This window comes from Vipera berus, assembly GCF_964194415.1.
Source record: "Vipera berus genome assembly, chromosome: 1".
Classification (NCBI taxonomy): Eukaryota; Metazoa; Chordata; class Lepidosauria; order Squamata; family Viperidae; genus Vipera; species Vipera berus.
The window spans coordinates 205,580,321-205,641,905 of record NC_138202.1 but is presented as its reverse complement, the minus strand read 5'-3'; the positions used below and the strand labels follow the sequence as shown (position 1 = coordinate 205,641,905).

General features: G+C 42.9%; 1 protein-coding gene across 1 annotated transcript; it reads left to right on the top strand.

Annotated features, from left to right (window-relative positions):
- The first annotated feature begins 34,389 nt into the window (after positions 1-34,389).
- On the top strand, positions 34,390-59,679 carry LOC308677313 (uncharacterized protein). The gene is made up of 7 exons (XM_081343582.1): positions 34,390-34,519; positions 37,980-39,200; positions 51,468-52,364; positions 53,788-53,882; positions 56,135-56,302; positions 56,917-57,074; positions 59,359-59,679. The coding sequence occupies exons 2-7, from the start codon at positions 37,981-37,983 to the stop codon at positions 59,596-59,598; spliced, it is 2,778 nt and encodes a 925-aa protein (XP_081199708.1). The 5' UTR covers positions 34,390-34,519; position 37,980; the 3' UTR covers positions 59,599-59,679.
- The last annotated feature ends 1,906 nt before the right edge of the window (positions 59,680-61,585 follow it).

Below are 61,585 nucleotides of genomic sequence, written 5' to 3'. Positions count from 1 at the left end.
GTTACTACAGTTTATCGGGAAGGGCAAGTTCATGCTATCCTTCAAGCAAACTGAGACGGGAGACATAAGTCTCACCAGATCTTCCTCTCCTTTCCAACTATAATTTTCATGCCTCCCTTTCTCTCTCAGCCAGCAGCAGTGAGGTATAGCAGCAAGTTGCGATTCATTCTTTCCCATTCCATATGCCATTTGTGTGGATTGGACTGCAACTCCTAACATTGGCAGCCAACATGACCAATATTCAAAGCTGGTGCATACAAAATATCTGGGAAGACAACACGCTGGAGAGGGCTGCTATTGTGCCTGTAAGAAGCCCTTTAAAAATAGATAGAACTCTCAGAACAATACATTAGCTCTTGCAGGGCAATGTGCTGTAAACAAAGGCAGCTAAAATTAAACTACCCAAGAAGACAGATGAAAGGAAGAAGAAAAAAATACTCACGTTCAGTTCATCCTTCTCCTGCAAACCATCTACTTTTCTTCCTGAAAAAGAAAAGTCCATTTATTGGTAGCTTCAGCCAAACTAAAAAGCTGTGTGCAAGTGTCTCTGCTTTTTAAACACTTATATAAATTGGATTCTTCCAGTGAAGTTCTCACAAACAAATGGTTCCCTTTTTTGGCTTCAGCTAATCTGCTTCCAGTCTGACATCAATCAGCTTCTAACCTTTCTTAAAAATGGATTTTGGTCCTTTAGTTGCCACCCAGTCATGTGGAGCCCCTTTCCGCAGAGGGGCACAAACTGCAGTTCAAGTAGCAATCTGCAGGCTTGCTTAGAACTTAAACCTGTCACGCTTATTTGCACGGCCGCACCTCTTCCCTCTCCTGTTGCCTTGACCCATTCATCATTTTATGTCCCAACATTTTTCCCCAAAGAATTTTTCTCTCTTAGATCATCAGAAACTGTTCACAGGTGGATTTAAGTTAGGCATGAGTCTGCTGCCCCTTTTATATTATCGTATGCACACTGTTATATATATTAAGTCCTTTGCCACTCTGAAAGCTTTCCTCCCCATATGGTGGTCTTGGAGGCACATACGACTAACTCTGATCATCCCCAGATGGCTGCTAGGAGTCATAATCAGCACATCTCACACCATCAACTGGAGGTGGGCTGATAAATAGCCTATGGAATGCTTGTCTGTCACTAACTTGAACACTCTATTCAACTATTGTTATTTTGTTCTGGTGCCATTGACAGATTTACAATATGAGTGGCTAGGCACGTTTACCTGTGAAAACAGTGGGTCTTCCCTCTACCCAAACGGGCATTGAGTTGTACTCTAAAACTAATAAGAGTAAAGAAATATTAGCTTCACACATTGAGTACAGGTTTTAGTTGAAAAATGGCCTACCATTGCCGCTTATTGTTAAAGGCAACAGCTGGTAAATGAGTTACTGGTATTTCAGTTGCCATACCCCTGGTGAGCTATGTTCTGAAGGGGGGAAATGTTGATCCTCCCTCATTCGTATTTCACACACACATTAAACAAACAACCTCGTTGAAATGGGCTCATAGCTCACTATCTCAATAGGGCAGAATTTGGACTTGACACACAGAGTACCATGTGCTTTATCCCAATGATGATTAACTCTTTGGGGTTTTGCTATCTTGCCCGCTTTTGATCATGTTACATGCTGCTATCAGAATGAGGACGACTATGTTGTTGCTGTTGATGATGATGATAAAGAATACAATGGCAAACTGCTATTGGCAAGAAAATGACATAGAGTGTAGTCGCCATGAGTCAAGTTTGACTCAAGGGTGCTTTCACTACTGACACTAATACTACAGCTGTTACTGTCATAATACCATGGACACTTGAATCTGACACGGATGAAGACCATCAGTCCAATTGTCCTTGTCATGGCTTTCTAAATTGAAGTAACTGTGTATTTCTGAAAAGATTAAAGGGAACAAAGAGACACGGATATAAAAAAAATCCTCACTTTATATCAAGGGTATCATGGAGCTATATTCCCTAAAAAAATAATGTATCTCTTTAAGCAGAGACACTGGACAGCCATAAATGAGATGGGGGGGAAGGGGAGGTCTGGATTATTTGCATTGAAAACAATGTCAAAGATCCTTGCACTTCTACAATTCTCAAACTAGTCCCCAGCAGCTGCTGAGAGCAATATTTATTTCCTGCTTAGAATTACAGCCATGGGTGAATCTTTCAGTCTAGGCTTTAGCATACTTGAATAAAGAAGATCTTCTTGAAGCACAAAGTTGTTTGTTATAATAAGAGTGTTGGGAACAAATGCATTTATTCAGTTTTAATGGTAGCCATGTGACCCACATATCATCTCCCAGCCTGGCTTCCACAGTAATATACATGACTGCAAGCTTCTGATTTGTGATAACCGTTCACATACTGCATGAAACAATTTTGCACATTACAACACACAACTTATGATTGCAATGAGTTTGAATTTGTCCTATGTGTCTATCCTGGTATTTAACAGTGGCTCTCAGTTTAAAAAAAATTAAGAACAGGATCAAAGCACAAATATGATGCTTACATATAGAATATTAATATGAATTCAGTGTTGAATATTTCAACTCAATACATTCAAGAAGATTTTTCTACCATGAAGGGAGAAGAGGTTCCATAGATGAGCATTAACCATTTTAATTTAATTTAATCAGACTGATTTCTCCAATGTTAAGGTTAGGGACATAATTTCCTGCTTAGAATAGCAACCTAACAATATATGCTTGGTTTTCTGTAGTTACACTGGGTGAAAAAATGTTTTTCCTGAAACTCAAATTTCTCCCATGCTTTTGACTGTCAACTCAGTGAAACTGAGCTGTTGGCCAAACAATCTCTATTGTTTAATCCCCATTTTTTACTCTTGAGCATTTGTCGTTAAACTTCAAAATGAGAGAGGGAATTATTCCTATAGGTTCAAAAGATTCCCATGTTTTTTTTATTTTATTTTTCATATATGTGAAAATCAATGGGTCAAAAGATACATATCTGTACAACTTTCTTCAATAAAGAGCAGAAAGCAGAAAGGAGTCCAGGGGAGAGAGAGGGGCTGCTTCATTCCTGGGGGGGAAAGATCTTTTGGGTATTAACAGGTGTGAACTAATATCCCCACCTGTAACACAATTTATGTATTTCCTGGTTGTTTGAATAATAAGAACCTGAAATCCATCAAAACTACTCATGCTGCTACAAAGATGGATTTTCCAAATGATTTTAAGATTATTTTTTTAAAAAAATCAACCAACAAACACTGCTTTCAGTTGCAATTAGAGAGAAAAATGGACTGATTTATCAATACTAAGGAATTTCTTTAGGTGTTATTCAATAGCAATAAACTATTGCTATTAGTGAAATATGCAAAGAAGTAATCCATGAATTGAAATGGTGGGAAATACTTGCATATACCATGGAAACTGTCACATCTAGAAGTGTATGAAACCTAAACTTACCTTAGCAATTTCTTTGCTATATCTTTAAAAATATGTGATATAGAGGGAATAGGTTGGTAGGGTGATTTTGGCCAACGGCACAGGTGATTAGATCCAGAAGCAATGGAAGGTGACCATTCCATTCATGAGAAGGCTGTTTTCCATCTTGCACTATGGTAAAATAATGGTAGCCAAACTGGTGCTCTGAAAATATTTTGTACTACACAGTCCACAAACTCTAGCCAATATTTTCGGCCAATGGTAATTGCGGGAACTATAATTCTGAATATCCATTGAGCACCAGATGATTCCACTTTTGATGGAGTATTGCAAAAGAACACTCAGTTAAGACTAAACCTGTGGAGATTCTTACACAAAGAGAAGCGTCAGAAAAACAAGGAATTGTTGGACCTGTAATCTAAAAGTCTTAGAAAATATAAACTGCTTTCCCCAGCCTACCAACTTGCAGGATAGTACAGAATGAATGAACCTTTATTGTCAAAGTACAACCGGGTATACATTGAGATTGGCTGAGCCTCCCTTCGTGCCCTTCACCACAACTCACAGTGACAACAAACCCACCATCTTGTTACACCATGTGAGCTAATTGCACAACACACCGGCCTCACAAGTCAATCATATATAAAATTATAAAATTATTTCCCGTTCAAGAGCTTGACAGCCCATGGATAAAAGCTGTTCTTCAGCCTGTTGGTACAGCTGGCTATACTTCTGTATCTCCTACCCAATGGCAGGAGAGTAAAGAGGTACCGACCAGGGTGTGAGTCGTTCCTGAGAATTTCCCTTACTCTTCCAAGGCAACAAGCCCTGGCAATGTCATCCAGTGGTGTCAGGGGACAGCCCACAATGTCTTGTGCTGTGCTCACCACCCTCTCTAATATTCTCCTATCCGCAGCTGTCAGGCCAGCATACCAAACCACAATACAGTGCAAGAGGATGCTCTCTATAGTAGACCAGTAAAAGAAGGTCATAGCTGATGTTCTACCATGTTCTTCCACAAGACCCTGAGGAAGTGGAGTCTCTGTTCGGCCTTTCTGGCCACCTGGGTTGTATTAACTTTCCAGGTAAGATCTTTACAGAGGTAGACTCCCAGGAATTTAAAGGAGGAAACTCTCTCCACACAGCCCCGCCCCCCCCGATGTAAAGTGGGGCAGGTTCCTCTCTTTTCCTCCAGAAGTCTAGCACCATCTCCTTTGCCTTGTGATGTTCAGGTGCAAGTTGTTGTCTGAACACCATATGGATATTTTTTGTACCTCCCCCCTGTATGCTGTTTCATCTCCACCTGTAATAAGACCCACTATGGTGGTATCATGTGCGAACTTAATTATTGCAGTAGATGGGTCAGACGATACACAATCGTATGTGTACAATGAGTACAGGTAGGGGCTAAGCACGCAGCCCTGTGGCGAGCCGGTGAAAAGCTTGAGAGTTTTTAGACAAAGTTCTTTATTTGAAGTTCACTGAAATAATATTTTGAAGTGAAAATGGAAAGGGGCAATCCTTGTTCTAAGTTTATGCAACATCAAGCCAAAGCTTCTTCACTATTTATCAAATATGAGGAAATCTTCAGTAGGAGAGGAAGATAACTGACACACTGCTCCTGAGCTGATATTTTAATAAGAAAGACACCTGCATATCATTGTGCCTTCTTCTCATAGAATCCCACTGTTTATCATTCCTATTTCATCAGGATACGGTTGTCTGCTACTACTGAGGCTGTGTTTCCACTTGCACTTAACTCAAGTACAAACCTCCTCTGATACTAGCAATTTCCTCCCCTGTCCTCATGATGTTTCCTTCATTTCATCTATGCCTCAGAAGATTAGCATTATTGGTGTTAAAGTAGCCCTCCCCCCCATTATAATACTATTGAACAATAGCATCAAAATCTATAAAATATGTTATACTTCACTGCCACTGGTGGCAAAAGCCAAGTCAAGGATGTAATATATGTAATATATGTATATATGTGTATAAAAGTTATTACTATTGTTAAACACGTTAAACCCATGAGGTAAACTAAACTGACAGGAGAACACGCGGGAATTTTGACAGCTGTCAAAATTCCCGGCCAGAGCGCAGGCGCAGCCAACTGACAGCTCACAGCTGTCAAAACACGGGGAAGCCACCAGCCACGCAGAGAGAGAGAACTGTCAAAAGTGGCTCCAGCGATTGGACAAGACGCGGCGCGAAAAGACTAACTCCTGATTGGTCTAATCTGACAGCAGCCGGCTATAAAAGCCGAACAGTTGTACCCTGCCTTGCTTTTTGTTCCCTAATAAACCTCGTTAGCCAGCCTGTTGTCCCAGCGTGGTCCTTCAGCCACTTCACTGGCGACGAAGGTGGGATTGCTCCCGAGCTGAAGTCACGGCCGAGGAAGGGAATTCCCGCCCAAAGAGCAGTCACTGGAAGTTCTAACTTCCCGATCGGAGCGAGACCTAGGACCGGACGACATGGCCAATTTGGGGCGCGTGAGGGAATTTGACACACGCCATCCGGAGCGATGGCAGTCACACCTGGGGCAGGTCGAGGGCTTCCTCCTCGTCAGCAAAATTACTGACGACAGATCCAAGGCCGCAGCCCTCCTGTACATCAGCGGGCCCCCGGTATACGATGACGCCGTCGGGCTGTTCAGCCCTGTGCCCATCACTGAAGGCTCCTACGCGGACCTGGTCGACCAGCTCAACAAGCACTACATGCCGGCCCGCTCAGAGCTGTACTGGCGAGTACAATTCGCCCAAAAGAAGCAGCGGCCGGATGAGGCTGCGAACGATTTCATCGCAGGGGTCCGGCATGCCGCCCGCAACTGCAGCTTCCCAGATTTGGAAGACCGCATCCGGGACCAAGTGGTGATAGGCTTGAGGGACGAACGCCTCCAGAAGAAACTCACATCGAAGCCCGATAAGAGTCTAGCTGAACTCACCCGAGAAATAATGGCCTACGAAGACAACCACCGAAAAAAGTCGACCACAACTACACCAGAAAGTCACGCAACCGTATACCAAGAAGAGGCAACCTTCAGTGATGACAACGAGTCCGTAGACCTCACCGACGGGGACGCCCTACAACGCAGGATGGAGAGGCGGCAACCCCGAAGGAACGACACCACGGACCGCCAAAAAGCCAGAAACCTCCTGCCACCACGAAGAGACCAACGCTCCAACTGTGCCAGCTGCGGGGGCAACCATGCCAGGGGCAGCTGCCGGTTCCGCAACGCAAAATGCCACAATTGCGGCAAAACTGGCCACATCAAGCCTGTATGCCGAAGCCGCCCCCGCGACAACTTGCACGAACTGGAGGCCAACCCCCCAGGTAGGAACACCACCCATAACAACAGGGAAAAAACACTGGGGGGTCTAGTGGAGACGGTAGACGAGGTACACAGCCTAAGCCCAAAAGTAAAAATTAAGATAAAAATACAAGGAGTCACCTGCAACATGGAGGTTGACTCCGGGTCAGCAGTTTCCCTAATTTCGTTCAAAACGTACCAGGAAATCTGCCGACAGAGTAATTGGGAAATCCCTCTAGAAAAACCCCACGTCCAGCTAGCGGACTACCAGAAGACCCCCATCCAACTGAAAGGGAAGGCTAGAGTTACAGTAGAATATAAAAAATTTAAAGGACCCCTAGAAGTCCTAGTAACCCCAGGAAATCGCACCAATTTAATAGGGCTGAACTGGTTCAGCCCCCTGGGCATCGCCATCACCATCACCGGGGTAAACTCAGTACAGGCTGCAAGCCTCGAAGCCGTCTGCAACAAGTATGCAGACGTCTTTGACGGCTTGCTAGGGGAATACACAGGCCCCCCCATTTCCTTAAAATTAATCCCAACCATCCAACCCGTTAGGATAAGGGCCAGGAGGGTTCCATTCGCCCTCAAGAAAAAAATTGAGGACGAACTGGAACGCCTCGTAAAACTAGGGGTACTCGAACCTACCGACGGGGGGAGCTGGGAAACCCCAATAGTAACCCCGGTTAAGCCTAACGGGGAAATAAGACTATGTGCAGACTATAAAGCAACCCTAAACCTAGCTCTAAGTCCCCACGCTTACCCGGTTCCAGCGGTGAGAGACGTCCTCGCTTCCATCCGCTCCGGTGCCATCTTCGCTAAACTTGACCTCACGCAGGCGTACTTGCAATTGCCTGTAACCAATGAGACCACGGAAGCCCAAACAATTGTCACACACCGCGGGGCTTTTAAAGTAAAAAGGCTACAGTTTGGCATTTCGGCAGCCCCGGGGATCTTCCAAGGTATCATGGAAAAAACCTTAAAGGGAATACCCGGGGTCTGCCCATACTTCAACGATGTGCTCATCGCCGGAGAAAACGAAGCTAACTTAGCTGACAGACTGTCAGCTGTTCTGGACCGGCTCAGAAAAGCCGGTCTCAAATTAAAAAGGGAAAAGTGCTCCATCAGAGTCACTTCTACAGAATTTCTAGGATATAAAATAGACGCCAAGGGCATCCATCCAACGAACGAAAAATTAGAGGCTATTCAAACAGCCCCCAGTCCAAAAAATAAGCAAGAACTCCAAGCCTTTTTAGGACTACTAAATTTTTATCACGCATTCCTGCCACACAAAGCCACAATAGCAGAACCTCTCCACAGACTACTAGACAAGGGCACTCCCTGGTCTTGGACCAGGACTCATGAAAACAGTTTTCAATCACTGAAAAGCATTATCTGTAACAGTTCGACTGTCACGCTCTTTAGAGAAGACATTCCAGTGTGCATCGCTTGCGATGCCTCACCCTACGGAATCGGGGCCGTACTAAGCCACCTTTATAGGGACGGCACCCAAAGACCAATAGCCTTCTATTCCCGCACACTATCCAAAGCAGAAAGGAACTACGCGCAGATTGACAGGGAGGCTCTAGCAATTGTAGCAGGGGTAAAAAAGTTCCATGACTATCTATATGGAAGACCCTTCACCATATTTACCGATCACAAGCCCCTTTTGGGAATTTTTACGTGGGACAAAACAACCCCCCAAATTCTATCCCCAAGAATTTTGCGCTGGTCTACCTTCCTGTCAGCGTATTCATACAGATTAATACACAAACCGGGAAAGGAACTAGGACACGCAGATTGCCTTAGCAGACTGCCCATTCAAACTAATGACACAGACCCAGCTCCCGCAGGGTATATACTAGCAATATCCGAACTACCAGAATGCCCCCTCTCCGCTAAGATCATAGCCAAAAATACAGCCAAAGACAAGATTCTAAGCAGGGTTCTCAGATGGGCAACCACGGGATGGCCAGCAAAATGCCCAGAACCACAATTCCAACCGTTCTGTAACAGACAACATGAATTGTCATCCCACATGGGATGCCTCTTGTGGGGGAACAGGGTTGTAATACCAAACAAAAACATACCACAAACCCTAGACACCCTCCACGAAGGACATCCAGGGATAGTTAAGATGAAAGCCCTAGCCAGGAGCTATGTATGGTGGCCTGGAATAGATAAGGACATAGAGACCCACGTGGGAGGATGCTACCCTTGCCAATCAACAAGAGGTGATCCACCCCACGCCCCAGTGCACAAATGGGAAACTACAAAAAACCCATGGTCCCGCATCCATTTAGATTATGCGGGACCAATCCGGGGACAAAGTTTTTTAGTAATAGTTGACAGCTATTCTAAATGGCTAGAAGTACTTCCCCTCAAGAAAACCACTTCAGGAGCCACCATACAAGCCCTTAGGAAGGTCTTTGCTACCCACGGCCTCCCAGACGTCATAGTCTCAGATAACGGACCATAATTCACTTCTCGTGAATTTCAGATGTTCGCTATGAGGAACTCTATTAGGTTGGCCACATCAGCGCCGTTCCACCCATCGACGAACGGGATGGCTGAAATCATGGTTCGCTCAACCAAAGAAGCCTTAAAAAAGTTCCGGAAGGGGGACTGGAACCGTCGCCTCAGCCAATTCCTCATGGCACAACACACCACACCTTGTACAGCAACCGGCAAAACACCAGCAGAACTCAGGTGGGGCAGGAGGCTGATAACACGTCTGGACAGACTGCACCCCGATAATAACATACCAGACCCAGAACACCCCCCCCCACCTCGCACATTCACACCAGGTCAACTAGTTTGGGCACGCTCTTACACTTCAAACAACAAATGGGGTCGTCGTACGGCAGACAGGACCCATCTCCTACTTAATACACACTACAACAGAAGGCAACCTGAGACGACATATAGACCAGCTCCAACCAAGGCAGCCAGAACATACGTCACACCTCCCAGACCCTCCACCTATCAACGACCCAACTCCACCCCCCGTGGACATACTGCCTGCACCACCTCAGGAGGAAGGGGAACAAGAGAATGAACCTCCCCCGCGACGATCTGGCCGAAACCGAAGAGCACCGGCTTATCTACAAGATTACGAATGGGCCGGCTCTAACAACCAACAACAGGGGGGAGGAAACAATCCGGGGGAAGGGTAAGGGGTGTAATATATGTATATATGTGTATAAACGTTATTACTATTGTTAAACACGTTAAACCCATGAGGTAAACTAAACTGACAGGAGAACACGCGGGAATTTTGACAGCTGTCAAAATTCCCGGCCAGAGCGCAGGCGCAGCCAACTGACAGCTCGCGGCTGTCAAAACACGGGGAAGCCGCCAGCCACGCGGAGAGAGAGAACTGTCAAAAGCGGCTCCAGCGATTGGACGACAAGACGCGGCGCGAAAAGACTAACTCCTGATTGGTCTAATCTGACAGCAGCCGGCTATAAAAGCCGAACAGTTGTACCCTGCCTTGCTTTTTGTTCCCTAATAAACCTCGTTAGCCAGCCTGTTGTCCCAGCGTGGTCCTTCAGCCACTTCAAAGGAACCAATAGAGGAGATGATCAAAGAGGCACCTATTACACATCTGGATATGTTCCCTCTCCTCTCATCCTTAACCAGCTTCTTCTGTTCCTATTCTATTGTCAACACCCAGAAGTCCCAAAACCCTATTTCACATTAATGCTATTGCAAAGAAAACTACATGGACATTGCTTGCTAGTACTAATGGTAGGATTAGACTTAAAGGAGACTTTGTGTTATTTTGGAACCTACTTTAGGATTAGGCAGAGGGGCTGTTGAGTGGATTCTTTGCCGTAGCCTAGCTGGTATTGTAGGAAATACTTTTTCTATTGCCCTTTCCACTTTTGCTGCAATAACAAACAGTGAAATAATGGGACCAAACACTGCTCTTGGGAAAGGTCACAAGAGACTCAGTTCTCTTTATGAGTCCCATTTGGTTTTTTAAAACACTCTGTTAAACTTGTGTTATTCCAGAATGGAAATAAAGGCTGGGGCGAGTCTAAACTGAGGCCACCAGAATCCTGGTGTCAGACGCTCCCTGCTCTCGCTGCAACACCATGACTGGCAGATGCTGACATATTAAAGAGGACAAGAGACAAAGCTGGAGAACTCGACCAACTGCTCTGCCAAATCTGTACTGCATACTCCTAATCAGCACTGCAACATTTGGTGGTGACTCAGAACTAACATTTATAGAGATAGGGTTAGGGATCGTCAGTGAAAGCAAATAAATTGCATGACAATAATGTTTTTGGCAAACAAGAGTAGAAGTGCACCTCAGTTGAGAAATGGAGAAAGGCCTAAGGAGAGCTATTGAAGAACTCCAGCATCTTCCCCTTCTTCTTTTAAATGAACATTTTACTTCAAAATAGTTTCAGACACCGCACTCTGAGAGCTACAGAAACAACTGGGTTTCTAAGGTTGAGTATCAGGTTTTACTTCCATAGTTTTCACATGTTAGTTGCGTGTGGAAGCCTTTTCTTGGCTTTTAGATCAAAGCTATTTTAGTTGTATGATCAATATTTATATTGTTTGGAGAAGTGAATAGTCTACCCAGCTCACCAACACATCCATTTCTTAACACCCATGGTTTGTTTTGGGTTTTTTTACTGCTAGGAGCCATAAATTTACTCAAAGTAGATGACATATGACATTTGACAGAATCTTTGCACTGCTTCTCATATTAGTAAAATGGCACAGAGAACAAGGAAGCACTTTCTCAAAACCAGGGCCCAATTTCCCTAAGAGGGGAGCAGCTGCCTTGTTTCCTCACATAAAAAGGAGCACACGAATAATGGGAAATGAAACATGGCCATAACCATTTAAAGAATTAACTGTAAGGTTCAAGTTCTTCACAGAATGAAGCAGCCTTAGCAGTTCCATGATGTGCCCTTTTTCACAAAATATGTCTCTTATTTTAAAAATGTTTAAGGGTGTGAGAAAGAAGGTTAAAAAGGTTTCAGAAAGGATAACATTGCAACACTATAATGATAGAGTGCTTCAGATGCTTCCTAAGATATGTTCTAGGGCAGAGGTAGGCAACCTTGGCTCTTTTATGACTCGTGGACTTCAACTCCCAGAATTCCTGAGCCAGCCATGCTGAGGGGAAAGGCAGAGGTTTCCAAGCTGAGCCATGGCTGGCTCAGGAATTCTGGGAGTTGAAGTCCACGAGTCATAAAAGAGCCAAGGTTGCGTACCCCTGTTCTAGGGTCACTTAAATGAAAACTGCTATGTCAAATTTTCTTTTTACGTCTCAAAAATTGAGATAGCCATTGCTTTTGGTATAAAGACATCCAACAGCTCCTTGGAATAGTGGTAAGATTTTGCCATCAGCTTAATTTAACAGGCATTTAGCATTGGTGAGCAGAAGTAAGCTCTTCCCATCCTACGACATCACTATTATGTGTAAAAATGCAAGCAGAGTACTGTATTAAAGTAAAAAATATTTATTTATCACATTTTTTTATACCTGTGTGATTCTGTGCAGTCACATTGAACCAATGCTTCCTTCCCATAGTGCTATCAGCTGCCTCAGTAACATATACTGGGAAGGTTGCATTAAGAAGATCCATGATGAGTGATGGTGCCAAACATCTGAACTCCCACCTCGAGAATCCTGCAAACTATTACATACCATTCTGAAATTAGAATGTCTCAGGCCCAGCAATAAATCTCCTCTCTTCAGCAACTCAACCCCCACCCCCGTTCAGAAGCTTTAAGGACATGCTAGCTAAGTAGCTTTTATGCTGGCTGCAGAGAGGTCATATAATCACAGAAGATTAACTTGTTTTCAGTCAACAGATACTTAGCCATTTGTTTCTCAGCCTTAAAGGCCAACCTTTACTTCGTGTTAACATAACAATTTTTAATTCCCACGAAGTAAGCTCCAGCCCTTACATGGTGCCCTAAACTTTCTGATTTGAGTTTCCTGTATTTTAAACATGTGGTATAAGCTTCCAACATGTTTCTTTCATCATATTAAATCTGTCTTTTCCACAAAAATTTGCTTCCAAAATAATTTAAAATGAACATCTATTTAAAGGTCAGACAATTGAGGATATATTGAGAAGGGAGGAATAAGGCAGATCTGATTCCAATTCCAATTGCGATTTCTAGTTGCTGGTAATTCTGTCCAGAGAGTTGGGTGTCACTATAAGAAAGAAAAGGCAAAAGGATCTTCAAATGTAATTTGCAGGCTCCATACTAAATGCATAGAGTCTAAGTGTTTCATATGCATTATTTTGCTATAATTCTGAGATGAATTGCAGTCACTGCCACTGTTGCACAAATAGCAGCGAAGTCTGCAGCTGAAGCTTGGAAATCTTTCTTTCTTTCTTTTTCTTTCTTCTTTCTTTCTTTCTTTCTTTCTTTCTTTCTTTCTTTCTTTCTTTCTTTCTTTCTTTCTTTCTTTCTTTCAATTTGTTCAATTTCTTTGGCCACCCATCTTACAGTTCATAAAACATATTACAATTAAAATTTAAAAAAACTTTTAAAACATTAAAAACATTCAATTGAAGATACACAAGAGCAAGATATTTGACCTCTTAGCAATATAGCCAAGAAATGGGGCCCTTGGCACATTCAGCATCTCAGGCTCAGGAATGTAGCCCGGGTTTTAAGGCCTTACAAAAGGCTTACAGGGTTGGGGCCATCTCCGAAGGGAGGATGTTCAATGGAGCAGGGGCCACCACATAAAAATCCCATCCTCTGGTCCCCGCCAGCTGATATTCTGCTTGACCTAGTTGGGTGGGAATCCTGTCAATGAAACAGTGGCTCATGGACCTTAATTTCATAAAGTCATTAAATACTAAGCAGTCTAGTAATATCAGTCTGTTTTTTCAATACTCCAAAAAATACTTCTTGCCATAGAATCAAATTAAGTTTTTTCTGCTGATTAGTTCAGCCTAATGAGGGTCAATTTTCATCCATTTCTCTTCTTTCCTTCACACCTCCACAACCCCCTCCCTGCAATCCTTCCCAAAAGATTCCTGATAAATCTGGAGAATATAGAGGAGAAATCGTTAAAAATCGCATCCTTTATTTTATCGAGAAGACTTTTCATCTTTGGATGCAAACTAGTAGGATTCTAACCTTTCTTTCCAATACAAAACCTTGCAGCAAAAATTAGAAAGAATATATCTAATATCTTAATCTCTTATCTGAAAATGATAAACAGTTGTGATTATTTTATGCTTGAGAGACTGATGATTTATCTACTTGAACTTTCAGAGGTTCCTCTCAGACATGGTGCCACAGAGTACCTCTGTTTTAATCTCCGGAGAAAGGGCCTCAAGGACTCGCTAAAAGAATGCAAATAACCAGCTCTCTGTAAGGAGTATAAATCCTTCCATTCCCCACCGTCATGTCAGAGCTGAAGAAGCTTCTTAGATGAGAAGCGAAACGTCCTCAAAGAAAAACAAGGAAGTCCAGTTGCCTCCTGAAAAAGCACCTTTGGGACACGTTGACTGTTCTTTCCCTTTTTGTCCAGGTAAGCATATGACTCATCTACCATCCCTGGATAACATGTTCACAATGTTGGTATGTTTGCTGTATCTGGAAATGGGCCAAACCACCATATGCAGAGGACATAGTGCCTGAGGGAAACCAAGGCACGACCTCAAAGAGATCACGTAGTAAACACCATAGAAACCACCAAATTTGGAGACAACTATCTTGAAGATGGATGTCCAAAATAAATCTTCATATGCCCCCAAACATCAGTAGAGAGTTTTGTTATGTGACATTTTGGTTACTAAGATTAACAAGTAAAATGCCTCTCTCACATTATGTTGAGTGTGGGAAAGCTGAAAACAATTTTCACTCCTCACAGAGCTTTTGCTTTCTTTCAAAAAAGTCCATTTCAAGGAAATAGATGCTTTGTCTTCCAAAACAGACTAGATTTCTACAGTGACATTTACTATAATTGTTTATAAGACTATGATTTTTTTCCCCATAGCACTGAAAGATCAATTCTCTGTATCATTCCAACCCTGGCTTCAAGAAAGAAAATTTCCTGGATGCAAGTGGAAAGAGAAGTGATATTTCAAATTGTAGCTGGGGGAAGGAAGAGAATTAAAAGACAAAATAGTTATGTTAAGCCTCTAAAAAACGCTTCAAAACATTCAGACTTACTTATCCTGATGACCCAACATCCCCAGAGGACACATTTGCAAAGCCTATTCATGAGGTGGTGCCTATCCTTTTCTTTCTGACATGGATACCCCCTAAATTAGGCTAAAATATAATTGTTTGGCTTATAGGTAAATTATATGTGTAAACTGAGACAACTGGAATTAGATTAGTAAACCATAGTTCGGTGAGCAATGGGCAAGCATGTCCTATGAACATATTTTTTGGGTGATTTCTAACTTAATTATGATCCTTTCCATAAATTTTGGCATACACTCTTACACCCCCCACCTCTCCTTCCTCGTCCATTCTGACTCATACCCCAATATACTCCACCTTTCCTTCTCATGCTCACCCATACACAGAGACTTACTCACATGTAATGCTGCTTTCCATCTCTCCAATTGTGGCTGTTGCAGTTTTTCCTCCTTCTGCAGGCCTCTGGCAGGCAAGAAAGGCCTACAAAAGTATGGGCTATTTTCAGAAAGAAACAAAAAAACCCACCCTATCTGAGAAGGATATTTTCTTGCCATGATACTGTTAGGCTCTCCTGGGGTGAAAGGCGAGACAGGAGACAAGAGGCCCCATCTCACCTATGGTGAGAGCAGCCTGGTGTTGAAGCCCAGGTGTCCAGATGACCCTGGGACAGTCCCTAGGAGGTAAAGAGCTTCCAGTTTTGTGTTAATGTGACAAGATTACCTATGGAACCATCTTTGTCCCATTACGTCAGCCTGTCCCACCCTATCAGGCAGAGAGTTTATGTTGCCCCTTCCTTATGAAGTGTTCTGCCCCCTCCCCTGGAGGTGAAACAGTCCCCCAGTCTCGTGGCCTTCCGGAAAGGAGTGAAAACGTGGCTGTGCAGCCTTACATGGGAAGCCGAGAGGAGCACCCAGCTGTGGGGCTGGCCGGTGCCTGGAGGGACCTTTCTTCATTTTTTAACCAATTTTAACAGTGTTTAATCACTCTCCTCTTAAATTTCTAAGTGTTATTTTTTGTATATTCCCTGTCTAAGGGAGATAGGTGGTTCAAAAATGTGAAAAATTAATCAATATATTATAGCAAGTATTGTGTAGTGAGTTCTTCGTGCAGGAAAGGAGACGAGGCAAATGAGTTCAACAAAGTTCATGGTTTATTGCTTGCAGGATCTGAACTGAGAATTGGGCTGCAGCCTGCAGCAATTTATAGCCTGGCCCCTAGGCGGCAGCCAATAGGTTTGAAGCAACCCATTGCCGCCTAGGGGCAGCCAGTAGCAGCTCTGGAGACGGGGAGTCTGAGCTGCTGGAGAGCCGTTAGCTGCTCCAGCTAACCACGTGGTGTTACAACTCAGCCCAGTACATAACAGCAAGTGTATGTTTACGTGAGCAAGTAGTATATATTGTTGGTTGTAAAATCCAGCTAAGTACTATTCAAACAGCAGGCCTCAGTGAGTGGACTAGCTGGAATATGAAGGTTCATTTCTGATGGAATACTTGTCCACCTTGGCAAGAGATGGACAGGTATAATTAGGCTGAGGGAGATATGGCAGGGAGCATCAAATGGGCTATTTTACTGTAAAAGAGATCTTCGATTTGTTAGCAACCCCAACTTAAAATCCAATAGGCCATCCAGGGAGGCAGGCAGGTAGATTGCTGGGGACCTTGGCTTCAAGGTAATGATGGCCAGTGCCAGATTTATCTACAATAAGACCACTTTTGTTCCCAACTTGGTGATGGTTGAGGCACATATCATTGAAACTTGCCTGGGAAATTCTACTTTGTGTGAAATCTGCCCAGTTCATTTTTGGATTCTTTAGCCAAAGCTGAAATGGTGGTGTCTTCAGTTGTGAGGGGAAGTTTGCCTATAATTAACAAATCTGTTCCTGAGATATCACGATGGGAGAGCCTGTGTTTTGGGCTGGGCCATAGAAACAAGCTTGGATCATGTTGTATAGGAATGTAGAATGACCTTGGGTGGCAGGAGAAGAGCTACAGCCAGGGGAATAGTCAGATAAGAGGCAGCTTAGTCTGCAAAAAATTTGTGGGCATGGCAAATGTCTCAGAACAGATCCTCTATAGAATGCTTAGGCTGTAAAAGCCAATGGGGATAAACATACTTTCAGACTTGCAAGATTCTGTTAATGTAACCTTATACTAAAGTAGAATTAGTTCATCTGGGTGTGCTTTCTGTCTGCACTATCTCTCAGGACTGACACCTGTTGATATATTGTCAGCCTTGCTCACCTGCAGGAGCATTCGCTGGTTGTTAGAATTGGTGTCTGGGCTAGCAAGGCAGAACAACCTGTCTTTTGATGCTGGGAGACTTTAATCTCCATGCCCTGAAAGCCAGCTCAAGTAAAGGCTGGAGGTTCATGGCCCACCACAGATAAGATGGTCATACTTTAGATCTCGTTTTCATCTCAGAGCAAATTATATGTATTGTATAACTGTATTTTATACAAATTCTAAAATCCTGGCTGTAGCAAGGGGCAGGTGGAGACACGACCATCTGGGTTCAGGAGATAGACAACACCTCTTTATGAGAGGAAGAGCTACCAGCAGTTTTGAAATAAACTGGGTTGCGGTATGAAAAACCACTTAAATGACTTTGGAGAAGGAATGTGATAGTTTAGCAAAACAGGATTTAAGACTGGGAAAAGATGGAACATTAGAAAGAATCCTACATGAGATTAATCTTAATTTTCTTTAATAAAAGAGGCAGGGAATGAAAACACGATCGGGTTTTCAGGATTCTATACAACTGTAGCCTATATCAGTAAACTAGAGTTTATTCTACAATCAAAGTTGTGGAATCTGTTTGCTGACCTGGTCTACTTTAAGAGGCTGGCAGATGTCCCTTCAGGCTCTTCAATCACCCCCAATATCCCTGCTTTTAGAGAAAGCTGTTGAGTTGGAGTATATCAGCTCTTCAACTCCCTGAGCATCCTATAAGAATCAAATTATTTGGGCTCTTATTCAGGCCCAGTTATGGAATTGAGATGGTCCTGGTTGCTTTCCTTAATGACATGCATTTTGGACTTAGATAGGGGAATGGTTCCCTCCCCATGTCTTCTTAAACCTCTTGGCAGCTTTCAGCCATTGTATCTTGCTGGGGTTTGCAAGCTATTCTGCAGTGGTTCCATTCTTTTCTCAGCGGGCACTCTGAGGAGGAGTGGTTCCCTCTGGTGAGGAATGAGAGGTGACTAGTGGACTCTGAACTTGTGGACGCTACAGGATTTGTACTCTTCCACTTTTCAATGTCTACATAAAGCCACTGGGACAGGTCATCCAGCAATTTAACTTATCATTGGTAAGTTAGGTAAAGGTAAAGGTTCCCCGGCACATGCGTGCTAGTCATTTCCAACTCTAGGGGCCGGTGCTCATCTCCGTCTCAAAGCCGAAGAGCCAGCGTTTGTCCAAGGATGTCTCCATGGTCATGTGGCTGGCATGACTAGACGCCAAAGGCGCACGGAACGCTGTTACCTTCCCACTGTAGTGGTCCCCATTTTTCTACTTGCATTTTTATGTGCTTTCGAACTGCTAGGTTGACAGAAGCTGGGATGAGTAACAGGCGCTCACTCTGTTACGCGGCACTCGGGATTCGACCCGCCAAACTGCCGACCATCTGATTGACAAGCTCAGCGTCCTAACCCACTGAGCCACCACGTCCCTCCATTGGTAAGTTAATTGTACCCAATTATCCATTATTGAAGAGGGGATGCCATCAATGTTGTCCTTTGCTGCTTTGAGGCTGCAAGTGTCTGGATGGGACAGAACAGTCTGACTCTGACCCAGGTAAGGAGTTGCTATTTGTTCATTAGGGATCTCTCTTGATACCAGGATTATCTCTAGACGGTAAGCACTACCTGCAAAGGAGCAAGTCTTAAGCAGAAGCTGTGGCTAGAGGGACTTTCATCCAGCTTCATCTTCCATGCCAGTTGCAGTGTTATTTAGTGCAAGGAGGTCTGGCACCTTATTCTCTCATTATCATCTGGATAGACTATTGCAACAAGTTCCACATAGGGCTGATTTTATCTTTAAATGGATTACAGACAAAAATTCAGCAAGTTCAACTGCCTCAGGCTTGGAATTGCTATGAATGAGCTCAATGAATTGCTTGCTACTGAAGACTTACGATGCTAGTGATGCTAGAGCCAATCAAATTGCTATTTGTTGCAAGGGCACTATATTTCCTAGAGAGCAGTAGCTTTTGCCAGGCTCAAGAAATTGACAGACGACAGTTTTAATGTTGCTCTTTACCAGGATTGCATACTTCACATCCAGGCCCACAAAGAATGGTTTTGGTGACACCTGGTGCTTCAAGTGGGAAATGCAGCAATCCCATTTTTGCAATTGTTCTAATTATTCTTCCGCGGATGGAACATGGAATGATTTTAAGAGGAGAGATGACAAACTAAACACATCCACAAGTGGAGTGCAGGTAGTACTCGACTTACAACAGACCATTCAAACTTACAACAGCACTGAAAAAAGTGACTTAGGACCGTTTTTCACACTTACAATCTTTGTCATATCCCTAGGATCATGTGATTAAAATTCAGGTGCTTGGCAATTGGTTCATACTTACGACCATTGCTGTGACCCAAGGTCACATGATCACCTTTTGCAACCTTTTGGCAAGCAAAGTAAGTGGGGGAAGCCAGATCCACTTAACAAACATGTTACTAAATTATCAAATGCAATGATTCACTTAACAGCTGTGGCAAGAAAGGTCGTAAAATGGGGCAAAGCTCACTTAACAAATGTCTCTCTTGACAATGGAAATGTTGGACTCCATTGTGGTTGTAAGTCGAGGACGACCTGCCATGCAGTTTTATCCTAAAGGTAAAGGTAAAGGTTCCCCCGCACATGCGTGCTAGTCGTTTCCGACTCTAGGGGCCGGTGCTCATCTCCGTTTCAAAGCCGAAGAGCCAGCGCTTGTCTGAGGACGTCTCCGTGGTCATATGGCCGGCATGACTAGATGCCAAAGGCACACGGAACGCTGTTACCTTCCCACCGTAGTGGTCCCTGTTTTTCTACTTGCATTTTTACGTGCTTTCAAACTGCTAGGTTGACAGAAGCTGGGACGAGTAACAGGCGCTCACTCTGTTACGCGGCACTTGGGATTTGACCCACCAAACTGCCGACCTTCTGATTGACAAGCTCAGCGTCCTAACCCACTGAGCCACCGCGTCCCTAGTTTTATCCTACTCTGGCCAATAATTAGCTAAGGAATCTTAAGTTTGAAAACATCTTGAGGTTCAAATTCAGATTCATTTCACTATGTACAAGAAAATACGTTTTTGGGAAAATAGTTTTTGGGTGGTGGATCTACTTCTGTCAATCAGGGTTGATGCTCCCCACCAACCTATACCCTCCTTTCAGGAGAGCCTCTTCTGACTTTAGAATTGCTTTCCTGCATTCTCTGACAAATAGAGAGGCAATAGGCCTCACCCTCAGTTGGATGGTCAGCTCCTCAAATGGCTGCTTTACTTTGCCTAGAGATAGGGGAAGATGGGCCAAGGTAAATCATCCTTTTTTGACCGGCAGGCATAGCTGCAGTTTGAACAGTGTGTCTTGGGCATGGCCACAAAATAAATGTCAAACTGGCTTCTGGTTTGCGCACGTGGCACTTCCAGACGTGCAGGAACAGCCTGCTTCCTGCCGTCTGTTTTTTGGAGCACCCTGAAAAGGGTCAAAAAACGCCCTGGAGGGGCGATTACTGAGAGGAGGACTTTCCTGAGATCGCGGAAGGGTGGCAGCCCTCCGCTGGAATCCGGAATCATCTCCTTTGGCCTGAAGAAGAGGAGACCGGCCATAAAGATGGCCGATCATTAAGCCGCTCCCTGCCGAAAGCCAAAGCACTACCTAGCACTAAGAAGCAATCTGGAGGACCTGGGTGAGCTTTCACCTTTCTTATTCCCTAACCATCTTCCTGTGGGACTTTCCTGAAAACCTCCTTCCCCGTTTTTTGAGAAAAGGGCGAATATCTACTCTGGGAACAAATCTTAAAGCCTCAAAGCTACAAAAGAACATTGATTAATTCAGCAAAGAAATTAAGTAATTTCATCTGTATTTACTAAAAAGCTTCTATTTGTTGCTGGGAATCCACTACCCTATCTTTTCTCTAAGCTGTGAATTAAGGAAAAAATTTGGACTAATCCTACAAAAGTTCTATATTAATTTGGAAAAAGAAAAGAAAATACCTAAAGTTCTCCTTGTGGCTCAGCTCAGAGACTATTTTTTAATAATAATAATAATAATAATAATAATAATAATAATAATAATAATAATAATAATAATAATAATAATAAAGTTGGAAGGGACCTTGGAGGTCATCTAGTCCAACCCCCTGCTCAGGCAGGAAACCCTATACCATTTCAGACAAATGGCAGTCCAGTCTCTTCTTAAAAACTTCCAGTGTTGGAGCAGTCACAGCTTCTGGAGGCAGCTTGTTCCGATTGTTCTAACTGTCAGGAAATTTCTTCTTAGTTCTAGGTTGCTTCTCTCCTTGATTAGTTTCCATCCGTTGCTTCTTGTCCTGCCTTCAGGCACTTTGGAGAATAGCTTGACTCCCTCTTCTTTGTGGCAGCCCCTCAGATATTGGAACACTGCTATCATGTCACTCCTCTTCCTTCTCTTCATTAAACTACACATACCCAATTCCAGCAACTGTTCCTTATATGTTGTACCCTCCAGTCCCCTAATTTTAAAAGGTTATGACTGAGGGTGGAGGTTTGCTTTATAGCACGCCCATTTTCCATTTTATTTTTAATTAAATATAATAGATCCTTTAAAAAGATAGGTGGGATAAGAAACTTGAGGGGGCACCAAAGATCCTTTGGTCAAAAGTCAGAATTTCAAATCTTCTCTAGGAGTAAACCTCACCTTTTCAATGGACCGGGTAAGATTGCACTGAATCCAAGTTCCATCCATTCAGAAGGATATGGACATACTATCTTTACAGAAAAAAACAGACAAACTTCTGTTTGATGGGTTTTTGAAGTACAGGCCAGATTTAAGAATAAAGTCTGTTTTAGAGAGATATAATTAAAAAATGAATAACAAATGAGAACTGAGTCTTCAAATAAGATGTGCATGACACACTAGAAGTGATTCTAGCTGTATTTCCCACTAATAATAATCATTTCCAAAGTGGATTTTTTCGCAGCTTAAGCTTTAGATATTTCTGATGTAAAAGATATGAAGTTGCTGTGTAGAAAAAAAAACCCTTCTAAAATGTGAACAGCTGCTGGCAGCAATTCCCTAGCCTACTTGGACCAAGAAATCACGTATCACGAAAGACATTCAAAACCCACAGCTGAAAAATCTAAAAAGGTGCGAAGGAAGAATGGAGGAACAAAATAGTCAGTAAAGTCTAGAGGGCCAGTTCTAAGAAGCTAGAAAAAAAGCTGTAGCAAAAAAGAAAGGGAGAGAAAACAAGAAAGTAAAGTAGAAAAGAACATGTTAACAAGCAGTCAAAATAAATCTGCCTCTCAAAATTTGAAATGCAAGATGATGTTGACTGGACACTTGAATGAATGAAAAAAAGAGTAAAAGGCAGTAAAGTATTGCCATCAGTGGACTATATTATCTTGTCTGTATTATCACTATCTCTTGCTGATGGGATCCAGATGGGCTAAAAAAAATCTAGGAGTAAGAGTATATTAGTGAGGGTGCATTATCTAGCATTACTCTTAACTCTGCCTGAGCCTGTTGTAAGAACTACAACCAGGGCTTTTTTTGTCACAGAACGCTCAGAATGGAGTTCCGGCACCTTTTTTGGATGGAACCTTGTAGGGTAGGCAAGGCAGGTTGTATGACATGTGTGAGTTCCGGCACCTTTTTCTTTTACAAAAAAAGCACTGACTCCAACAGTATTTTTTTCAAACTTCACAACTTTTAAGATGTGTGGACTTCAACTCCCAGAATTCCCCATCTAGCATGTTGGCTGGGAATTCTGAGAGTTAGTCCACACTAACTCCACACTAAGTTGTCAAGTATGAAAAACACTGAACTACTGTACAGTGAGGGAGAGTGGGAACCAAGAGAGTTAAGTAAAGAATTATATCATACACAGAGTATTAGTAAGTCAGAGATCAGGTTCTGCAAACAGTCTAATTGTGAGAAAATGAATTATTTTCCTCCTTCCTTTTTGGTCGTACAGGCGTCTGTTTTATGGATCTCTGTTCTTCTCTACCTTCTCTACTTATCCTCATTACTAAAATTCCTTAACATAAATGGCATAAAAAGGCCATGGGTTTCCAAATGCCCTTTAGCAAGAACGATGATCAGACTGCCTAAACCTTGCTGTGTCTAAGGATCAATGACAATGGAGGTTGGATTGCTATCCACGGTTCCATTTGCAGTTTGGATTAAACATGTTGTGCACGCCTGTGTGTGTACACAGATGAAATCTGTATCGTTAAAGTGTGGCTTTCACAATTTTATAAATCAAACTAAATAAATAGCAACTTCACTTTGAAAAGAATAAGAACTCTAATACTGTTACATAAGCATGAATGTTTTATGGGCTATCGCCAGTGAGAAATTATGGCATTCCGTTGCTTGGGCTGTTCGCCTGGGAACGCTCCCTGAATTTTCATTAAAACAGATGAAGCCTTATATTTTAACTAAACATATTCATGGCAAATTATTTAACAGCAGTTGGATTTCTCCCACCCACCCCCAGATGTAATTTATAGCGCGGATTGCATCTCCTCTGTCTGCATCTTGGTTCTCTTTAATTTTTGAGCACTTCTTTTGTCCTTGCTGTGTTTGAAAATGAGCAGATGTCAGGACTGGTTTCCACCTTGTAAATGAACTGAAATGGATTTTACATTTACGCCAGCCTCCTGTGGCAAAGTAAAAGTTCTTTGTGTAAATCTCAGCCTAACCTCATGTTGTCAGACAGGGTACATATATTCTGACAGCATCCATGGATTTTACTGGCTTCATCATGATGATAAAACATACCACACAAACAACAGATATTACTAGGGCGGAGACAACTGCGAGGCAAGATTGTTTGTCTTTTAAAAGAAAAGAATGGTAAAAATACAACAACTTTAGAAAGTAATCCTGTTTTGTGCAAAATCCAATCCATCTGGCCTGGCCTGCACTATTATCTTGACGTAAATTACTCTTTAAGGATAATTAGTTGCTCTGATAAGGCGATATCTCCCATCATAATTTTGAAGGGCCAATAACAATTAGATTAATTAAGTAGGGCAACACACCTCTGCTTTAAAATTTCAAAAGGAAAAAAAATACACCCAGTCTGATTACAAATTCAGTGGCGATAGTTTACTAATCAGGCAAAGACTAAAAGAAGAGGGATTGGTGTTCTCTGGTAATAGTCTTAGAAATGCTTCTCTGAGATAATGCTTGGGATACGTTGATGCTTACTCAACATTTGGAAACATCACGGTAAATGCTGTAATTCATTTATTAAACTAGCAGCTGTCTAAGAAAAGGGTTATCACGTGGTTGCCCAGCTTTCTGGACTTGCCACGTCTTCTTTTTGCTTTTTCATGGAATCAATCGTCCTCTCTTAATTACCACCCTAGTATTCATGCCAAAGATTATCCTTTTGCTTCTTTGTTCTCTTCATCCTTTTATAATATGATCTTTAGGCCAATGTTTCTCAGCCGAGTGGGGGATTCTGGGAGATGTAGTGGGGGATTCTGGGAGATGAAGTCCTCACATCTTAAACTTGCCAAGATTGAAAAACTCGGCTTTAGGCAGTCAAATGAGTAGGCTAATAGTAACTTGGAATGGATGTTTTTAGCACATTTCCAACAATCTTTTTCCTTTGTACAATCAAAGGAAATATTCTTATGAATTCTAAATTGATTGTGCTTGCTCAACACGTAACAACAGAGCCAATTGAAAGCCAAATGACAAGTTTACTGTAGGAACTCCAATCTTTTTGGAGCAGTGGGCACATCTGACATTTTGATAGCACTTTTATGAAATGGTTGCCATAGTGAGCATGGCCCAAAACAAAATTGCCAATTACCAGAAGGGAAACTGGTGAGTTTCCCAGGAATTCGGCTACCTTTCTTTTTGTACAGATGGAGAACTCACCATAATATTTATTTATAAAAATATTTCAGGTAATATATAGCAATAAAAACATTTTGGACATTGGAGGCTGTGTTTTATTTTGCAACACATTAGTTTCACATGTATCTTTTTTTTAAAAAAGAAAAGAAAAAAAGCTAGAATAATTTTTTTTTAATTGAAAAGTTTTAACATACATTTTATCTTTAACAATCCCCCCTCCCCCTCCCATACCCATCCCTCCCTACCCCTACCCCCTTCCCCCCCCCCCGACTTCCCAGAGCTAAGTACAGGGTATAAAAAAAAAACAATCATAAACATCCAAATGCTAACAACCACAAACTCTAAAATCTATCACTCTCTAGCTCATATAGGATAACTACAAACACTATTACTATTAAATATATAAAAAAAAGAAAAAAGAAAAGAAAGGAAGACTTATTCAAATGCTACATGAAACTTTTTAGTCCCGTATTTGTTCTGGATATACTCAATCCATTTTCTCCACTCCATAATGTAACGTTCTTGCGAGTGATCTTTCAAATAAGCCGATATCTTTGCCATCTCTGCCAGGTCTGAAACCTTTAAAGTCCATTCTTCTATAGTCGGCAGTTCCTCCTTCTTCCAATACTGACCTATTAAGAGTCTTGCTGCCGTAATTAAATTCAACATCAACTTAGTGTCCACAACAGTAGCTTCTGTAATTATACCCAACAGAAAGAATTGCGGACAAAACTTTATCTTTTGCTTGAAGATCTTCTGCATATTCCACCAAATTTTTATCCAAAAGGCCTTAACCTTTTTGCAAGTCCACCATATGTGAAAATATGTTGCATCTTCGTCACCACACCTCCAGCATTTGGGCTGATAGTTCGGATACATACTTGCAAGCTTTTTAGGATCTAAATGCCATCTATAAAACATTTTATAAAAGTTCTCTCTTAAATTTTGAGCTTGTGTAAATTTTACGTTCCTCACCCAGATCTTTTCCCACGTGTCCATTGTAATAACTTCTTGGATATTTTGGGCCCATTTTATCATGCAATCTTTAACAAGTTCTGTTTCTGAATCAGTTTCTATCAATGCAAGATATATCCGTTTGATATGTGCAGGACCCTGATTTCTAATTTGCTTTATCAGATTTTCATCAGTCATTGTAAAACCAATTTTCAGATCTTCTTTCCACCTGGCCCGTAGCTGAATATATTGAAACCAAGTTTGAATAATCTTCTCATCTCGCAAGAGATCGTACGGTTTCAGACACCAGACATTTCTTTCCAGACTTAAAATCTCCTTATACGTAGTCACATCATGTTTAAAACCAACATTTATATTTTCTATTGCGTGTTTTGGAATTGCCCACAATGGTATCTTACAATCTAACTTATGTCTATACTTCTTCCAGACTCTCAACAATGCCTGTCTTAAAATATGCACTTTGAACACATTATCTACCTTCTTATCATACAACAAATATGCATGCCAGCCAAATAACAAGTCGTGGCCCTCAAGATTTAATAATCTCTCTTGTGTCAAATTAATCCAATCACTTATTCCTGCTAACGCAGCAGCTTCATAATATAATTTAAGATTGGGCATTTTAAGGCCACCTCTTTCACGAGTATCCTGCATAATCTTAAGTTTAACTCGTGGCCTTTTCCCTGCCCAGACAAATTTATTGATACCTCGCTGCCATTCCTCCAGATTAAAATCTTTCTTAAGAACCGGTATCATTTGAAATAAAAATAAAAATTTAGGCAGGACATTCATTTTCACTGCTGCGATTCGCCCCAACAAAGACAATTGCAATTTCTCCCAGCTCTCCATTTCTTTTTGAACTTTTCCCCATAATCTTTCATAATTATTTTTATATAACTTTGTATTAGAGGGTGACAAAAACACCCCCAAGTATTTGACCCTCTTGACAATCTCAAATCCAGTTAATCCTTCTAAAAGAGCCCTTTGCGATACTGTCATATTTTTGGCCAGAATTTTAGTTTTTTGTACATTAACTTTAAATCCAGAAACCTTCCCATATTGTATTATTATCTCCATCAGGTCCACAACAGAGTTTTCCGGCTGGGTCACCGTAACAACCAGATCATCTGCGAACGATCTCAATCTATAATCCTGATCTCTAATTTGTATACCCTTAATTCTTTCCGAGTTCCGTATTTTTACCAATAATATCTCCAATGTTAACACAAATAACAAAGGCGATAACGGACACCCTTGCCTTGTGCCCTTCTCAATATTACAAGCTCCAGTCAAGCTATTGTTAACTATTATTCGGGCAGTTTGTTTTTGATATAATGCCCTAATTGGTTGCAAAAATTTATCCCCAAAATTCATTTTATCTAGAACTTTCATCAAAAATTGCCAATTCAATTGATCAAAAGCTTTTTCAGCATCTAAAAAAATTAGCGCCGCAGGGATCTGGTTGTTCCTTTCCAAAAACTCTAACACATCAACTATATGCCTCACATTATTTTTCATTTGCCTACCACTAATAAACCCAGTTTGATCCCCATGAATCACCTGTTGCAGAACCCTCATCAGTCTATTAGCCAACACCTTAGCAAATATCTTATAATCTGTATTTAAAAGTGATATCGGTCTATAATTTTTAACTTGAGTAGCATCTTGATCTTCCTTCGGTATCAAAGAGATAAAAGCAGTTCTCCAAGACGGAGGCACCTTTCCCCCTCTCTGAATTATCTGAAACAGCTCCTTTAACGGCTTTATCAACTTCCATCCTCTCCTCCATTACTTTAAACTTCTCTTCTATCCTCTCCTCCAATTTCTCCAATTTCTCCTCCACCTTTGCCAACTTGTCACCCAGCATTTCTGATATTACCTGGGATTGTTTTTCCAGAGCATCTTCTAGCTCTTTCGATGTCAATGCAGCAGGAGGAAGGAAAGCTTGCAACGATGTCTGTTGCACCGGGGAAGTTCCCGCACTCCGAAGAGTTTTTGAGGGAGGTTTAGCCGCCATCTTTTCACTTTCACTTGTTGCGCACTTTCACTTTAGGTTTATAAAGTCCATTAAGCTAGAGAATAAGAATAAAAGTCCTCTTCACCTTAACCTCCTGTACCGCTCTGCCTGCTCCTTTTTATTCCAAGGTCTTTCCTTCTGGCAGGGGTGGTCGCAAACGCCTGGCTCTGCTCCAAAGATCCCGGAGCAGAGACGCTGAACAGCTGGGAGCAACCCAGGCTACGGGGGAGTTCAATCCTTCAGCCGCCCAAGCTTTAAGCTCAGGCGGCCCCGGAGAACTCAACCCCTACCTGGGGCCTCACCCCCTCCTCTTCTCCCGAGGAGGGGGCTTCAAATCCACCCGAACAGCTGATCGGCGCTGTTTCGGGTGAAAACAACTCAGCTGAGCAGCGGGCAGCCCGAAACGGCTGTCTCCGGCGCCACGCCGCCACCGGAAGTCCGATCAAGCTAGAATAATTTTAAAGCAAATTCAGACAGGTCATGGACACCAAGTGAGGTTACTGGGTCAGTAGTGCGCCCACAGGTACCAGTTTGGGAATCTAAATCTTATTATATTATATAAGCCCTGACACTATGAGTAAACAATGGCATATATATTAATGTATGAATGCAGCCAACTATGGTTTATGCACAATGTTTATTCAACAAACTTCACCATTCAAAGTAAAACTCACAATGTATTCATGATTGATTCAGTATACCGTGATCAAGTAATGATGGGTATGAATACAGCCAATTCACCAATCAATGTTTAAAACTGCTTAGCTTCACCAACTGGCTAAAATAATAAAATGCAACAAGCTGTGTTCACAAAACATACTAAATCTTAATTTATTAGCCATAACAGCTAAATTCTCATAACCTGCTAGCCATATGGCTTGTTTTCATAATCCATGATTTAATGTATCTTCCCAGCATCATCCAGTCATCACTGCAGTGATATAAAGACTGTCCTTGTTACTGTTATTTTGGAACAACCATGGTTGGATGATTCTGGAAAATCTATAAATCATAAATATTAAAATACTGAGGAAATCAGACCTTTTTACTGTAAAGTCTTTTCAGGGTTTCTATATTATTAATTAAAAGTTTAGTTCCTTCCCTTGTCACCATTCTTTGCTCCAATTTTAGTCTCTTCTTCTTTAAGAACAAGCAGGTACAGTGTAAATATAGAAGAGAAACATGATAACATGTGAGTTACAATTTAATATTTGCATCAGTGTTGGAACACAAATACACTGTTGTGAATTTGTGTTAGGGGTTTTGTGTGAGGACATCATTCTAATTTGTTATGGACACCACCAGGATGGAACTATCCAACTTTCTTTTCAAATTATCCAATTATTCTTTCTTTTCTTTTCCTTTTTTTAATAGGAAATCCTGTGGAGTCTTACTTTTAATTTGCTATCCCATTAATGGCAAAAGCAACATTTTGGCAGCATTAAGGTAGAAATCCTAAGCACAGAGATGCAGAAGAATGGACCATCAAGTCCATAGGCGTTCACACCATAACAGACAAGGGCAAAATTATATTATGTGGCTTATAGCTATTTCTCTATGCACAAGTATAGAAGAAAAAAAGCTTTAGGAAGGAAACGGGAATGTATTTTAGTTGGCGATAAATCTCAGTGCATCCCAGAATAGAATAGAATAATAGAATAGAATAATTAGAATAGAATAGAATAGAATAGAATAGAATAGAATAGAATAGAATAGAATAGAATAGAATAGAATAGAATAGAATAGAATAGAATAGAATAGAATAGAATAGAATAGAATAGAATAGAATAGAATAGAGTTGGAAGGGACCTTGGAGGTCATCTAGTCCAACCTCCTGCTCAGGCAGGAAACTCTATACCATTTCAGACAAATGGTTGTCCAATTGCTTCTTAAAAACTTCCAGTGTTGGAGCATTCACAACTTCTGGAGGCAGGTTGTTCCACTGGTTAGTTGTTCTAACTGTCAGGAAGTTTCTCCTTAGTTCTAGGTTGCTTCTCTCTTTGACTAGTTTCCATCCGTTGCTTCTTGTCCTGCCTTCAGGTGCTTTGGAGAATAGCTTGACTCCGTCTTCTTTGTGGCAGCCCCTGAGATATTGGAACACTGCTATCATGTCACCCCTCACTCTTCTCTTCGTTAAACTAGACATACCCAATTCCAGCAGCCGTTCCTTATATGTTTTAGCCTCCAGTCCCTGAATCATATTTGTTGCTCTTCTCTGTACTCTTTCTAGAGTCTCAACATCCTTTTTACATCGTGGTGACCAAAACTGGATGCAGTATTCCAAGTGTGGCCTTACTGGTATTAACACTTTTTTTAAAAATCCCATTTATATCCCGCCCTTCTCCGAAGACTCAGGGCGGCTTACAATCTAAGCACAAATCAATGTGCTTAGCAATAGCCTTCATTCTATGTATATGCCTGCTTATTAGGGCATATACATGATCTTGATTCTATTCCTCTGTTAATGCAGCCTAGCACTGTGTTGGCTTTTTTGGCAGCTGCAGCACACTGCTGGCTCATATTGAAGTGATTGTCCACTAGGACTCCTAGACCCCTCCCACAGTTACTACTATTGAGCAAGGAACCACCTATACTGGTTTTTGTTGCCTAAATGTAGAACCTTACTATTTTCACCATTGAATTTCATTTTGTTAGATAGCGCCCAATTTTCAAATCTGTAAAGATCCTTCTGTATCTTAAGCCTACCTTCTAGACTGTTGGCTATTTCTGCCAGCTTCTTGTCTGCAAATTTGATAAGTTCCTCATCTATCCCCTCATCCAAATCATTGATGAAGATGTTAAAGAACACTGGGCCTAAAACAGAGCATTGGGGTACCTCACTGAATACTTCCTTCTATGTAGATGCAGTTCCATTGAAGACCACACATTGAGTGCGATTGGTCAGCCAGCTACGAATGCATCTGGTGGTGATGTTGTCTAACCCACATTTTTTTAATCTTAGCAAGTAGTAGGTTGTGATCTACTTTATCAAATGCCTTACTGAAATCCAAGTAAATTATATCCACAGCATTCCTCTGGCCCACTAATTTTGTTACCTGGTCAAGGAATGCAAAAAGATTTGTCCGGCATGATCTGTTTTTGACAAACCCATGTTGGCTTTTGGTAATGACTTTGTTTGCTTCTAGGTAAGACATGTCAAACTCGCGATGTCACATGATGTCATGCTACGTATCGGGACAGTTTTGCCATTGCCGGCAATGGGGTGGGTGCGGCTTCCGGATGATGCATCCGGCCCGTGGGCCAGCAGTTTGACACCCCTGCTCTAGGTGTTCACAGATTCATTATTTGATTATCTTTTCCAAAATCTTGCCAGATATTGAAGTCAGGTTGATAGGTCTGCAGTTTCCTGGATCTACTTTTTTCCTTTTTTGAAGATGGGAACTATATCAGCTCTTTTCCAGTCACCTGGTAATTCTCCAGTGCTCCAGGATCTTTGACAGATATAGTTCAGTGGTTCTGAGATCATGTCTGCCAGTTCCTTCAGAACCTTTAAGGTGTAATCTATTTGGTCCTAGAAACCTGAACTCGTCTAGGGTGGAGAGGTGCTCACTTACCATTTTCTTGCCTATCTTAACTTCTGTTTCTAATCTATTTTTACGGTACTGTTTTTGATATGTTGGACTGTTTTTTTCCCTTTGTGTAAAGACAGATGCAAAAAAATGATTTAAGTAGTTCTGCTTTCTCCCTGTTGCTCATCACCTTCTTGCCACTTTCTCCCACTAATGGAGTGTTTCCTTGACTTTTTTCTTGTTTCTTACATGTTGAAAGTAGCTTTTTTTGTTATTTTTGACATTTGCCGCAAGTCTTAGTTCTTGTTGAGCCGTAACTTTCCTCACTTCATATTTGCAGGCTCGGGCTATCTGCTGATATTCTGCCTCAGTTATGTGCCCCTCTTTCCACTTCTTATACCTGTCCTTTTTGTCTTTCAGTTTATCAGAGAGTTCTTTATGCAGCCATCCTGGTTTCTTTTGAGAGTTGCTATTTTTTTTTCTTCATTGATATTGTGCTAAACTGGGCTTTTATAATTTTACTTTTCAAAATTTACCAAGCTTCTTGTTTTCCCCTTGACTTGAGGATTCTCATTCATGGAATACTTCCCAAACTCTAGGTTTATTGAAATTATTTTTCTTAAAGCCTAAGGCCCTAGTTTGACTATGTTATATTGATTGTGCTTACATAATGTTGAATTCCAATATTGCATGATCATTTCCCCCCAAGGTTCCTGTGGCTTTAACACCTTCTATCATTTCATCTCTGTTAGTAAGAATTAGGTCCAATATGGCTAATCCCCTAGTTCCCTTCTCTACTTTTTGGGAGACAAAGTTGTCTGCTAGATTTGTCAGGAACCTGTTTGATCTTCCACTTGGTGCAGAGTTTGCTTCCCAGTTGATGTCAGGGTAATTAAAGCCCCCCATTACTATTGTGATGTGCTTCCTACATACCTTAGTTAACTGACTAGCAAAAAATTCATCTATTTCCTCTGTTTGGTTGGGTGGCCTATAGTATACATCTATGGCAATGTCATTTCCCCCCCCCCCTCTTATATTGACCCAAATGCATTCAAGGCAGTTTTCCTTATTGTTGTACTCTATTTCTGTTAAGAGATGCAGTTATTTCTTATATACCGTATTTTCCGGCACGACTGGGCGTATAAGACGACCCCCCTACATTTCCTGTTAAATTATAGGGTTTGGGCTATACTTGCCATATAAGACTACCCCTCTTCCAACGCACACCAAATAAAAATTAAAAAACATCAGATTTGATTTTAATATTTATTTATTTATTTATTTTAATTCCATTTATATCCCGCCCTTCTCCAAAGACTCAGGGCGGCTTACAAGCTTAGCAGTAGCCTTTATTTGAATTAGCTGGTCTGGCCTGACGGGGGATTTGGGTTTTAAATTGTTGTTTTAGAATTGTATTACTGTTTTTAACTGGGCATTGATTTAATCTTTTTAACTTTTGTATTGTATTGTATTGTTATTTATATATGCCCTGTGAACCGCCCTGAGTCCCTAGGGAGAAGGGCGGTATACAAATCAAATAAAACTGAAACTGAAACTTCATTCTATGTATATGCCTGCTTATTAGGGCTTTCACACACACCACAAGTGGAATTATTACAAAGTCAGCTTATTGCCCCCAACAATCTGGGTCCTCATTTTACCTACCTCGGAAGGATGGAAGGCTGAGTCATTTTAATTCAAATGCTTATGACATGCAGGTACTTAGTAGGAAAACTCACTTATAAACATAAGGCTGTTTGTCATTAAACATGTAAACATAAAACAGTGCAAGTGGATTAAACTTTTCCTAATTCACTCTAAAGCTTTCCCTGCGCAGACCAAATGGGAGATCCGCTCCAGGTTTTCCAGCCCGCCCGCCCAGCTCCTGAGTCAAATGTGTCCTTAGAGCTAAGCAGCTGCTCTAACTGCTGCATTCCCCACCTGCCTTTCAAGTTGGGATAGACTGCAGCTGCTCTTCAACTTTAGAAGGAAAGACGCCCAGACCCCAGCCTGTAAAAAATCACGGACTACAGCAGGGGTGTCAAACTCAATTTCATTGAGGGCCGCATCAGCATTGCGGTTGCCCTCAAGGGGCCGGGTGGGTATGGCCAGGGTGGGCGTAGCCTCCTGGGTGGGCGTGGCTAGAGTGCGTATGGCCTATTGGGTGGGCATGGTCAGTTCTACATGGTTCGCATCAAGGGTGCCTATGGGGGCCTGGGCAGGAGTGGGACAGATCTGAGGGTCTCTGGCAGGAGGGTCTCTGGGCCAGGGCCAAGGCAGTGGGGGCCGTTCCCTCACTGTTTCCAGGATGGCTTTGCGGGCCACATGAAACCACTTCGCGGGCCAGATCTGGCCCCCGGGCCTTGTGTTTGACATGTCTGGACTACAGCTTCTTCTCCAATTGGTCCCGCTTTCCCTGCACAGACCAAATGGGAGATCCGCTCCAGGTTTTCCAGCCAGCCCTGTCCCTAAAGTTTCAGCACAACCCCTGACTTTTGAGAAGATTTTCATGGGTTAAAGTCGTTTTATACGCCAGGAAATACAGGTATAAAGCAACTCCACTATACTGTGGAGTTTTATGACCCTACACTGCTTGCTTACTCGTTGTTTCTCTCTGCCGCTGTTTTTCTATCTCTCACCAAGTTTCGTAGAGGCCACAAGCTTCGGGAAAACAGGGAAAACAACACTACAAAGCGAAAGGCGACCCAGCGCGGATGCGAGGCTCCAAACCAATGTATTGCTCTTCGTAAACTCTTCCTTTCTCCAACAGGTGGCGCGAGCATACCAAGTAAAGAGTCTACTCTAGCGTGCTTCGCTAAAGGTGGCTTCCGAGGCTTCCTTGCCCGCCAGAAAGATGGCGGACTCCTCTGGCTCAATGGAATACCATTGATGACGGCGAGGGGGCGAGGAGGGGACGAGCTCAAACCTCCAGCAACCCTTATTCCTGGGTAGCCCCTCGGTCACGGGCCTGCGTCTCTACGGTGGCCGTCACAAGTCGCTGCAAGCTGAGTGAGAATTCGGCTCGTCTCCCGTTCGCCCGCCGCTGAGCAGGTGAGTCGAACCTCCCGGATTCGAGCCCCAAAAAGATGCTCCGGAGCATCGCTCCGATTGGTATTTGCGCCAGGCAAGCTGGGTGGGAAGATGCGCCACATCCTCTTTGTTTGCCCGAGACCGGGCAAGGGCTATGCGCTGCCCAGGAATAGGTCTCGTCACTCAAGGCTGCTTGCTGCACGTCCTTTTTTTTTCCCATCTGAAACTCTGTCCGGTCTTAATGCAACCAGCCTTGTTGTTGAGCGTGGCGACCTCTTCGGGTAGCCACTTAAAAGCCAGGCAGCTTTCTCCAACTTGCTGCTTTCTAAGGAGTTGCGAGGACTATACTATATTGTAACGCCCTTATCCTCAGTCAGCGGGGAGCAGGAGACATATCTGGAGGGTTATTGGTTAGTTAGGAGATCGCTTCCTTGGATTCCTTAACATGTTAAGGACCACGCTGCTTTTGTTTCATTCATCCTGGATCCCTTTCAGTTTTGCTAAATCTTTCCCCACTTGCAAGATTAGGAGATAAAACTTGGGCAATCTTGGAGAAATAGCCTTTATGCCCACTCAGTTTTTCTGAGAAGTCAACCCTCGTGACTTACAAGATGTTCTCCACTCTAGTTATCCTCACAATCAGCTTGTGAGGTAGTCTGGACTAAGGGAGGGCGAAGATCCAAAGCTCTGTTGAATGGAGGCCCTGAACCTCAGCCTCTCCAGTTGCCATTACTGCTGTACTATACCTTTTTCCGACAGTAGGCCCTCGGAGATTATAGTTCAAGATATTAATACATTCCTCTGTTGCTACAATTGACAGAATTTGCGGTCTAAGCTAATGAGGAGGAGTATAGTGTAGGAAGAAAAGCCTCCATCATGGTTCCTCCAAGTGGGGAATAAACATGGCAACTGCTTTGGGAAGAAGGTTGTAGTTTATTGCAGAGGATAGGCAGACAGAAAGATGGATCCAACAGGAAAAGAAGGGGTGAGCACATGTGCATAGTGGGTTTTTATACCCCTTGGACTCTATTGTCTACAGTTACTTCCTGTTTCAAGCTTTGTATTTCCTTTGTCATCTATTCTGTCCTGAGCCTAGGTGTACCACTCTAGGATTCTTGCTGGTTGTCTGTCCAAGCCCACCTCCCTGGGGCTGGGGTATGTAGATTTCAGAAGTCTTAGCTTCAACCTTCCTGAATGGTTTACATCTGCATTTCTATAGAGTTGGTTTCTGCTTGGGGGAGGGAGACGTGGGGCTATTAAGAAAACCTGGGCATGCTTTTCTGCCTTTTAACTTCTTTTTAAGAAATGTATTTTCCTGCCCTTTTAATATTTCCTTCTCTGGGGAGATGACTTCCCACAATAGGATAGTAATGCCTGGTTTTGATCATTCTCTGTCAGTCCAAAAAATGAAATAAATACTCTAGAGTACATCAGCTTTCTCTTCTGGGAAGCAAGGGCAAATGGGTAATTTTCCTAGAAACAGATCTAGGGAATTCCCTGTTAATTATCTGTCAACTATTCCTGCAAATTGTCATCCATTTAATGCATTCAGTCAGATGAAGGTAGGCAGGTTGTATTTCTGAATATTCTTTTATTTAAATAAAAACAATTTCCTTGCAAGTAGAAAGATAAAAGAGTTGGGGCAAAAGTCTGATTTAGTATTTTCTCTTTCTTGTTTTATTGGCTGAATCAAAGAAGCTTCCTCCTTTCCAGTTTGGCTGCTTTCATACATAAAAGTAATATTTCACAAAATTTCACACTATAGTGCAGTGTAATAATTTCAATGGATAACAAAGATTTTGCTTCTTGTACACTTTTGGTTGTAATCTTATAGATTTGTGGCAGCTATTCATGAAAATAACCTGTAATTTACACATCCCATTTTATAGAAATCTTGTTTTTGCCACCTGCACTCTTCATATGTTTGGCTTTGCCACAAACATGAAACAAACATATAAGAACATGAAACTGTTGTTGAAGCACATCCAACTGAAATATCTGTGGAGATCTAAAGTAGTGGCTCTGCTCTTGGAATGCAGCACTGGTATACCAAGTAGTGTGGTTACATATGCAAATGGGACAGCCATGCAAGAAAGTCACAATAAAAAGAAATGGCACTCCGAAATAATTTGGTTCCAGGACAGAAAAATGTGTCATGTGAACCACTTGTTGACCGAGAAAGTTATTTTTGCCTCCACTTCACATAAAACTCAGACTGAGCAAAAAATTTGTAAAGCGATGAACAATGAAGGTAAAAGGTTTCCATTATTTGAGACAGATGTTTCCATGAATAACTAATGCCAAGCTTAAGGAGAACATTTTTATTGGTCCACAGAGCAGAAATGTCATCAGTGACAAGCAGTTTGAAGTCCTGACAATGGGGCTAGAGAAAATTGCCTGGAAAGCACTCAAGGTGTCATTGAGAATTTTCTTGGCAACCATAGAGCACCAAACTACATTAAGCTAGTTGACAAACTTCTTCCAGCATGCAAAACCATAAAGTGCAAAATGTCATTGCAGATTCATTTGCTGCATTCACACTTGGATTTCGTTCCTGAAAATCTAAGCACAGACAGTGACGAAATTGGTGAAAGGCCCCGCCAGGACATTGCTGCTATGAAAAAATGGTATCAGAGCAACAGGAATCTGTCAGTGCTGGCTGACTGTTGTTGGACACTGTAGCGAGAGGCATCTGACACCCAAGTGCAAATGAAAATCAGCAGCAAAACATTTTTAGCCCTGCTGAACTCATGCAATTTGTCAGAAACATTACATAATTAAATATGTTGTAGTAATTATTATTATTATTAATTTTATTTGTATACCGCCCTTCTCCCGAAGGACTCAGGGCGGTGAACAGGGCAGTACATGTTAAAAGACAAAATACAAAAATTAAAAGAGATTAAACAAAATGCTCACAACTCTTACAATAAGTTAAAACACATTAAAATAGGTTAAAACACATTAATAAAACCCAAAAAAGTTAATTTCATATTTCTGAAGACTCCTATATAATGCAGTCTTTCTGAAATTATATTTGCGTTTAGTTTGAAGGGCTATGAATATCATAATCACCTAAAGTTTTTCAGGAAGCAAAACATTTGAAAAAACTTGCTGTCTAGTGTTTACTTAGATCTGAATTATGTATACATCACCTTCATGTTTCTGTTTTTTATATGCTGGTTGTCAAAAAGTCATCCTTTTAGCTTTACACAATTCACAATTGTAGAGGACAGAGGCTAGAATATAATGCAACTTAAGTAAGCATAGATGGTATTGTAACCTTTAAATTAAAAAAAGACTTTTCCTCAGTTAATTTACCATTGTCTGTCTGGCTATTGATTGTAGGAATTTTAAATATTGAAAAGTTGAATAAGTCCTTAGTGTGAATATGGAAGATCTGACATTAAAACTAATTTTGACGAGAAGGGTAATTTATACAAGCTGACAAAATGTTCTCAACTGTATTTCTGTTTAATAGGATGGAAAAAAAGAAAATTTTAATGAAATCCAGTGTTGCTGCCTCCAACCTCCTGAGAACATTACATTCTCTCTATCAATTTGGACATTTTTGTGATGTTACAATATACACAGGCCAGCTGGAAATCCAACAAGAATTTTCCGTTCACAAAGCTGTTTTAGCAGCTTCTAGCAATTACTTTAAAAGCCTTTTTCTCAATAATGAAATGAAGAACGCCAAAAACTGCACAGTGATCCTCCAGGATATTCATGCCGAAGAATTTGTCTCATTCCTCAAATTTGTTTACACCGCAGAGTTAGAAGTTGAAGTGGACAGACTGCATCAGATGAAGGAAGTCGCTGAAAGATTTCAATGCAAGGATCTGCTTGAAATTTTTGAAGAAATGAAGGCTGTAGATGGAAACTTGGAACCACATGTTCATTTGGAAAAAAATGGAAGTGTTAGATTGCCTGGGAATCAAACAGGACTCGGAGGAGAAAAAGTACATGTTTTGGCTGCTGCACCGATGAAGAAACATTTGGGGAAGAGAATGAACCATTCAAAACCTACCACCAATTTGGATGATATTAAAAATAAACGTGTAAACCCTAATGAAGATAGGATTGTGAGTTGCAATTCCAAAGATGAGTCAGTGATGACATCTGAGCGTACCAATGAGACTGACTGTCCTTCATTAAATGAGGAGGACTTGAAGGAAGCCCACATCGCTTTAAGCAGGACATTGCCTGACCAAAAGGATGAAAGTAGCTCGACATTCTGTAAGGCCAAACTCAGAAAATCGACCCGCAGTATATCAAAAGTCTTGCCAAGAGCATATGCCGGTGACAAGCGTAATCATTTATTTCATTTCGCTGAGCAGCACCAATCGCACGTTGATCTGGAGCATAGGACAAGCCTGGGAATTAAGTATAGCTGCAATATTTGTAACCAACTCTTTCCCAATCGCCACAATCTAAGGCAACACAGGGTCACTGTCCACAACCGAGAGCAGACCTTCCCTGGTGACAAAAAGTTTCAGCACCAGAAGGATATCAGTGCTCATAACCTCGGGGTGCACGAAAAGAAGCAGCATCCGCAGCAGTGCCCCTACTGTGACAAAGTCATCAGCTCCAGGGGTGGCCTGACCGTTCACATACGAACCCACACGGGAGAGAAGCCTTATAAATGTCAGTGCTGTCCAGCCAGTTTTGCTCAGAGATCAGCCTTTACTAGTCACGTAAGGTAAATCCCTTTTTTTTTATAAAAAAAATGCATAAAAAGTAGACAACAGTGCCAAAGATAAGTTGGCTTGCAAGCTTTTTAGCTTTTGATTTTGTAGCAGAGTTCCTACATTATGCTCAGCCCTAGTGGAGCTGGTTTGGGTTTGGTTTACTATGGGGACATTTTTTGGTATGAATTTTATTAAAAATTTACAACGAACATAAAAAGTAACCCAAAGTAATAAAGTTACTCATAGGAAGACTAAGGAAGGAAGGAAAATATTAGGAAGCAAAGTAAGAAAGGGAGAAGAAGAAAATGTAAAAAGAAATAGAAAAACCTTCCATTTTGTTCTGCAGCAAATATAAATAGAATTACAATATTAGCTCTTATAAAATTCACTTTTTTCTATTATCCAGTTTTTTCTAATCATAAAAACCACAAATCCATGAGCACATTTTTTCTATTTCATGCAAAAAGTCTACAAGCAGTTTCCAGTCAGCCACAAATACAGATACTGTTTTTTCTTTAATCAAAGAAGTTAATTTAGCCATTACAAGTTCTATCTTCACCAACCCACTCCACAGTGGGTAATGTCAATTTTTTCCTTTTCTGAGCACATAAGAGTCTTTCTGCAGGTATCCTATATAAAAACAAAAGTTCCATGGTGTGTTTTTTTTTCAAATTGCCTGTCCATTAGCCCTAAAAGGAAAATCTCCTTCTGGATTAGTGCCTGTATTTATTATATCCATTTTTAAAGCTTTTTCTGTGCCCACTAAATATCGTAAAGCAGGGGTGTCAAACTCAATTTCATTGAGGGCCGCATCAGCATTGCGGTTGCCCTCAGGGGGCCGGGTGGGTATGGCCAGGGTGGGCGTGGCCTACTGGGTGGGCGTGGCTAGAGTGCGTATGGCCTACTGGGTGGCCATGGCCAGCTCTACATCGTTCGCATCAAGGGTGCCTATGGGGGCCTGGGCAGGAGTGGGACAGATCTGAGGGTCTCTGGCAGGAGGAGGGTCTCTGGGCCAGGGCCAAGGCAGTGGGGGCCATTCCCTCACTGTTTCCAGGATGGCTTCGCGGGCCACATGAAACCACTTCGTGGGCCGGATCCAGCCCCCAGGCCTTGTGTTTGACATGTCTGTCGTAAAGTATCCCTTCAGTGTGTTTACATTTCAAGCAGAGATTCAAAGTACTTTAATATATTCCAGAAGTTTCTATATACTAATGATATACCATTTTATAAAAGTTCTTGTTGAGGCTAGAACATAAAATACAATTAATCCCCAACCTACTGTTGAAAGAAAAATCTTCATCAGGGTCCAGTCCAAGCTGGGAATAAACAAAATGGAGACTGCTATAATAATAATAATTAATAATAATAATAATAATAATAATAATAATAATAATAATAATAATAATAATAATAATAATAATAATAATAATGATGATAATAATAAGTTGGAAGGGACCCTGGAGGTCATCTAGTCCAACCCCCTGCTAAGGCAGGAAACCCTATACCATTTCAGACAAATGGCTGTCCAGTCTCTTCTTAAAAACTTCCAGTGTTGGAGCATTCACCACTTCTGGAGGCAGCTTGTTCCACTGGTTAATTGTTCTAACTGTCAGGAAGTTTCTCCTTAGTTCTAGGTTGATTTTCTCCTTGACTAGTTTCCATCCGTTGCTTCTTGTCCTGCTTTCAGGTGCTTTGGAGAATAGCTTGGCTCCCTCTTCTTTGTGGCAGCCCCTGAGATATTGGAACACTGCTATCATGTCACCCCTCACCCTTCTCTTCATTAAACTACACATACCCAATTCCAGCAACCGTTCCCTATATGTTTTAGCCTCCAGTCCCCCAATCATCTTTGTTGCTCTTCTCTGTACTCTTTCTAGAGTCTCGACATCTTTTTTACATCGTGGTAACCAAAACTGGATGCAGTATTCCAGGTGTGGCCTTACCAAGGCATTGTAAAGTGGTATTAGTACTTCACGTGATCTTGATTCTGTCCCTCTGTTAATGCAGCCTAGCACTGTGTTGGCTTTTTTGGCAGCTGCAGCACACTGCTGGCTCATATTTAGCTGATTGTCCACTAGGACTCCAAGATCTCTCTCACAGTTACTACTATCGAGCAAGGTACCACCTATACTATACCTGTGCATTTGATTTTTCCTGCCTAAATGTAGAATCTTACTTTTTTCACCATTGAATTTCATTTTGTTAGATAGTGCCCAGTGTTCGAGTCTGTCCAGATCCTCCTGTATCCTCCTGTAAGCCTATCTTCTGGAGTGTTGGCTATTCCTGCCAGCTTGGTGTCATCTGCAAATTTGATGAGTTCCCCATCTATCCCCTCATCCAAATCGTTGATGAAGATGTTGAAGAGCACTGGGCCCAGAACAGAGCCCTGGGGCACCCCACTACACACTTCCTTCCATGTAGATGCAGTTCCATTGAGGACCACACGCTGAGTACGGCCTGTCAGCCAGCTACGAATCCATCTGGTGGTGATGCTGTCTAACCCACATTTTTCTATCTTATCAAGTAGTAGGTTGTGATCTACTTTATCAAATTCCTTACTGAAGTCCAAGTAAATTATATCTACAGCATTCCTCTGGTCCACTAGTTTTGTCACTTGGTCAAAGAATGCAATAAGGTTTGTCTGGCATGATCTGTTTTTGACAAACCCATGTTGGCTTTTAGTGATAACTTTGTTCACATCAAGGTGTTCGCTGATTTGTTGTTTGATTATCTTTTCCAGAATCTTCCCACGTATTGAGGTCAGGCTGATAGGTCTGTAGTTTCCTGGATCTATTTTTTCCCCTTTTTTGAAGATGGGAACTACATCAGCTCTCTTCCAGTCCTCTGGTAGTTCCCCAGTGCTCCAGGATCTTTGAAAAATATAGTTCAGTGGTTCTGAGATCACGTCTGCCAGTTCCTTGAGAACCTTGGGGTGTAATCCATCTGGTCCTGGTTATTTGAACTCGTCTAGGCTGGACAGGTGCTCACTTACCATTTTCTTGCCTATCTTAACTTGCGTTTCTATTCTGTTTTTTATGGCACTGGTTTTGGTAGGTTGGACGGTTTTTTCCCTTTGTGTAAAGACAGATGCAAAAAACGAGTTAAATAGTTCTGCTTTCTCCCTGTTGCTTGTCACCTTCTTGCCACTTTCCCCCACTAATGGACCAATCATTTCCTTAACTTTTTTCTTGTTTCTTAAAAGTTGAAAGAAGCTTTTTTTGTTATTTTTGACTTTGGTCGCAAGCCTTAGTTCATTTTGAACCTTAGCTTCCCTCACTTCATCTTTGCAGGCACGGGCTGTTTGCTGATATTCTGCCTTAGTTATGTGCCCCTCTTTCCACTTCTTATACTTGTCCTTTTTATCTTTCACTTTATCAGAGAGTTCTTTATGCAGCCATGCTGGTTTCTTCTTTGTTGGTATTGTGCTAGACTGGGCCTTTATTATCTCACTTTTCAAAATTTCCCAAGCTTCTTGAGTTGTTTTCCCCTTTAGGATTCTCATCCATGGAATTCTTCCCAAGGTCTCTCTAAGTTTATTGAAATTAGCTCTTTTAAAGTCCAAGACTCTAGTTTGGCTGTATTCTATTGCTTGTGCTTCCATAATGTTGAATTCCAATATTGCATGATCACTTCCCCCCAAGGTTCCTGTGGCTTTGACACTTTCTATCATTTCATCTCTGTTAGTGAGAATTAAATCCAATATGGCTAATCCCCTAGTTCCCTTCTCTACTTTTTTGGAGAGAAAGTTGTCTGCTAGGTTTGTCAGGAATCTGTTAGATCTTCCACTTGGTGCAGAATTTGTCTCCCAGTTGATATCAGGGTAATTAAAGCCCCCCATTACTATTGTGATGCGCTTCCTACATACCTTAGTTAACTGACTAGCAAAAAGTTCATCTATTTCCTCTGCTTGGTTGGGCGGCCTATAGTATACACCTATGGCAATGTCATTTTTTCCCCTTTTATATTGACCCAAATACATTCAGGTTTACAGTTTTCATCATTGTTGTGCTCTATTTCTGTAGAGATAAAGTTATTTCTTATATATAGAGCAACTCCACCTCCTCTTTTGTTTAGTCTATTTCTTTTAAATAATTTAAATCCCTCTAGCTGTGTGTTCCATTTGTGGGTTTCATCCCACCATGTTTCTGTAATGGCAACAATATCATATCCGCCCTCATTTACCTGAATTTCTAGTTTATTTATTTATTTATTTATTTAGTTATATTTATATACCGCCCTATTCCCTGAGGACTCAGGGCGGTTTACAGGGAATTAAAAATCCAAAATACAAAAATTAAGAACCAAATTAAAAATATTAAATTGACCCTGTAGTCAGTTAAAAAAAAAACAAACCCAAATTAAAAATTTCTCCTCAGTCTGGGCCCGAGAGCTCGAAGAGCCAGGTCTTCAGGCCCCGGCGGAATGATCGGAGGTCAGGGGCAGTTCTCAGCTCCACCGGCAGCTGGTTCCAGAGGGCAGGCGCCCCCACTGAGAAGGCCCTATCCCTGGGTGTCACCCGCCGGCAATCTCTTACCGGCGGGACCCTGAGCAGACCCTCCCTGTGGGAGCGCACTGGGCGAAGGGCGTTTGATGCCGGCAGCAGGTGTTCCCTCAGATATCCCGTACCCAGGCCATGTAGGGCTTTATAGGTGATAACCAGCACCTTGAATTTCACCCGGAGGGCAACCGGAAGCCAATGCAGCTCACGGAGTAGAGGTGTTACATGGGAGTATCGGGAAACCCCCATTACAACTCGCGCGGCCGCATTCTGCACCAGTTGAAGCCTCCGAGTGGTCTTCAAGGGCAGCCCCATGTAGAGAGCGTTACAGTAGTCCAAACGGGAGGTCACAAGCGCGTGAGTAACTGTGCGTAGGGCGTCTCGGTCCAGATAGGGACGCAACTGGCGCACCAGGCGAACCTGAGCAAAAGCCCCCCTGGTCACGGCTCCAATATGGTCTTCGAAATTGAGCCGTGAATCCAGGAGGACGCCCAAGTTGCGAGCCCTATCGACGGGGGGTAACACCTCACCCCCCATCATTAAGGATGGAATAACTTGGTTAACCCGAGATGCCGATATGCACAGCCACTCAGTCTTGGCGGGATTGAGACGGAGCCTGTTTCTCCCCATCCAGACCCGAACCGCCTCCAGGCACCGGGACATCACGGAGAGGGCATCACTGGGTTGGTTCGGGGTGGAAAGAAAAAGTTGGGTATCATCAGCGTACTGATGATACCCCACCCCAAAACCACGAATGATCTCGCCCAGCGGCTTCATATAGATGTTGAACAGGAGAGGCGAGAGAACCGACCCCTGAGGAACTCCACAAATGAGAGACCTCGGGGCGGATCTCTGCCCTCCTGTCAACACCGACTGCGAGCGGCCCTGGAGGTAGGAGGAGAACCACCGTAGAACGGTGCCTCCCACTCCCAGCCCCCTGAGACGCCGCAGTAGGATACCATGGTCGATGGTATCGAACGCCGCTGAGAGATCTAATAGGACCAGGACAGAGGAGCAACCCCTGTCCCTAGCCCTCCAGAGATCATTCACCAGCGCGACCAATGCCGTCTCCGTGCTGTGTCCGGGCCTGAAGCCCGATTGGTACGGGTCCAGATAATCAGTTTCCTCCAGGAACAGAGGGAGCTGATGCGCCACCACGCTCTCAACAACCTTCGCCAGAAAGCGAAGGTTGGAGACTGGACGGTAGTTGTTTAAAACAGCCGGGTCCAAAGCAGGCTTCTTGAGAAGGGGTCTCACCACCGCCTTCTTCAAGGCGGCAGGAAAGACGCCCTCCTTCAAGGAAGCAGTTATTACTGCATGGAACCAGCCTCGTGTACCTTCCCGAGCCGCATAAGCTAGCCAGGAGGGGCACGGATCCAACAAACAGGTGGTGGTGCTCAGTCTCCCCATGATCCTGTCCACATCATCAGGGGAAACAGGGTCGAACTCATTCCAGATAACGTGCTCAAGACCGCCTGATTCCTCCACATTAGACTCTGCCCAGTCAGAGTCCAAGCCGGTCCGGATCCGAGCGATTTTGTCCGCCAGATGATGACTAAACTCCTCGGCTCGTCCCTGCAAGGGATCCTCTCTCACCTCCTGATTAAGGAGGGAGCGAGTCACCCTAAACAGGGCGGCCGGGCGATTATCTGCGGACGCGATAAGGGCGGCAAAGTAGTTAGACTTCGCCGTCCTTATCGCCGCAAGATAAGACCTTATAAAGGTTCTTAACTGCAATCGGTCGGATTCGGATCGGCTGGATCTCCAACCGCTCTCTAGACCTCGTCTCCTCCGCTTCATCTCCCGGAGCTCCACAGAGAACCATGGGGCCCAACGGGATCTGCGTCGGGTCAGAGGTCGCATGGGTACAACGCAGTCGAGTGCCCTGGTGGCTGCCGTTTCCCAGGCCTCCACCAGGGCATCGACTGGGCTGTGGGTAAGGGTGATAGGTATAGGCCCAAGCGCCCTCTGGAACCGATCTGGGTCCATTAGGCGCCTGGGGTGGAACCACCTGGTCGGCTCCGCCGCCCAGCGGCGGGGGATGGCATGACGGAAAACCAGCCTCAGGAGGTAATGATCTGACCATGACAGAGGGGTGATGGACGGAGAACCCCCTCCCAGATCATCCAACCACTGTCCAGACAGGAACACCAGGTCGAGAGTGTGACCCCCCTCATGAGTCGGGCCCTCAATAACCTGGGTCAGGCCCATGGCTGTCATGGAAGCCATGAACTCCCGAGCTAACTCCGACAACCCTCCCAGTGATGGCAGGTTGAAGTCACCCAGGACTACAAGCCTGGGGAACTCCACCGCCAACCCTGCGAGGGTGTCGAGCAGCTCGGGCAGGGCTGTTGCCACACAGCTGGGCGCCAGGTATGTAAGCAACAAGCCCAACTGAACCCGAGGACCACACCTCAAGAGGAGGGTTTCACTCCCGGCCATCTGGACAATGGTGGCCTCCCGGGGACACAATGTCTCCCGAATAACCACTACCACCCCTGCCCTGAGCCCGTGGCTGGTGCAGCACCCGGAAACCCGGCGGGCATAACTCGGTGAGAGGCACCCCTCCCTCCGAGCCCAGCCAAGTTTCCGTGATGCACGCTAGATCCGCACATTCCTCCTCGATCCGATCACGGATGAGGGGAGCTTTATTAACTACGGATCTAGCGTTAAAATAGACCAGCCTGAGCTCAGGGGCCTGATCACCCTCATCCCCGGGTAAGAGGGTGCTAACCGGGGGGTCGGAGCGCGCCACCGCTCGAAGATAGCGGGGGCGCGATCCCAGATGTTGATATGACCCTCCGCGCAAACACCTGCTGCCATACCCTATCGCCGTGGGGATTCGATGCCCCACCCCCACATTCCCAGCGCCAGCAGCCACCTCCCCCAACCCCGTCCCACCAGGACCTCTAACAGGACCAGACTGAGTGCCGGTTACAGATTCCCTCCCCACCCCCCCCCTCCCTCCCCCTCCCTAACCTCTTAAAATAACCGGCTAAAAATCTGATCAGGGGCCTCTTAGCGCGTCTTAACTCGAGGCCCCTATCCAAGCCCAACCACCTCTCGGAGTCCCAAAGCTTGGGCCCGTCATTAAGGGGAGTATGAAAACAGGCGACAGGTCGCGCCCATGAGGCAGGAACCGCCCTAAGGGCATACAAGTCCGCTTCGGAATAACGATGGATCATATAGCACTCAAATAGTCTCTTGGGGCCGATGTTGTAAATATGGCCAAGGATTGTTCGTTGATGGTACAAAGATGGAAAAAGAACAGGTCCAGTGGGCATATCTCTCAATCTGCAAAGCCATCTCAGCTCTCACCTGAGATGGAATTCCAAGGGACAACCTCAGCCGTCCTCTCACTCCGGCTGAGGAGTCTAACTGGAGCAGAGAGAGAAAAGGGGAGTCCTAAGCCAGGCCCACCCCAACTGGTCTCCCACACCAGTGAGGTGGTCGCTGACCAGTCCAAAACCGTCCTCCCACCACGGTTCGGTCCCGTCCACACTGGATTATCCATAGGGAGATCTTAATTCCCATCAGGTATGGAGCTAGCCGTAATGCCTGCCTGTCAACAAAAGAAGTAAGGAACAGGCAGGCCAGGCCTCTGTCAATCCTCACAACGCCAGCCCGCACCGCCAGTCTGGGGGGGGGGAGAACAAAACATTCTCTCCCCAATGTCCATCCACCAGTCCAAGCCATCCTTCAACGGCGGAGAGAAGTGATCCCAGCAGTTATGTGTTTTTTTTTATTATTTTTTTATTACATTTATATCCCGCCCTTCTCCGAAGACTCAGGGCGGCTTACAAGTTTAGCAGTAGCCTTCATTCTATGTATATGCCTGCTTGTTAGGGCTTTCGCCCCCCCCAAGCGGCATTATTACAAAGTCAGCTTATTGCCCCCAATAATCTGGGTCCAATAATCTGGGTCCCCAATAATCTGAGTCCTGGAATTCACTGACATGTCCGCCGAGGCCGATAACCAGGCCCACAATCTGCAACCACCATCCGGGAGAAAAAGGAGGCTCCTCGCCACCAAAGAACGGTGTCAGCCAGCAGATGGTCGTAAAAGGATCTCCATCCGGTGGGGTCGTCGCCGCTGCCCCTCCGACAAGCAGAGGGTATCCACGGCGAACAGGCAGAGGAAAGAAGGCAGGTGAGGCGTCCTGGGCTTCACGGCGCTGTAGCGGTGATTGACGCCATAACAGAGTTCTGCAGGTCAGCAGGGATTGTCAGCGCTGCTCATTCAGATCAACAGGCCACTAGCTCGGGGGGGTGGGAAGGCTCAGCGTCACGAAAAGTAGCATCCAGGAGCCGTTTCAAAGATCCCCCAATCCCTAAAGTCGCCTCAGCCCGCAAGCAGATAAAAACAGGCAGACGTCCCGAGCTTCACAGCGAAGCAGCGCTCGGCGCCATAATAGAGCTCAGCAGTTCGGCAGGCAGTTCTCAGTTCTCAGCGCCACTCGCTTGAATCAACAAGCCGCTATTCCGGGGGGGGGGCTCAGCGCCACGAAAAGCAGCGCCCAGCAGCTGTTTTGAAAAAAACCCCAATCCCAAAGTCGCCTCGGCCAGCAACAGCATGAAATCAGCTCAGCCAGCGGCAGGTGAAAAGAAGCAAGGCAGACGTCCAGGATTCACGGTATAGCTGCGCTCGGCGCCATCATGAGGCCGGCAGGTCGGCAGACGGCAGATGTTAAAAACGCCGCTAATTCGAAGGGGGGGGGGCTCAGCACCACCGAAAACAGCGTGTAGCAGCTGTTTTTAGATCCCCCACCCCCAGAATCGCCTCAACATACCTAGGGCTTCCCAGAGCAAATTCCTTTGGGGCCCTCAAAGAGCACCCGAAGCTTAAGTTGCAGCCGTCGCCATCTTGGGCAGAAAAAAAAAACTGTTCATACTCTGCGCATTGGTGTACAGACATTTGAGTCCTTTATGACTGACCCTGTGTTTACTTGCTACATAACTTGTGTGGTGCCTAAGTTCCCCTATTTTCTTAGATTGCCGGGGACAGTGATGTTCTGTATCAATTAACTCACTGTCCCCATTGTTTAGTTTAGAAAGAAGGTTGTAGCTTATTGAAGAACAAAAGCAGACAGAAGCGTGGCTCTGGGAAAGCTGACCACATATAATAGAGAGTGGTGGGTTATTATACTTTCTTGAGCTTTTGTTTGGAGTTCTTCCTTCTTTGAGGCTTTGTATTTCCTGTGTCATGTACTTTGACTTGAGTCTGAGTGTGCCTTTCTGGTATTCTGATGGTGGTGGTTAATCCTATTATGCCCCAAAGGTCATATCCTGCTTCCCTGGGGGTGTGGCTGATGGCTGTGGGATTTTTGGTGTGAGGGATTGTTGATTCTAGGGATCTTTGTCTTTCTAATCCCATCAGCTCTAAGATTCCAGGTGCCAGTCTTTCTGAAAGGATTATGATATCTGCATTTCTACAGAGCTGGTTTCTGCGTGGGGGAGGGAGACTTGGGGCTATTAAGAAAAACTGGGCATGCTTTTTTGCCCTTTTAAGATCTTTTGAGGAAAGATCTTTAAGATCTTTTGCCCTTTTTAATATTTCCTTCTCTGGGGTGGGGAGCTGACTTCCCACACTACAACCAGTCACTTTGCAACTGTTCAAAGTTACAGCGCCGCCCCCCCCAAGTTGTTTACCACCCAGTCTCAAAATGTTGACTTCTGTAGTAAGTCCCCCTCATTCCTCCCATTGGGCCCTACACCCTCCTCCTCACCCAGTGTCACACAGTCACTTTTTGAAGATCTCTGGAGCTCAGATTTGGAAAGCAAAGCAAGCTGCTTTGTTGCTGGACTGTGCAGCGCAATCCTAGAAGTGGCTACCACGAGTGGCTGCAATTCAGTGCTGCCACTTAAAAAAATTTGGTGGCCACTTTGGTGATTATACCACATGGGCCCAACTATGGCATGCTTTGCTTTGCTTTCTTAATGCAACCTGTGCATGTTCCACAGTGTTTATATTATATCAAATAATCTAATAAAGGCTTTGCTGGCATTTCAAACTATCCTCTTGCCGGTTCCTTTATTTAAATTATTTTCAAAAAAAATTCCTTAAATTTTTTACAATCCTGGACAACTTCATCTACTACATTTAATCTCTGTCCTCATTTTTAATACAACAAAACAAGAAGTCCTAAGAAGAATAAAACAGACCAGCCCCTGCCTGGTTGTTGTTGTTTTTTCTCTCTCACTTTAGTCCATCTCAGTAACCTTCACTACAGCAAAGCTTATGTTTCCATGGCAACTGAGCACCCATAGTTTACCTTTAGCTTATTTCTTTCTATGCAAACTTCACCAATCACTTAACCTCTTTAAAAATAACTAGTATCATTCCCATGCCAGGCTGATCTTATTAGCTGGCTTAATGAAAAATTGTAGCAAAGCACTTTCATCAAAAGTAAAATAAAAATAAAAAATAGAGAAGAAAAAGACTGTCCCCTTGTGTGTTTTTTAAAAACATTCTTATAGCTTCTCTTAGTTGAGCTTTCTGCAAGTAAATCTTAAATTGTTAAATCAAAGATTTTGAAACTCCTTATGTGGGAGCTTGAGACAAAGTTACTGAGAGTGAAGGTTTGTTTTCCGAGCTTGTGGGTTGGTTTCCGAATGTTTCATTACCAGGCTAGGTAACATCTTTAGCAAAGTTTTTGTTGTTGTTAGTTGTGAAGTCGTGTCCGACTCATTGCGACCCCATGGACAACATTCCTCCAGGCCTTCCTGTCCTCTACCATCTTCAGGAGTCCATTTAGGCTCACACCTATTGCTTCAGTGACTCCATCCAGCCACCAAATTCTCTGTCGTCCCCTTCTTCTCTTGCCCTCAACCTTTCCCAACATTAGGCTCTTCTCCAGTGAGTCCTTCCTTCTCAGTAGGTGGCCAAAGTGTTTGAGTTTCAACTTCAGGATCTGGCCTTCTAAAGAGCAGCCAGTTTAGGGGATGTCCTTGTTCTTCTGTTTATAAGGGCTTTGTAGGGTCAGTATGTCTTGTGATGGGTAGGGTGTGGGTGTGTCAAGTGAGAGTCTTGTGATGCATCTTGTGATGGGGAGGTTACATCAGGTGAGGGTCATGGGAAGGTGAAGTGCTGGTTGAGGGGGACTTGGGTGGGTTGGTTGAGGGTCAGTGCTGTCTCTGTAATTGGTTTGGATCCTGAGGGGTTCATAGGCTGGCTGTTAGGTCAGTATATCTGTGGATGGAATCGCTTGTGGAGTGCCAGGCTTCGATGAACTCACGAGTGTGGCAGGTGGTAGCATGGCCAATTTTGGGGTTCTCCAGTCGAACTGGTGTTGTTTGGTGTCAGAATCCAAATCAACCACACAGCTAACCAGAGACAGCACCAACCCTCAACCAGCACTTCACCTCCCAGTGACCCTCACCTGATGTAACCTCCCCATCACAAGACTCTCACTGATGACTCACGCTTGACCCATCACAACACCCATTACAAGTCCCTCACGTGACACAGCCATACCTGACCCATCACGAGACCTGTTGCCCACACAGAGCCCTTGAAGAACACTGATACTGACATCTCCTAAACTCCGCTGAGGATGTGACCTAGCCTGGTAACGAAACATTTGAAAACCAACCCCATAAGCTCGGAGAACGAACATTCGCCCTCATCCTACCCCCGAGCTACAGATATTCACCAGTTATTGGGCAAAATCAGGCTTACAGCTCTCATTTGGGGAGATACTATGTACAAATGGGTTTTTGAAGTCTCTGTAATGCTCAACGTTCCATTTTCCTACCTATAAATTCTTTTTTTTCTCCAATAGAAAGATACATGAATCCAAGAAAGGTGAAAAACGCAAGCCTGCTTACTGGACAATAGTTCCACCAGCAGAAAAAGTAGATGTGGTAGATAGTAGAATCAATAGGAATAACAAAACACAACCCAAAGTGCCAAATCATGATCTGCAAAGGGAAATACTTGGCAAAGCTACTCAGGAGCCTGAGGAAGAAGCTGGTAGATCTCTTCCAGAGGAAGCGCCACCTGACAAAAAAAACAAGAAGCTGGCACTAGGTGCTGAAACTAATGCTAAAAAAGGGGACACTTGTAGGCAAGGGACTGTGGATGCGAAAGGAAATGGAGAAAAAGTTTGTGACGCAGGCGTAGGCAGCAATAAAGGCAAGGAGGCCTTCTCTTCAGATGATAATCACAGTGAGGACTCAAACGTTCACGATACAGAAGACTGCGAGCAGGACGTAAATTGCGAGGTTAACAAAAACAAGGTCATCCCAGCATCTACTTACATCATAAATTGTACCAAATGCACCGAGAAGTTTCCATCACAGAGGAAATACGTCATCCACTGCAAAGAAATTCATCGTTCCTTGCCCGGGAAAGTATATCAGTGTGATGTTTGCGGCAAATCCTTGGCAAGTCACAACAGCTGGAAGGAGCACCAAGCCTGCGTTCACACAGAGGACCGGAAGTTTGCCTGCACCGTGTGCAATGCTACTTTTAAAAGAAAGAGGGATGTGAGGACTCACTACATGCGGAAGCACGAAGGCCGAGTGAAGCGTCCCCTTTGCTCCGTCTGTGGAAAAATGCTGAGCTCCAGAACAGCCCTCGTCTTCCACATGAGGACCCACACGGGAGAGAAGCCATATCAGTGTGGCGTTTGTGGCTCAAGATTTGCTCAGCCATCACAGCTCAAGATTCATACCAGGTCAGCTTTCTACTGCCTCTTCCTTCTCCTCCCCACACATTTTGTTTTAAAATATTTAAACCTACTTGTTATGTAAATTGAATATTTCTTTCTTTTTTTTTCTTTTAAAGGCAGAGCCTTAAGATACGCTTCTTGCACGTAGCCCTATGCTCAGCCCTTATTATATCGAATCTGAACCAGGACACCAATTCTTTCCCCCTATTTTAATAGAATACTATTTCCTTGAATTGGGTGATTTTTTTTTCTCTCTCTCTGATACTTCTCATCAGCTCTTAAACATGTAGAAAAATAAGAAATCTTTATTTCATCAGGCCAGGATTTCAACTCCAGCATTACATCTCCCTTCATTTTGCCCTAGTCAAGAGAGTTACGTGATGAACCGGCATACTTCCTGCCGGTCCTGGATTTTGCCGCTGCAAAGTTACTGCCTAATTGTAATTTATTATAATAATAATAAATTAATAATAATAATAATAATAAGAAGAAGAAGAAGAAGAATTGTAGTAGTAGTAGTAGTAGTAGTAGTAGTAGTTGGAAGGGACCTTGGAGGTCATCTAGTCCAACCCCCTGCTCAGGCAGGAAACCCTATACCATTTCAGGCAAATGGCTGTCCAGTCTCTCCTTAAAAACCTCCAGTGTTGGAGCATTCACCACTTCTGGAGGCAGGTTGTTCCACTGGTTAATTGTTCTAACTGTCAAATAAGTTTCTCCTTAGTTCTAGGTTGCTTCTCTCCTTGACTAGTTTCCATCCATTGCTTCTTGTCCTGCTTTCAGGTGCTTTGGAGAATAGCTTGACTCCCTCTTCTTTGTGGCAGCCCCGGAGATATTGGAACACAGCTATCATGTCACCCCTCACCCTAATAAGATGGAGGGCTAAATTATTAAATACATATAGAATGGTGAAATAAACTCTATGGATTTAATTAGAATTCTGTTATATTTTACTACAATAAAATACAGTTTCTCTTTAATTTAGTATAAGTTAAAATGGAATGAAATCAACTTTGTGTGTGTGTGTGCTTGTTCTACCCAAAGTTTGCCAAAAATCAGTTTAAAAGTCCTTGGCCCTTAAATGTTGTATGCCTCAAAAAAAAAAAAACAACACCTGGAAATCATTTTGCCCAAATCAATAAGCGGAGGCAGCTTCTTTTGTAGTGAGTTGCTTTCCTGTATACTTTTCATTTGTAGTATAAGGTCTGGATCAGGGGTCTTCAAAGTTGGCCCTTTTACCACTTGTGGACTTCAACTCCCATAATTCCTCAGCCAGCATGCCTGGCTGAGGAATTCTGGGTGCTGAAGTCCACAAGTGGTAAAAGGGCCATGTTTGAAGGCCCCTGGTATTGATGAACATCTTGCAAAGTTTGCAAAGCAACATTTGGTTTTAAATACCTTTGACAGTATTTCCATCTCCCTCTGAACGCAGGTCACACACAGGTGAAAAGCCATACATCTGTGAGGACTGTGGGGCGTCTTTTGCTGATAAAGGCAAACTTACCGGTCATAAGAGGAAACATACAGGTAAGGCTTAAATTATGAGAAGTGTGTGGTAGTGGCTGTTTGTTCCTCTTTTTTATGTATGTATGTATGTATGTATGTATGTATGTATGTATGTGTGTATGTGTATATGTATATGTATATGTATATATTAATGAGAAGAAAATCAATAGTAAGGTACCTTGATTCAAACAATTCAACCTGTTCTCTGATAGTCACATAGAGAACAGCCTGGGTCTGATTGCACATGGGTGCACATGTTCCTGGTTTCCTACTGCTTGTAGCAGTGGGAAAACGGATCAGTTATTCACTGGAAAGCCTTTTTTTTTTGCCCAGTGGCTGGTAATGAAAAGGTTCCCTACAGTTCCAAAAATCTACATATAATGTAGGCAAATGTTGGAAGTTTCCCACTCATTCTGCAAGATCAAGCTGTTACATTACAACTTTGCCTACTGTTAGTCCAGGGGTAGGCAACCTTGGCTCTTTTATGACTCGTGGTCTTCAACTCCCATGCTGGCTCAGGAATTCTGGGAGTTGAAGTCCACGAGTCATAAAAGAGCCAAGGTTGACTATCCCTGTGTTAGTCCAACAGCCTTCTGCCTCGCAGAGATCCTTCAGGAGAAAAGGAATGCTTAACTCTTCCCCTGAATGTCACCTTTTCTTTTTTGCAGAATTTTAGGAGAAATGAAGGGGTAAACTTAAACTGCCTCTGTCCATTCATACTTTTGTTTTACAGAAGGGATTGTTTGCAAAAAAAAATGGCTGTCGGGTGACAGTTTTTCAGTGTAATAGAAGAAAAAGAAACAAGAGTACAGGTAGTTCTTGGTTATTGACAGCCCTCATTTAGTGACCATTTTTAATTACACGGTGTAAAAAAAATAAGCTTTGCAACCAATCCTCACATTTATGACCATTGCAGTGGTCCCATCATGGGATTGCTATTTGGACCCTTCGCAACTGGCTTGTGTAAAATTGTAAGTCGTGGTCTTGTAATGTTTTGTTTAACAACCATGGTGATTCGCTTAACAGTGGAAAGGGAAGTGAGGATATAAGCCTATCATGGTCGTCTGGTGTTTCATTGAATGACTATGGTGCTTAGCAATAGAGTTGCCAGTCCCAATTTATGGTTGCTAAGTGAAAACTACTGATAGTCCTTGACTTATGGTTTTACATCATGCCAGTCATTAAGCAGGTCATTATGTGACTGCATCTTTTTTTTTTTTCATGGTTGTTAAATCCATGGCGTGTAATGGGCATTGCTGGAAACTGGAAGTAAACTCCAAAATGCAATCACGTAACTATGGGGGGAAGGGGCAGGCCATCAGAACTTCAAATCTGTATTGCAAGTGCCTTTATCAGGTCCTGTCATAGTTTCAAATGGCTTGCCAAGGGACCAGTTGTATGTATAAGGTAAAGGTAAAGGTTCCCCTGCACATGCGTGCTAGTCGTTTCCGACTCTAGGGGCCGGTGCTCATCTCCGTTTCAAAGCCGAAGAGCCAGCGCTTGTCCAAGGACGTCTCCGTGGTCATGTGGCCGGCATGACTAGACGCCAAAGGCGCACGGAACGCTGTTACCTTCCCACCGTAGTGGTCCCTATTTTTCTACTTGCATTTTTACGTGCTTTCGAACTGCTAGGTTGGCAGAAGCTGGGACGAGTAACAGGCGCTCACTCTGTTACGCGGCACTCGGGATTCGACCCGCCAAACTGCCGACCTTCTGATCGACAAGCTCAGTGTCCTAAGCCACTGAGCCACCGCGTCCCATTTATAATGTTATAATGTTACAAATATAATGTTATATAATGTTATAATGTTATATAATGTTACAAATAAGCCCTTGGGCATGTGAGAATTAGGATACAGCAAACTGACAGAAGTTCAGATTCTTCATGGCTTCACATAATACTGTTCAGCAGGGCTTTCTTTTGTCATAGAACGCTCAGAACAGCGTTCCGGCACCTTTTTTGGATAGAACCTTGTACATTTTTCTTTTACAAAAAAAGCACTGCTGTTCAGTATTATGAGCACTAAAATTCCTGGAAGGTTTTTAATAGTTACAGGGAAGGAAAAGAGAAGTATATTAAGAAAAGCTCGAGCAAACATTATTTTGGAAAATCTCCGATGGGTGATCTTCAACTTGGGTGATCCTGCGTTAGAACGGAAATATTCATTCATTATCCCTTTTCTGTCCTCTGTGTAACATTGCTTACCATAAAAGAGAATATAGTGATGGCTACAGCAGATACATTAGTATGTATGCATGTATTTTCTTTACAGGAGAACGCCTCTTCAGATGTGATGTGTGTGGGAAACATTTTGCTACCAAGGAATATTTAAAATGTCACAAGCGTTGTCACATGGGAGCTAAGCCATACAAGTGTGACGTGTGTGGGAAAACCTTTGGATTGAGAGCTTCATTAGCCCAACATAGTAATGTTCATGCAGGTAGGGAACAAATGGTGTATTGGAGAGATGCGAATGCAAAGCAGGTGTCTGGGAATTGGTGTTCACAATTACCATCATTCCTATATGTGAATCACGTAAAGGAAACTAGGACCCCCATAGTTTTCCTGTCCGTTTTAAAAATAATGTCTTTCTGTTCATTAATTGCACTTAAAATAATTTAGTTTGTAAGCCAAACATTTAGGCATCTACATAGAGCCCTGGTGGCACAGTGCTTAGAATGCAGTATCGCAGGCTGGCTCTGCCGAGTGCCAGCAGTTCAATCCTCACCGGCTCAAGGTTGACTTAGCTTTCCATCCTTCCGAGGTCGGTAAAATGAGGACCCAGATTGTTGGGGGGGCAATAGGCTGACTCTGAAAACCACTTAGTTTTCTTAGGCTGTAAAGCACTATGAAGGAGTATGTAAGTCTAAGTGCCACTGCTAAATGCTCTGCCAGTTCAATACCTTTGCAGGCATGATCTACCGTAGCCTGTCTTCACCTCTTACAGGCCACAAAAGTCAGAAAGCAAATTAAACGTATGTTTTAAAAAGTGACATTAGCATTGGAAATAAACTAATAACTGGTTGGTTTCTTCAACATTCCTTCTCTTCCCAGAGACTCCTCCTTATTTCTGTGAGCAGTGTGGAAAGACGTTTACTCAGCAAGGAGCCCTAAGACGCCACCAGCGTATTCACTCTGGAGAAAAGCCATACAAATGCAGGGCTTGTGAGAGAACCTTCACAGATACGTCTACCCTGAGGAGGCATGTATTGGTATGTTCAGTCGTTTGTGCTACAACTTTTTTTTTTAATATACTTTATTAAACAAGTTTTAAATAAAAACAACAAAAACATTATTACAAAGTACTGAAAAGTGCGTCAAATAGAAAAACACCAAAACATCCTATACATCAAAAAAACAAAACAACAACATTAAACAAGACCGGGGAGTGTAATACTACCCCTAATTTTCTTTGTCTTCATACATCCCAGGCTAAGTAACTTTTAATTACCAAATATTAGAAATCTATAATTGTATATATCTCCAGATTCTATACCTCAAATAATAATACACAATCATCTGGTATTTCCCCCGTTGAAATTAAATATTCTATTTTGTAACCATGAATACCAGGAGTCCCAACTTTTATTAAAAAGTGATTCACTTTTCCCTTTGAGAATATATGTCATTCGATCTGACTCTGCACATAGTAATACTTTCTCTATTACTTGATAGTCCGTTGGGATTTCCTTCGTCTTCCAATATTGTGCATAAGTCATACGCGCCGCTGTTGTAATATGTATTACTAGATACCAAACATTTTTTAGTACTTCTTGTGGCTTCATCCCCAAGAGGAAAATTGAAAATCATATCCTGTTATTTGAAATAACCAATTTTTTATATTGGTCCAGTAACGCCTAACCTTTGGACAAGTCCACCATTGATGGCAGAAAGTGCCCCTGGCAGAATCACATTTCCAACATTTATCATTTGCATTGGGAAACATTTTTGAAATTCGTGCGGGAGCTAAGTACCATCTATACAACATTTTGTACATATTTTCTTTAAATGCCGTTGCTAACGTTAATTTTATATTTTTCTTCCAAATTTGTTCCCATTCTAATTCTATAGTGCGACCAATATTTCTCCCCCAGGCAATCATTACATCATTTACTGTTCCCCCTTCCATCCCATGGAACAAAAGTAGATTATAGGTCTTAGATAAAAATTTAGCATCACTTCCCCATAAAATCTTGTCTAATTCTTGTGGGATTATATTGATTCCAAATTCCTGCTTATCCCTATTAAACCTTGAGCTTTTGTCTGCAGGAATAGAGGTCGGTTTATGTGCTGAGGTCATTAAAAAAAAAAGTTCTCTCGCGGAGGTTTTTTTTTTTTTAAGCCATGCATGACATTGTAATCATTTTTCATCCTTCTGTCACTTTATGCATTGTGGTACAGCTGCTGGGGTAGGGAAGCAAAAGCACCTCTGCATGGGCAGAGAAAATTGACAAAGCCCCGTGATTTCTGCCCTGCTTCCTTATAATACAACTCTGTAATGCACAAGGATTACACCAGCGTTTTCCAACCTTAGGAACTTGAAGATGCGTGGACTTCAACTCCCAGAATTCCCCAGCCAGCATAGCTGGCTGGGGAATTCTGGGAGTTGAAGTCCACGCATCTTCAAGTTCCTAAGGTTGGGAAACGCTGGATTACACAACTTTGGGAAGCTGAAGGGCCAGCAACACTCACACGGCTTGTGGTTTCAAAGCAACTTTGAAGTTACCTTGGGTTAGATCCATGGTGGTAAACCGATGGCACGCGTGCCACAGGTGGCACACAGAGCCCTCTCTGTGGGCACGTGCGCTGTCGCCCCAGTCTTAGGCCTTCAGCTGGGTGTTATAAAACCTTTTCGCTTTAGGCCGCCACCGCCATGTGCAAAAAAAAAAAAGTTCAATCAATCAATTTCAACTTCTTGCAGGGCAAAAAAAAAGATCTTGCAAACTTGGAATTGATTGAACTTTTTAGTCCCACCCAGTCTGCCATTACCACCACAGCCCTGCCCACTCAATGGGCCACACCCACCTGGCACCCGGCGATACATCAGTGGGTTTTGGGTTGCAGTTTGGGCACTCAGTCTCTAAAAGGTTCACCATCACATGGTTAGATCAATGTTTTTCAAACTTGGCAACTTTAAGAGGAATCAACCTCAACTCCCAGAATTCTCCAGACAGCATGCTGGCTGGGGAATTCTAGGATCTGGTCCACATATCTTAAAGATGATTGTTCGATTCTTCAATGTAGGAGAGAAAACTCTGTAGGAAGGGTAATATACTTGTCTTATTGTGGCTAAATAAAGAATGTTAGGAACTCAAGTCACTGAACTGCGAATGCTTTAAAAAAATCAATAAACTAATAAATAATAAACTGATCCAGATTTCATTTTTTAAGAGTTAATGACCCTATCTATAAAAGGGTTTTGAAAATACATTTTTATGTTTCACAAGCCAAATGAGACCTTGAATAGTAAAGTATTTTTATTTCCTTCTTTCATAGGTCCATGATCGGAATGCTCATTGGAGAAGTTTCTTAATAGATCTTACTGTCAAAAAGGATCATAACTGGTCCAAAATAGAGACTTTGCCTACTGTTTCTATGCAAGAGAATTCTACTAGAGTTTTGTCTGATTGCCAAGAAAAATGCCACACATCAAAAAACACAAATGTAAAAAAAGTAGAACAGATACCAAGCAATACTAATGTGAAAGAATCTGAACCTACCCTCATGCATTTATAACTATCAACAATTAAAGTTCAATATGGATATAAACTTCTCATATTATTTCAATGTTTTTCCTTGTATAGGAAGATTCTCCAAATGCTTGCAGAATCTACAGACATGGCATCAGCTTGGATTCTGATATGGAATAGTTTCTAAATGTGCTCTTTCTCTTAACTTAAATGCTGATGTTTTAAACAGCTTTTGAAGACTAGTCCAGGGGTAGGCAACCTTGGTTCTTTTATGACTCATGGACTTCGACTCCCAGAATTAGGAATTCTGGGAGTTGAAGTCCATGAGTCATAAAAGAGCCAAGGTTGCCTACCCCTGGACTAGGCAGACATAATAAGCAAGTTCTATCAGGTTGCCTGCGATCAAACCACTATGGGCCATACTGAAGGTCATGTACAGTCAGAGCGCGTTCATCCTTGTTTTAAAGGAAAGATATGGCCAAAGTTGAAAAGGGTAATAAACATAAATGTGTAAAAATACAGAACACCCACCTCCACCAAGAGGGATGTGTGGAATATTGTACATGGGAGCATGATATTATATGTCTTCTTTGAGAGCTTAGGGAATGTTGATTGGGTATACATTCTGGTATTGTTTCAAGATATCCCTTTCTGCAACTGTTGAACACAAGGACCAGCCTCTAAAGCTAATGAACCTTGTGTAGTTTAGAGTGCGAAGATCTCAGAGTTCAATTCCTAGTAGAATCTGGTCACCCGGGTCTGACGAATTTCAATAAGTCAATAAAACAAGACTTAGAGCAGCAAATTTCAAACCCTTTGGTCTCAAGACCTTATGTCCTTACAAATCATCCAAGAATACAAAGAATAGGGTATAAAGCAAAGAAAAGTCATTGTTGAAGTGAGGATTTTGATGTGAAATAGACATTAGGAAAAGGCAGGATCTTGACATTGATAGAATGCCACGGAATATTGGTGTTCAATCTCCATTCCAGGTACTGCAGGAAAACTGTTAGATTGGCACTGGAAAATATTGTCTAGAGCATCAGCAGTATGCTTGTTAACATACCAGATAGGAGGTTGCTTGGGATAGTAAGTGATTCATCTGCCTGAGCAGTAATCAACCAGTTTTGGAGAGATAAACTTGATTAGAAATTCTTGTCCAGATAGCACTACCTAATATAGTGTTGTACACACTCTGAAGAATATATTATTTGGATGCTGTAGAAATGCAATAAATAACAATAAGCAAAAAACTCTTTAAAATAAGCATTTTGAAAATAGGGGAGGAGTCTTGTACTGTGCTTAGACTTAAATGCATATTAAATAAAAATGTAAACGCTAAAGTTTTACTACTCATTTGAAGACATGTTTGTTTCAGAATAAACAATAAATTGCTTATTTTCAGTGATGTCTTAAGTTTTTCATGTACAGGAGGCAGCGAGTTCATGGGGGCTACCAGCCCCGCCCCCCATGCAGGCAGGGGCACAAGGGGGGGGAGCGGGAAGGAGTTGCCGCCACCCACATCTCCCGCCATTCAAAGGTGAACCATCACTGCCTGTTTTAAGCTCCACCTTTCACTGGTGTTTTGGAGCTATCCTGCTGCATTGGCAACGAGCGTTGCTACCGCTTGGTTTCAGTGGCCGTGGATTCTTCCTTCCTGCAGTTGCAAACTCTGCTCCTTCCTTCCTGCCACTACACAGTGAACGCTGGTCCCCACTTTCTCACCATCCTGCATCGCCCCATGTCTCCCTTCTCTCTTCTGGAAAAGGCAGCCTTGTTCTCTGCCCCTTCTCCTCCCGGTGTTGTGTCCTTCCTTTGTATGGAAGCACACTAAGCTCTGGGAAAACTGTGCCAGCTGGAGCTGGGCAAGGAAGGCCAGGCTCCCCTTCCCCTTGAGTTTTTGCATGGAGAAGCGGATCTGCTTCCTGCAGGGTTGACCTCGGCACCCGCATCGGTTGGCAAACACAAGAGCTTTGCTCTTTTTCTCCAGGGTCTTTGAAATTGCCCCCTCCCCTTTGTGTCAGATGAGACCA

What these genes read in the sequence shown, in the direction of transcription:
- LOC308677313 (XM_081343582.1), top strand. Translation starts at nt 37,981, where the DNA reads ATGGAAAAAAAGAAAATTTTAATGAAATCCAGTGTTGCTGCCTCCAAC. An exon ending in GCCTTTACTAGTCACGTAAG is followed by an intron (nt 39,201 to 51,467) that starts GTAAATCCCTTT and finishes TTTCTCCAATAG; the next exon opens with AAAGATACATGAATCCAAGA. An exon ending in TCATAAGAGGAAACATACAG is followed by an intron (nt 53,883 to 56,134) that starts GTAAGGCTTAAA and finishes TTTTCTTTACAG; the next exon opens with GAGAACGCCTCTTCAGATGT.